This window comes from Phragmites australis, chromosome 3 (assembly GCF_958298935.1).
Source record: "Phragmites australis chromosome 3, lpPhrAust1.1, whole genome shotgun sequence".
Taxonomy (NCBI): domain Eukaryota; kingdom Viridiplantae; phylum Streptophyta; class Magnoliopsida; order Poales; family Poaceae; genus Phragmites; species Phragmites australis.
The window spans coordinates 10,471,914-10,543,226 of record NC_084923.1 but is presented as its reverse complement, the minus strand read 5'-3'; the positions used below and the strand labels follow the sequence as shown (position 1 = coordinate 10,543,226).

Here is a 71,313-nt window from a genome sequence, read left to right as displayed (position 1 = left end):
CCGCCGGAGGCTGCCCCCAACCGCTACGTGTTCGCGGCCGCCACGCCGTACCCACCCCAGTACCCCAACCCCAACCCACCGCAGTACTACGCGCAGTACGGGAACTACTACCCGCCGCCGCCGCCATCCGTGCCGGTGCCCCTCCCAGCGCCGTACGACCACCACCACAGGCCGCCCACAGCCGCCGTCTCCGGGGAGTTCCCGCCCCTTGCTCACCCCCACCACTACCCCGGGTGGGCTGGGCGGTACCCCTCCTACGGACCACATCTGCCTATGCCGGCGCCGTACGTCGAGCACCAGAAAGCTGTCACTATCCGCAATGACGTCAACCTCAAAAAGGAGACGCTCCGGATCGAGCCAGATGAAGATTGCCCCAGTGGCTTCCTCGTCGCCTTCACCTTTGACGCCACGGTCGCCGGCAGGTGATTAATCAGTTCTCTTTTACATCAAATGTATGTTCTGTAATATGTATATATATGCACGGGAAGCGCCTTTGTGCTAGCTGCTTGGTTAGGATATGGTTGGAAAATGTTCTAGTTTGAACTGGTTTGTTCTGTATATTGATGTTGATGCTCTGCGGAATTAGTGTCTTGTGATGGTGATGCTATCAGTCGCTTGAGAATGGTAACTTTTGTTTTAGTGATCTTTGACCTTCATTTGGTTGATTGAAAATTCCGTTTCTTGATCGTAAAGAGTAAAAGAAATAAAGAGAACTATACAAGAGCAAGTACTTATTTTTTCTAAATAAACTGTTCTCTGAAAACATCCAATCTAAAAAGAAGTTCTCGATTATGTGTCAACCAGTCAACCTATCATAGTATTGCCTTAATGCCTAGCTTTCCTTCCCAACCTGAGTGTACTTCCTTGCTACCCCTGACCCTTGCAAAGGTTTCAGCTTCAGTAACTCTGATTTATGATTTTATGGGCAGAAAACTTAGTGAAAAGTCAGGTATAAATGTTACGAATGTTTATTTATTGTTCTCAAAGGCGTTTAGCATAGACTCCGTGCTCAAGAATACTGTAACAATCACTCATGAGGTTCAGGCGTCCAGCTAGTCCCCCTTCTGATCAAGCTCCACTTATCTAAAGCGATCATAAGCTTGCACATGTGGGCCACCTTGATAGCTTCCACTTCCATTCGGAGATAGAACAGTAGATGTTGGGGTGTTTCTGCCTGGGGAAAATGTTGGAATTTTGATAGCAATTGTTGACTTTGCATTAGATGCCCTACAATTGAAAGTTAACATTAGATATTGCGTATGCCCTACTGTCCATCACTCTTCTTTCACTGCACGACTTCCTTTTTATTGCATCTTTAATTTAACCAATTGAGAATTGAGATTTAGCCCTGCATTTAAATATTTCTTTCTATTGCCTTCCTGTACTTGGGTAGATTATTTGGCATCGATTAAATACTTAGCTTTCAACATTCTCTGGTGTTATACTTGGTCGTTACTAATTACTGTGGGGTCAATTATATATTTAGTTTGTTAAATCAATGCGCTTGTCATGGGAACTACATTTCACAAATGTATAGGTCTTGAATCAGTCTTCACCTCTACTCATCCATAACTATCTTTTGTGTCCATTCTTGTTAGAAGTTAATAGTACTTGTCAATTGTCACAAGATTTTGCTTTGGGCTGGTATAACGATTCTGTAATGTCGTAATACTGTTCTGCTTTAAGCTCGCTTCAGGCTACATTTTCTCGAATGCAGCTTACAGCGTAATATAGAGTGCTACTTTGATAAAGACGAGGAACACTACACATTTGAATTCATTTTAATACTTTTTTCTTGTTTAAATAATCTCACAAGGAACAATACACATTGGTAGTGTCACCACATTACCCACTAGTTTATTCCTTTGTCTAAACATGGTACACTTGTAGATAATCTGTAGTGTTATGTGCTAAAGCTGCATTGCTGTTTATTATATAGTATCTTTGCACTATCCATATTTCGTGAGACTAGCCATGCAGCGAAAATTTCTCTATTACTAGCAAAAGAAGTTTTATTCTTGCTGTTACACGAATTGATTTACCATTTTTCTCATCTACTTCCTTGTATAGCATGACTATTTACTTCTTTGCAACGGAAGAGCACAACTGCAATTTAACAGCGACAAAAGAAGACCTAATCAAGCCAGTTATTGTTAGCTTCAAAGAAGGTCTTGGTCAAAAGTTCAGGCAACCTTCAGGGACAGGAATTGACTTTTCAGTGTTTGAGGAATCTGAATTATTAAAGCAGGGGGACATGGATGTATATCCACTTGCAGTTAAAGCTGAAACAGCACTGTCTGTTGATCAACCATTGGAAGGAGAAGACCAAAAGATTAAAACTCCCAATTCACAGATCACGCAGGCTGTGTTTGAGAAGAAGGAAAATGGGGATTACCAAGTACGAGTTGTCAGTCAGATCCTTTGGGTCAATGGGACTAGATATGAATTGCAGGAAATATATGGAATAGGAAACTCCATGGAAAGTGATGCTGATGCGAATGATCCAGGGAAAGAATGCGTGATTTGCCTTTCAGAGCCTAGGGATACCACTGTCCTCCCATGTAGGCATATGGTAAGCCTCTACCTATGCAAGGGTCACTCATGTTTACATTAATCATCCATGCTTAAAGTCTAAATTAGTGTGCCAATTTTATTATCGTATTCTTGACAATAATAACATATGGACACTTCAATTATTGTAGTCTAGACAAAAGAGCGGTAAACCAGCAGAGTTATGTTTCCATAATACATGATTTCTGGATTCCCATCTATATGATCTTTGATATTCCATATTCTGATTACTAGTCCACGTAAGTCTAAATTAGTGTACCAATTTCTAACCATTTTCATCTACTTTAAGCTGATCTGCAGCTGATGCGCATTAGCATCGGTATTAAACCCTGACATTTCTCTCTCTTTGTTGCAGTGCTTGTGCAGTGAGTGTGCCAAGGTCCTGAGGTACCAGACCACCCGATGCCCCATCTGTCGCCAGCCAGTTGAGCGGTTGCTCGAGATCGAAGTGAATAACAAGTCCGAAGAACAGCAGGAGACGCCCCAATCACCACCGCTTCCACCCCCACCTCCACAGCAAGAAGAGGTGTAGTCGTGATCAAAGTCAGCACCCTGAAATTATATGAGTCTAGTTCGTGGCCTTCCGGCCTTCCCTAAACGGCGCTCTCTCATTTGAGCGTGGGGAATGTAACCGATACTTTAGCATATGACTTCTGGCATCGCATGGCTTGCTGACCTCCATACCTAGAGGTCTGAGACTGAGATGCCAAGAGGAGTAAATGTGTGCAACTTTGTATCATATACATCATGCTTGCGTGTACCATGGCTACCTGAAGAAGTGCAGGAGGAGGATTCCTCATGCTTGATTGACTAATTCCATCAGGAAAAAAAAAACGAAGGAAGAGAAGGTGGACTCCAAGTCTGTACAAAGTCTCCCCGTTTATTGTAACTTACCGTGATGACGATAACTTCAACCTTTGCTATGCTTGATGAGTCCTGAGTACTTTTTTATTTATTTACCACACGCTTGTTTCTTGGACAGGAAATTACATTGCATACCTATTGGTAGGGTCTAGTCGGATACAGATAAATATAGCCCATCTTGTATTTTATTTTATATTTTTTCTTGCAGTTAGAATCGGACACAAATAATGTTAGATAATTATTTCTTCATCTTATATCCTATCCTATAATTTTTTAAGGGTTGGAGTTAGAGTGGATAATGTCGTAATCTTTCAGTTAGTTTGATAGATGTAATTTTTTTCTTTATTTATATCCTACACAATACAGCAAACATGATAAGGGTATAATCAAAATGAGTATAGAATTTTAAAGTAAAATCACAATATATTTTCTCGAAATACTTAATATTTAGATATTTTAGATAGATACTAACCATCCTGTATTTTTTTTTTCTGGATTTAGAGTCAGAAACAGATAGTGTTTACGGGTGGGAAAGAATATCCGTCCCTTTTTCATCAAACCTACCGACTACTGGAGATGGATTGGCATCATTGTACTTAGCCGTCGTCACTGATGATGAACAATATAACAGGAGAAACTTACATCAGTTGTTCTTGCCGTAGGCTGTGCCGCTATTTCGTCCAAGTTTCTCATGTTACAAAAAGTTCATTTTCTTTACTGGAGCTCCTCTAACAAATCCTTACTCCACCACGATCTGTGACAGCCACAGTACCATACTATGGCTGCTGCTGCTATAAATCATGGGACCGTGAACCACCACTTCCTTGGACTTTGGACTAGTCCTGGAATCGCCGCTGGTTGTTTGCAAGGCTTGGCATTCTGCGTCGTGGAATTACCAGATCCGATCCAGCGAGCATCCAACTGAAAATCACAAATGCCTGGCTGCTGGCTGGTCCTGAGGCTTGGTTCTGGCTTTGCCGTGGCCAAGACAGGTGAACCGACCGAACGGCCTAGCAGCATAGAACATGTACAACGGTCCATGTAGACCATCTCATATTTGCCTTGTAGCTTTGACATGCTAGATTTCTTATGATACGGAGGAGAGGAAGGAGGTGAAAGAAAGAGACGTTGCATTGCGAAACAGTTCTCTTCAGCTAATTTTCAGCACTAGAAGATGGCGTGCGCCATTGTAGCGAAGTCATCGCTGTTGGATGCTAGACATTTGTTTGTTGAGCTCACCTTCTCTCATTTGGGTGGGCTGTTACGTATGAACGGCACGTGGCCTTCAGTCGTCAGGCTTTATTGCCGCCGATGAACAGCGAATCGGATAAGAAATGTACGTCAGTTGCCGTTGGTGTCTGCCACTAGTCGAAATTTTCAAAGCGAGCAGACTCGTTATAGCGTTGTGTTCTGTGATATTTTTCCTATTTTGTATTGAGCAAATTGTTACTTAGGAACTGCAACGATGCAGCCACTTGAGCAGACACACAAGTTGCAGGCCTTTTTGCGAACTACGCATACACTACGAGATCTCTAAGATTTCGTGAGTGTTCTTTGCGAATGGCTAACGGTTATCATCCTTCTTTTAAAAAAAGTTCTCACATAGCTGAGGATTTTCTAGTCTATTTTAATAATTCTTAAGTGTTATTTAGTAAATGGTCGATGGTGATCTTTTGTTAGGAATTATTGGTTGGTGGTTTTTTTTGCTAATTTGTTTTCACCAACCTGTCTAAATTAGACTAGAAAAACTCTCTACCACTTAGGATTTTTTTTTATACAACCACAGTAACCGTCAGTCATTTGCACCGAACGCTCAAAATTTTCGAAGTATACTTCTAGTGGCAGGCCCTTTGAAAAGGCCAGGAAGACATTAAAGTAAATAAAAAGTTCATATGTGCTCCGTGGGGAACTCTACCATCGACGATAAGGAAGACGACTCATATTCCATCATAGAAACTTCCCACGCATAAAGACGGGGATCTGCCATGGCTCCAGTACTTGAACTCCAGTCGAAGACACCGTCATCCATGACATGACCAGGCGGTATGAACATCATGAATCCATAGAGCCTATATGACATGGATGGAAAAAGGGTCTTACGATGCACACCAATTAACTCGCCGGCGGTCTACTTGGCGGTTTCCTCAGATCAAGCACCAACACAAGAGGTTGAGAGGGTCACAACTGTAGATTTGGAGGAGCTTCACCAGGCTATACTGATTGGAGTTCATGGTTGAATTTGGGGATCAATGACCGAAGGCGATCAACCAGAATAGAGAAATGTTAGATATTATACCTTAAATACTAGATTTCTAGTCAGATACAATTCTAAAAAGATGTCTATAAATATGGCCCAATCCTTATAACTTGTACCCAGAACCATCATAATTCAGATTTATCTCTCATGGGTTTTTACCTCCACATTGAAGGGGTTTTTTTTCCACGTTACCTCTCCTGTCCATCTATTCCTAACAAGTGGTATCAGAGTCATTATCTCTCGATTCATTCGAGGCCCCATCGTGCTCACAGTCACATCGTCACACTTGGTTCGTCGCCATCGTCGATCCCCTACTGTAGGATGTCACCTGCAACATATCTAGTTTGTGCCACCCCAGGCTTCATCGATCGTGTGACACCGGTACCATTAATCATGCAACCACCCAACCTCACGCCAAACACATCCAGCAATGTCGCTCCTCGGCCAATGCCGCCACCCGTTGCTCGCACTATCTCACACGTGCATGATGCCTCCGCGCCATAGAGAATGTGTCGCTCGGCTTACCACACCATCGTCAGGTTTTGCACCACGCCACTCATCGTCAAACGCTCTGCCGCCGTTCACCTTCGGTTGTCGCCGCCGTACGCAACGGTGGTCGCCATCTAGATCCACAGTCCGGATGCCAAAGATTTGACCATAGGAGGTTGTGTCGCAAAAGATCTAAATCTGACAGTGTAAATTGCTATGCGCACCCAACACTATGCACCAGTATTCCTCTGTAGTTTTGATTTGTTGGCTAAAAATTGCTACGTGCACCCATAATGTACCAATAAGTTTTTTTATCAACAGTATGATGATGACAATTGATTTGTTTCTGTTCCTATTATAATTAGGAACATATCAACTATCATCATTATACTACAAGAGTCTATCCTAGACATCTCTCTCTCTAATATATTCTAAGACAAAAGCAATAGTGTCGGTGACATGGAAACCAGGGGTCCCCGAGTCCCGAGGCCAGGACAATAGAATGCCACGTGGCGCCATCCCTCGGGGACTATCTCCCCGAGGTCCGAGACGACCCAGTTCCAGGAGGGGTGCTCGGGGCCATGAACAGTGGTCCCTGAGTACCCGAGTTCCCCGAGGACCCGAGAAGGTAGTACCGGGAGAGGGCGCTCGGGACCATGAACAGTGGTCCCCAAGTACCAGAGAAGGCAGCATTGGGAGAGGGTGCTCGGGATCATGAACAGTGGTCCCCGAGTACTTGAGTTCCCCGAGGACCCGAGAAGCACAAGTTCCAGGAGAGGGTGCTCGGGGATGAGCACCCATAGTTCCCCGAGGATCCGAGCAAAGACATATCCGGGAGAGAGCGCTCAGTGCCATGAACAGTGGTCCCCGGGCACCCATAGTTCCCCGGGAACCTCAAAAGCCCCTTGCCGGTGGACCCCACAAGGGCTCAACGGTGAGGTGTCAATCGGTGGAAGGCCCGATGCTGTATTTAAGAGGGAGTGTGGCCTGTCATTTTCAACCACTCCCCCCCACGCCTGTCGTACTGAGTACGCCAGCCCCTACCACCGTCTGACAGGGGCTTGGGGTCATTTAATGCGACGGGTCCCATCATACGTCATCCTGCGCAGCTTAGAGATATCGTCACTGGGCTCGAGGCTTATCACCTGCCCCCCTGCTGCGTTAGGCCCGCTCTGACCGAGCGGGCATGCGGGGTGGTTCAGCGGCTGCCCGGTGGGCCCCCCTCCTGCAAACGGCTAAAGTCGTACATAATGGGCGACAAGACCGGCCGGGGATGCACTTTTCAACCTCTGCAATGCCGAGCTGCAGCCCATGATGGTTGCTTTCCATTTATGGCTCATGGGAACTTGTGCCCTCCTTTCTGGGCACGCCAAGCCTCCCCGGTGGTATAAAAAGGGGGGGTGCACCCCGACGACAAGGAAAAGGTTTTCCAAATCGAGACAAGTTTTAAGAAGTTCAAGAGGTGGAAGTTGAAAGCAGACAAGCTAACGAAGACAGGACACACGAAGCTCTAGACTTAAACAAAAATCCTTGTAACGCAAGAGATCCACAGAGAGGTATTTCCAGAGCAATAATAGCACACACACAAGAGTAGGGTATTACGCTCCGTGCGGCCTGAACCTGTCTAAATCCCTCGAGCATTTACTTCACTAGCATCCGATCATCCATCCCGCTTGCATCTCATTTACTCTCATTAATTCACGTACGAGGTAGATTCAGAACTATCCCTCCGGCCGAATCTCAAAGAGGGTCCCTCCGGATCCCTGTTTGAGGAGTTCATCCTCCGACAAATAGGAAAACATGTATGATGAACATGAAGAAGCATAGTGAACGTACCCAACGACAATGTGAGATGCATAAGCTGCTATGATGGCAATGTAGCAGACTACAATGAAGAGGACATAGAGAAAGCAAACTATGATGATGTAGAGGAATCAGATCGTGAGCAGTCACACCGAGTGATTTCTAAAAACCTTATTCGTCCTCTCTTGGTGCATGTTGGGGGATGATCCCTGACAATGAATCCAGACTGTACTGGATGATGTGCACGTTGATCGATGTTTCTTGTGGTTGGACCGAAAGAACGCCAAAACGTGGGAGATTATCTAGGTTTAGGCCTCTTATGGGATAATAGCCATACATCATATGTATTTAATAGCCATACATCATGTGCTTTTTTCTTACAAATTGGATGAACTTGTTACAGAATAATCTCTCTCGATCTCCCCCATCCACCTTTATATAGCATGGGAAAAAGGAGAATATACAAATGGATAGAGCCAAGACATGTAACCGATCTATTCTTGACGATAGCAGGCCTGCCCTTAGCTCATCACGACAGGGGTAGGCATGCCTGACCTGCTCTGGTTGTCCTGTAAGTCTTGTCCCGTCTACTGAGAACTGTCAAGCTCGCGTACGAGGCCATTCCATAGCATTAAATAGTACGGGACAGGCCAAAAATAGGAGCATACACGTTGATCGCATGCATATCAGGACCAGCTGCAAAACCTTGCAAGACAAAATCAGTAGACAAAAGCGATATGTTGTAATTTCGCATATTAGCATCCTGAACAACTGGCTCGTTAGACGGAAAAGTATCAATCATTAATAGAGATGATAGGTTTGGCTTGGCATTGGAGGTGAAGGTAAAAACACGTTCATCGAAAACATCTCATGAGATCTAGATTTGGCTAGAAGAACTATGGAGACACTTATAGCTTTTATGGAACAGAAATCAAGTTTGCGAGAGTTGTATTTGCGAAGACTTGGCCAACATGCGCACCCAAAAGTGCGAAGAAACAAATAATCGGGCTTGACACGAAGAAGGCGAGTCATGGGGGTGGCACCATTAGGAATTTGACTACGCATACGATTAATTATATAGCAAGCTATAAGAAACGCCTCATCCCAATACCGGACTGGATGAGACGAATGAGTAAGAAGTGCAAGCCCGATCTCAACAAGATGACGGTGTTTATGTTCATCAATCCCATTCTGTTGTGAAATATGGGGACATGACACATGATGGGATATGCCAATATGTTGAAAATACTTGTGGAGCTGAAGGTACCCACCACCCCAATCGGATTGGATAGCGCGGATTTTGGTATCGATGAGTCATTCAACATGGTTCTGGAAATTGTAAAACATATGCTCAACATCTTTATGCTTGCGTAGGTAAATCCAAGTGAAACAATTGTAGTCATCAACAAAGCTAACATACAATTTATAATCACCAGAAGATGCAAGGGCTGGACCCTAAACATATGTGTGAACAAGTTCAAGGGGAGCAGTGGTTACACGAATAGAATTATTGTAGGGAAGTTGATGACTCTTTGTACGCTGACATGCATCACACACAAAGGATTCACTACACGACATGCAAGGTAGTTTATTTGACTGAACGACAGACTCCACTACATTATTCGATGGATGGTCAAGATGTTGATGCCATTGGCTCAATGAAACCCAGACGCTAGAGGAAGCTGGATGTGATAGAGTGGAACGTGAAGACCGACCAAACGGAATCGGATAGAGCCCATCTTTACTTCTACCGCGTAGAAGTACCTTCCTCATGGCTTTGTCCTTGACAAGGAAAAAATTCAGATGAAATTCCATAAAAACATTATTATCAATCACAAGACGATTAACAAAGAGAAGATTCTTGTTAATGTTTGGAATATGAATGACATTTTTAAGAATGGGAGGATCATGCAAGCCAGAAAGTTGAGAATGACCAATATGTGAAACTGTCAAACCTGCACCATTGGACACTTGGACTTGATCCTTGTCGGCATAGCGCTCGTGCATGGTCAGCCGGTCAAGGTTGCTTGTGAGGTGGTCGGTCGCCCCTGTATCAGCGTACCAGTTGTTGTCGACTTGCCCGGTAGACATCGAGTTTCCAGAAAGGTAGTCATCCTCCTGGTAGGTATGATTGAAGCGATGATGACACTTCAGTGCCTCATGCCCAAACTTGCAGCAGATCTGGCACTTGGGCCTAGAGGCTGCCACCTCCGCCATTGTTGCGTCCATGATCGTGGCCACCGCCTTGGCCGTCGCATCCACTGCCACCATGGCCAGAGTTTCCATCATGGAAGCTGCTGCCCCCGTTGTCGCCGTGGCGTGATGTGCTGTTGACGGAGGAGAAGAAATCATCAATCATGGAGTGGAGCTCATGTCACACCTTGAAGCTGAGGAGGTAAGAGTAGAAATCATTGAGGGTGATGGCGGCATTGGAGACTGTGAGAGAGGCCATCAGGGCATTGTACTCCGGTACAAGACCGGCTAACATATAGCCAATCACTTCATCATCGGTTAGGGGTTACTCGACAGTCACCATAGTATCGGTGAAGCCCTTCATCTTGTACAAGTACTTGAATGCTGTCATGTCCTTCTTATGCAGTTGGGACAGTTGGCACCAGATGGGCGTTACACTTGACCTATTATGCACCAAGAACATGGCATGGAGGGCGGTCCACACCTTGGCGGACGAGTTCTAGTTTATCAGCTGGGCAAGGATCTCCTCTGCCATGGAGGACATGAGCATGCCGAGGACAGATTGATCTTGCTAGTACCAGCGAGAAAACTCTGGGTTCAGCACCTCACAAGCAGCATCACCAATGCCTTTGGTGATGGTCTGGGACAGTGCGGGGTAGGATCCATCGGCGAAGCGGAAGAGGTTAAGCCCGATGAGGATGGACATGAACTAAGTCTTCCATAGGAGGAAGTTGGTGCGGTTAAGCTACACGGTGATGAAGTCGGAGGAGATGGTGGCGGATGGCTACGACAAGATCGTGCCGGTAGGCTCAGAGATAGGTTTAGGGTTGGTGGACATGGAGAAAAAAAATTGAGGCTCTGGTTACCAAGATAAGATGGATGTTTTGTCGTGGGAAACCCAGCTAGCCTTTGGTTTCTATTTATATTAGCACATAGCTTGCATTACAAGTTGTACAACATATCTTGATATCAAGATTGCTACAAATCTGGCAATAGCTAACTACACATGGTATGTGCCAAATATGCTACTGGATATTCAACACATCCTTGATGAACTCCAGCCTGATAGGAAGAAGGTAGCTACTAGTGAGAGGAAGCCACTTTGTCTTAAGCCGTGTACTGGACTGCTGGCTTTTGCCACTCATTTATAGGCAATAGGGGAAGCTCTTCTCTACCAATAAAATAAAATAAAAGAGGAAGCTCTTGTATGGTCACATGACGCAGTGGGTGTGATTTAGAGAATCATATAGTTCCTATCATCACTAGGGTTGTGCTCAGACTTAGCTAAAAAATTGGCTTCCCTTGTTCTTGCTTTGATTTACAGATTATAGAAGGAAATGGTTAAGTCAACTTTGTATATAATGGATTCAGAATACATGTAACCCTTATGTCTTATATGTTAACTTTGTGAGTTGATTGATCCACTGCTTTTATGTAATAGCACAACCATTTTTGACATAAAACAATAGAGAACACTAATATGTTTCTTTTTTTTTTACTTCGTTTGCATGTGCCTATCTAACAGAGGTTTGCTTCTGTCGCAAAGGTGAGCACATTATATTTCATTTTCGTTTGATTTGAAGTCGTTAAGTTAGCATTTATACAGAAGGAGATCTGTGTATAATATGTTTTGTTATGTTTCACAAAAGGGATAAACTTTTGCAGCTATCATTATTTTGATGTTTTAATAAACCATTAGAATTCTTACCTTTAGCATCAATTCATTGATAATACGAATAGACATAAACATGCTAACATGTTCAATCATTTTTTTTTACTTGTGTATATGTTTCATGAAAATTATAAATGGGTTGTCGCATGTTTTCCACAAATCAGAGAAGCAAATATTATTTTCCCCTACTCTTCATCAGAATTTGTTAACTAGTGAGATATGATACTCGACCAATTATGAAATTCTTGATGCTAAACCATGACTTGGACTATTTATTTGCCACAAACATATTTTCATAGAGTCACAAACCATGTAGGGAGTGTGGAAAACTTTCTCCTAATTGTTCCCCATTTTGTTCTCCTAAAAGTGAAAAGCATTTGCATTTTATTCAGCCATTATCATTGGCACGAAGGGCTCCATTTGTCCTTTCTTGTCAGCCACTATCCTACGCATAGCAACACATCTTAGTCATACATACACATTCAATAGAAGCCATACACAAATTCGCAAATGCATATTCTAGCACTCAGTATGCCTTATACAAAGGCTTAATTAGATTCGTACCATTATAAATTCTCTAGTTTCGAAATATGTCACTGCATAGTTGGAAATTAGATCCATGCCATTATAATTTCATATGAATTTGAACCATGCCATTTTGTACGCGTCTGGATTGTTTGGGCCCGCTTGCAGGCTATTGTATTTCCATATGGATGATTTCGCCCCACTGCAGTTTATATGAGTCCTCAGTTAGACCCAACTAGCTCGTATTGTCATTGCTCTTGTGCCCGTCAAACCCTAACCCACTACTCTGGTGCCCAACAACGGCGGAGGAGGCGACTGGACGTCACCAGCAATGGAGGCAAAGGGCACCTGAGGTCCAGGAAGACGCTCATCATCGACCCCGTCTCCAGCTCCCTTCGGTGTCGATGGAGGAGAAAGGCCACTCCAAGCTGAGGTAACATCCACCCCCTCCCCTCCACCCCAAAATGCCTCCAGATTGGCTGGATTTACTAGATGTTGTTCCAGATTTGAGTATGTTTGACTCGATTTGATCCCCTTTCTTGGTAGGAACAGATTCACGCTAGAGCTTAAAGTTGAAGGTTTTGTGACTAGAGACTCATATGGTAGGAAAGCTTATAACAAGAGCATGAATTTGAAATGAGTTGTGGGGGTAGATGACTTTTCACTAGATTCACTGATGAATAGCTTATGCACCAAGTTGAAATGGGGCACGAACCAAACATCGAGTGTGTGGTTCCTTGACAGGAGGTTGGGTGAGGACGTCATGCTAGTAGATGAAAGTCAAATGGTAGATTTCTTTGAAATGTACAAACCAGATATGTGTGGTCAGCTTGTTGTAGGAGTGTTTGACAATACAGTGGTTGAGGTACATGAGCTTAATGTATTGCAACCTCTATGTGTTGTGCTACCTGAAGTACCTATTGTGAGTGTTTTGCCATATGAAGTAGCACCTAGTGAAACATGTCATCCCATCGCACCACCTCAGATAGGCCAAGGAGCATCTGCATCTAAAGTGACAGATTCTAGAGGACCTGTAGCTAAAGAAGCAAATGGTTCAGTGCATGATCTCTTTGGTAATGCAGAGGAGTATGTTGGTATAGATGATGAGCACTTGTATGTTCATATACCACCTGCACAACCTTCTGAGCCAACGGACAATACACAACCCTACGAGCCAACATACAATACATAACCTTCTGAGCCAACAGACAATACATAACTTTCTGAACCTGCTCAATCTGGTGACAAATGGGTGCCTCCTGAGGTAGAGATCATTGGTGCAGACCCAGAGTAACTTAATGTGCTGCATGATCCACATAGCCCTGCCATTGCAGAGGGTGTTTTATTCCTTAACATCATAACATTCAGAAAAGCAATTAGACATTATGCCATTACAAGAGGATTTGAGTTTGCTAATTTGAAGACAGATACCACTAGATTCATTGCTAGTTGCTCACATGAGGGGTGTCCATGGCGCCTTCATGCTTCTAGGCTCCAAGATGGCCACACAATAAAGGTAGTTGCAGTTTATTTCAGTCTAATTGCAGTTTATTTCACTCTAATAATGGTTGTGTGGTAATAATTCCTTCTTTACTTCTGTTGATAAAGGTTCTCCCATTTGAACACAATTGTCCAACCACCAAGCTAGACGAAAGGAAGATGGCCACTCCAGAGTGGGTTTTAGATAGACTTGGGGAATGGATCAAGAACAACCCAAAGAAAGGTCCAAAGGATGCACAGGAGAAACTGGAGGAGCAGTATATGATCAAGTTGTAGTATTACAAGGCTTGGGCAGGTATGAGACTTGCACTTGACAAGTATGAGACTTGCACTTGACAAGATTCATGGAAAGTATGAAGAGAGCTTCCAACTGCTATTCAATTAGAGAACAGAGATTGAGAAGAAATCTCCAGGTTCAATTGTGGAAATTGAACTACAAAAGATTGGTAAGAAGGTATGTTTCAAGAGGATATTTGTTGCTCTAAAATCATGTGTAGATGGATTCTTGATAGGTTGTAGACCATACATAGTAGTAGATTCAACTAGCTTGTATGGAAAATATACTGGACTGTTGACCTCAGCTACTTCTGTAGATGGCAGCAATTGGTTGTTTTATGTGGCTTATGCTATTTTTGACTCTGTGACAGATGATAACTGGTTGTGGTTCATGCAATAGTTACATAGAGCTGTAGGTGCTCCTACAGGTTTGGTTGTATTCACTGATACTTGTAAAGGGTTGGGAAAAGCTGTGTGTGATGTCTTCCCTGAAGCTGAGCATAGAGAATGTATGAGACATCTCTATGGGAACTTCATGAAGAGATATTAGGGGTCTATCTTCACCCAACACTTGTATCTAGCTGCAAGGAGTTACACTAAGGATAGGTTCAGGTGGCACATGCAATAGATTTATAAAGCTGCTCCAGAATACCATAGACTATTTACAGAGTCATCACTATATGATTTGGTATAAGTATGGTTTTTCAGAAACAAGCAAGTGTGACTACCTAACAAATAATGTGACTAAAAGGTTCAACAAGTAGATCAAGCCAATCAAGGGCCTGCATCTTCATGAGGTGGTGGATTCTTTGAGAGAGATGATTATGGAGAAGATGTGTCCAAGGAGGATGGTTGGGAGAGAAATAGAGGATGGTATACTGCCAAGTGTTATGAAAGAACTGAATAAAGCCAAGCAACATCATTAGAGTAGTGAAGGTGGAAAGAAGTTATAAAGGCTTTGTAGAGGTCACACTAGTTGATGCAGACAACATCACAAGGAGGCACACAGTGGATCTGAAAAATCACAAATGTTCTTGCAGGCAGTGGTAAGTCACTGGAAAGCCATGCAACCATGCCCTATGCATATACATCTAACACCCCTCCCCCCTTCAAACTCATGGCGTACCAACAACACAGAGTTTGGAGTGAAAATATACATGTTGAGCTCTTGTTTGTGCCTTTGTAAAGAAGTCAGCTAACTGAATCTCTGAAGTCACATACTGAAGAGTCACAACCTGATCTTGCACCTGCGATCGCATATAGAAAGCATCAACCCCAATGTGCTTGGTGAGTTCATGCTTCACTGGATCCTGAGCAATACTGATCGCACCAGCATTGTCATGAGAGAGAGGAGTCGGTGTAGTAGCTGGCACACCAAAATCTGCAAGTAGCCACTGTAATCATGTGACCTCAGCTGACAACACCGCCATAGCCCGCAACTCAGCCTCTACACTCGAACGAGAAATTATCGTCTGCTTCTTGGTCTTCCAGGCAATCAAAGAGGATCCAAGGAAGACACAATAGGCAGAGAGCGAATGATAATCATAGTGAATCACTAGCCTAGGTCGCATCGGAGTATGCCTAAAGCTGGAGCGAGCTGGAGCGAGGGAAGAAGAGACGACGAGAAGCGATGCCACGCAGGTAGCGCAGAACATGCAGAAGGTGGGTGTAGTGTAGTTGAGTGGGAGCATAAACAAATTGACTGAGGATGTGAATTGAGTGAGAAATGTTAGGACGAGTGATCCCAAGATAGACAAGACTTTCAACTAGATGGCGATAGTGAGTGGGATCTGCAAGAGGCTCATCATCAATGGGCCGCAGGTGAACACCAAGCTCCATAGGTGTCTCAGTTTGTGAGGTGATCGGTGAGAGCAGCATGAGTAAGAAGGTCATGAATGTACTTCTCCTGAGAAAGGTAATTGACGTTAGGCGTGGAAGAGACCTCGATCCCAAGGAAGTAGCGAATGGGGCCCAAGTCAGACATCAAGAACTTGTCATTGAGATGCTTCTTTACAAAGTCAATGAACTGAGAGTCATCACATGTGATAATCATGTCATCGACATAGAGAAGAACAAGCGTGCGACCACAAGAAGAAGTGTGAATAAAGAGAGTTGGGTCGTGGTCGCTAGGCTTAAAGTCAGCATCAGTAACAACCGAAGAGAAGCGCTCAAACCAAGCCTAAGGAGTATGTTTGAGACCATATAATGAATGACACAGACGACAAACCATGCCATCAAGAATAAAGTATCCTAGAGGTGGTTGCATGTAAACCTCCTCACGCAGCTCACCATTGAGAAAAGCATTCTTGAAGTCTAGTTGAGAGATGGACCACTAGCGAACATAGGCAACAACCAGAAGATTCTGAACAGTGGTCATATGAGCAACTGTAGCAAAGTCTCATCATAGCAATGACCATGTTCCTGTTGAAAACTATGAGCCATAAGACGAGCCTTCTAATGCTCAAGAGAGCCATCAGAGCGGGTCTTGACCTTATAGATCTACTTGCAAGTGATAGCAGTGACATGAGAGGACAAAGGAATAAGATCCCAAGTGCCAGTATGGTCCAAAGTGGCAATCTATGCAACCATAGCATGCTGCCACTCCTGGTGAACAACAGTCTCTCGGTGGGTCATGGGCTCGACAAGAGCAGCAACTGTGAAGCCATAGCGCTCAGGTGGCCAAATAGTACGACGATCATGTAGATCATACCGATGTGGAGACTCTAGAGCAGGATTGAAAAGAGACGAAGAGGAGTCAGATGATGGAGGATGTCGGGGACGGCGAGCGTAGAAGTGAGTGATCTCACGAGGAATCACCGGAGGAGGTGGTGAGCCAACTAAAGGTGGTGAGCATGGAGATGATGGTGGCGGTGGCAAAGGAGCTGGGGAGAGTGGTGGCTATGTAGAGCAAGATGGCTGCGAAAGATGTGAGGATGGAAACGGAAAAAAACAAATCAGGAAGAGTTAGGAAAGAGAGAGACTCTGCTGAAGTGGATGGAGGATAATGAGGATAGTAAGAATGAGATTTGCCAAAGGTGATATACCGAGATATCCTCATCTGACGAGCAATAGGGTCATAACGACGATAACCCTTGTGCTCTATACTGTAGCTAAGAAAAACAAACTCAACTGATTAAGCAGTCAGCGTAGTGTGCTCACGAGGTGGAAGAAGAACAGAGGAGACACACCCAAAGCACCAAAGGTGATTGTAGCCAGGAGGTGTGCCATAGAGGCACTCACAAGGAGTACATCCCTGAAGAACAGATGATGACCGCTTGTGAATGAGAAAGATAGCCATGGAAACAGCCTCAGCTCAGAAGTGGGGTGAAAATTCAGAAGAGATCAGAAGAGCACAAGCAGTCTTGAGAATGTGATGATGCTTGCGTTCGGCAATTCTGAGCATGAGCACCAGGACAGGAGAACTAAGCAAGAGTTCCATGATTAGCGAGATAGCGATAATGAGCATCCGAGATGTACTCACCAGAAGAGTCATCACGAAAAGTGTGAATGACAAAGTCAAACTGAGTATGAATCATTGTAGCAAATTGCTAGTAAATGGAAAGGAATTAGCTATGAGAAGACATAAGGTAAATCCAAGTAAATATTGAATAATCATCGACAAAAGATCACATAATAGGAGTGACCCCCTTCCGAAATGAAAGGAGAACGCCCCCATACATCAGAGTAGATAAGATCAAAAGGACGTTGAGATACAAAATTACTAGAAGGATAAGGGAGTTGTAGCTATTTACCAAGCTTGCAACCCGTACAATGAAGAGTAGTGTCACTAGAAATAGGACCTAAGACACAACTATCCACCAAGGTGGAAAGTCTAGAACCTGAGAGATGTCCTAGACGGAACCATTGTGCAAAAGTGGTGGTAGAGAAAGCAGCTGACACGATGGCAAGAGAATTGGATGACTAGCTATTCGAAGTAGCAAAAGGAAGACACAACCAATCAATCTCCCAAAGGCACTGAGAGTCATGACGCCTAGGACCAGTCCCCACCAGAAGCCCAGAACGGAGATCTTAAACACAACAAGAGTCAGCCTCAAGAATGATACGACAACCATAATTAGTGATCTGATCGACGGACAAAAGCTGCATGGTGAGTTTAGAAACATGAGAAATTGTAGGAACATAAAAGGTGGAAATAGAGAGGGTGTCCCGTCCTACAACAGGAAGGGAGGTGCCATCTACAGTATGAACTATGAGTGGTGAGTTAGGAGATGACATAGAAGACAGATGAGCCAAATCTGGAGTCATGTGAAAGGAGCTACCAGAATCAAGAAACCATTTGGATGATATACTTGTGTGGGAAGAAGGAGGTGGTGTGAAACTAGAAGCCTAAGCACTAGTCCCAGGTGTTAAGATAGAAGTTGTGGTAGTCAGACGGTGGAATAGCGCAAGGAACTCTTGCTCAACGGTAGACACCAAGCGAGAACTTGACTGAGTGAAGGGTCCACTTGACCCTGAGAGGAGCGGCCACCACGACATGCTTGCTTGTCGTGGTGCTTCTTACGACATGTCTTAGCAAGGTGCCCAGGCCTGTCGTAATAGTCGTACATGACACCAGAAGGGGCCCCCGCCATCACTAGGGAGGGTTGTGACTTTGAAGGAGGTGGAGGCACCTGGGAAGGTGTGGGTGCCAACAAAGAGACTCAAGCAGCCAGGATGGTGGCAGACTGTTGAACGCTTCTCACACCTCCCGCTCAAAGATGTGTCTCCTCAGCCCACAGCTCAGGCATCGCCTCATCAAGTGATAGGCATGGATGACATGTCAGTAGCTATGATCTGACAGTCTCAAACTCAGGGCAGAGCCAGGAGAGGAACTCGTGAAGCCGAAGAGTCTCTCTTTGACTCATGTGGCGGTCACAACACGTGCAAGTGTCAGCACCACAATACTGCAGCCAAGCTGTCGAGGTGGTGCCAAATTGCAAGCATCTGATGGTGGAACTCCTCCACAATGGAGTCCAAATAATGAAGTGACCGAGCCTCCTCCACAACAGCAAGGTACATCACCTCGTTACAAATCTCGTAACTGCAGCACAGGTGAGCCCACATCAGCTGCGTAGTGAAGATGCCCTTAAGAGACATCGTGAGCTTGACTCCATGCTTGCAAACAAGATCACCTTGGCACAAGCCTCGTCATATAGCTAGGTGTCGTAGACGACAAGATTGGATTGGTAAGTCTTCATCTCAGCCTCGACAACGTCAAGAATTATGGTCTTGATATCATCATCAATCTTCGATGGGTAACTGGGTGGAGGCAAAAGAGCGAGATAAGAAGGATGTGCCCGCTTGCTAGTGAGGTAACCCCACAGTTGCTGACCACTCATGTGGATCTTCATGTGAAACACAAACTCCCCCTAGTTGGTGCCATTGAAAAAGATCAGGCACCGCGGGACCGAAACGACACCTAGCCTCCCAGAGGACGCCATGAAGGTAGACATGCATAGAAACAACAACCCTATGTTTTTTTTGGAATGGACTCACAGGAACCTAGTAAATAGACAAAGGCAAACATATACAACACACCCCCAGGCCCTAGCGATGGAGCCGAGCCTCAGGTGCATGTCCACCGACCGTGTCTTCTTCGACCCTGGGCAGGAGCACATGGTGGAGGGAGCCGAGTGATGGCAGTGGCTCGAATCGGACAGCAGGTGTTGGGCCGAGCACGGATGAGGCGAGGCACACATGAGGAAACAACGGCCGAGGCGGGAAGCACCATGACGATGGCGGTCTGAATTAGGGCGACTGTGAGGATTGGTGACATCCTAAGGGGGTGAATTATGACACTTAGAAACCTAAACAAATTAGCTCCAAAAACTTCACAAAATAAATCTATATCAGTTTTTATCTAAATGTGCTCTAGGTTTATCTAGTGTATCTACTCTACCACTCAAGAAGATTGCAACCTACTCTAGCAAGATAAATTGCAAGTATGTAAATGCGAAAATATAAATAAGGTAGAGAGACAAACTCGGCACAAGAGATTTTTATGTCGTGGCATCGATGGTATGAATGTCACCCATAATTCACGTTAGAGCTCCACAAAGGATATATTCCCAATCATCAAGTCACCAAGATAAGATCTCAAGCACAATGAGGCATCAAGCCACCAAGGTAAGGTCTCACCACTAGTCTCTTCTGTTCACTTGCCGTCGTGATCACTTCAGAACTTGATCCACCAAGGCAAGGGTCTCCGCGTCTCCGTACACGTATTTTGTCGCCACTCCACACCAAGTCGAAGGGTCAACAAGTTTAAGACACCAAGACCCAAGATGCCGATAAGTCACCAAGACTCCAAGGCACTAACGTACCACTCAGTACAAACTAGGATCACTCCTTGATCCATTCTTCAAGCTACAGCACCTAGCTACAACTCTCTCTAGGCCTATAAACACTAAACACTCTCTAAGCGTATATAACTGAGTGGAGAGGTATTTTAAGCACTTTGATGGCTTAGATGTCTTCTTAAGTGTATATGAGTTTCCTCTAGACTCCAGCAACAAGCCACACCTTCAAATAACTGAGTGGAGAGGTATTTACAGCCTCAAACCTGCCAACTAGCTATTTTCCCACAGCTCAGAAAAGTTGTTAATACTGGATGATCAGATGAGAATACTAGTACTAACACCGGATCATCCGATGAGTACAAACTCAGAAAATAGCTGTTGGAACTCCACTCAAAGCCTCTGTGAACACCGTATGATCCAGTGTGCCTTGAAATCCATCACCGGACCTTCCGGTGAGTTATCCAAGCATTTGCAGTCTCTCTGTGTAAAATACTCTGGTGCATTCATCCGGTGTTCATTCCATTCACACCAGACCATCCGGTGAGTTAAACCTTCTCTTCTTTTCCCTATAAATGCTAAGGTGCAACTATCTCTGTGATCACCAGACTATTCAGTAAGTTGATCTTCATTCTTCAGTACCTGTAGTCGCCTTTACAAGAAATGCTCTGGTGCTATACTTCGGTGTGCACAAACCAAGAAATGGACCTTCTGATGGGTTGATCTTCAGTCTTCTACACTCGCATTCTTCTCTGCAAAAAATGCTATGGTGTTACCCTGTGCAGATCACCAGACTATCCGGTGAGGTCCTCAGCCTTCTCCCCTTTTGTCAGAAATACTCCGGTGAGTTCAACACACATAGCATCGGACTATCCGGTGAGGCTATCAGCCTCTGTGCACAATGCTCCGGTGAGTTCAACCCCTCTGCACTAGATCTTCCGGTGAGGTCAATTCTCTTAGGATTTCTCCAATTTAATCAAACTTGTCCCGGCTGCACTGACTTCTTGATGTATTGTATCCATGAGACATATTAACATATATTTTGATAAACATATTAGTCTCAATTACTATATTAACATTAATCACCAAAATCATAATCATTTTTGCTATAGCAACCGAGCCGAGCAGCACAGTGGCGACGGCGACGGCCCGCGAGACGGTAGACGACGGGACCGAGCACATATGTGGTGAGATCCGGAGCAAAGGGGGCTAGATCCGGAGCAGAGGGCATCGGATTTGTGTGGAGGGGGGAGAGAAAGGGGAGGAGAGGTGGAGTTACCTTCACTGTAGCTGGCAGTGGAGGCTCACCGGTGACCGGCCGATAGCACACCGACAGCAGCGGCGGTGGAATGAGGATCAAGAGTAGATACCATATTGAACTAGATAACTCGGTGTATTGCTATGCCCAAAAGGTAAGCTATATAATGTATAAGTATGGTACATATACATAAAACACCTTATATTAGAGAGTAAATACACACTATGCATATACATTTAACATATTTGACAAACTCGAAGCCGAGCTTGCAAAAGTTATGCTTTCTATTCCTGCAAGTAATGGCTTTGAGATCGGTAGCGGATTCACCGGTAAGGAATTATTTTTCTCAGGATTAGTTGTTTGTCATGTTGCTTGCCTACTTTACAAATTGGCCTAAGTACTAAGACCTTGTGCCCAGGTACTGACTTTACCGGAAATTATGAGTTCTATATGGATGAGGCTGGAAATGTGAGAACGCGAACTAATTGCTCACGCGGTGTGCAGGTTTTCATCCTAAAATCCTATTGCTTCACTGCAACATTGTTTTTTTAACCAAGGCGTACTTATAAAACAGATGGCTCAGTATTTGTAACTTGTATTTGTATGCAGGGAGGGATATCAAATGGTGATTTATATACTTCAAAGTAGCTTTTAAGCCAACACCATTACACCAAGTGTTGGGGTAAGGCATCCCAGTTCAAAAAAACTTCGTCCTTTTAGTTAAGAAAAACTTCCTTCTCTTCCTTAAAATGGCAGTGGTAGCGGCATTTCCGTGTAAATCTTTTCGAACGGTAACCAACATGATGTTATGGATGTAATTATATAGCCTCTATTTTGGCAAACTATCATAATAGTCAAATGTTTATCTGTTGGAGAATAGTCGTACATTACCTGTGTCTTTTACACAATGCGGATAAGAGTTGTATAGTCATTTACCTGAGACATTTCACTTTCCCAGATCCGACAACATACTGTATCAAGGGAGCATCAGAATGTTGAACTTTTTGCGAGGGGTCGCCTTGACCCATGCGTTGTCCCACGAGGTAATGGCAACACCTATAAAATCCCTACTTCAATCACTCTTGTCCCAACGATCTGAATTTTTAGTTCTTGTTACTTCTACAACTGTTCTTGTGGTGGAATCCATGGCTGCGTTGGTCCTCATGGACCAGCTGATGGCGCACATTGCTCAGTGCGACATGTTTCCACTGAACCTTGCCCTACAGGAGCCGGTTGGCTCCGCTAGCAGTGCATCTGAATTAGCATCAAATCTATCATAATGTCTGTGTTCGAACAGAAAGCCTCTCTTATGTTCTTTTTTTTCTGTCAAGTTTTCTTCCTTGTCTTCTATAATTATTGGTATTTGTTGAAGCTAGTTACATCGGAGATGTTTGGACGAGCCATATTATTTATTTTTTTAAAATAAAAATTTAAACCACTTATTTAATTTTAAATTTTAAATCCTATAAGCTCTCCTAAACTAGTTGTCCCCGAGGACTCATAGATTCTGGCCTTCCGTCTTCATTGAGCCCGAGGAATGTAGCCAATACCTTCTCTATATGCCTGAAGAGTGAAGATGAGTATTTTACTTGTTTAAGGAAGTGAAAGAAATTCCAAGTGGAAGAACCTGCTAGACGGCAAGATCTTTTGCTGCTGTTGCCATTGTGTTTCCATCTCTTTTTTTGGGTCAGTGGTAAAATCAAACTAGGATTGTGCCCAGGTCCAGCTGTGAATACTACAACTCCCGTTGCTCTGAGGTGCCGTTGTAAGCCTGCAATTCATGCGACCGTGAACCATGACTCGTTTGGATTGCTCAGTTCGAGAGATTTTAAATATAACATCTAAATTCACGTGCCATGTGACCGTGAATCATGACTTGTTTGGATTGCTTTAGTTTGAGAGATTTCAGAATATAACATATAAATTTATATGCTTTTTAGGATTTGACATCTTCATGCACGTGTATAAACTTAGGATTGTTCCAAGTGTTATTGTGATTCTTGACTGAGGTATACAAATTGGATGTTATATTCTAAAATTACTACCTAGTTTGCTATTGTATGGGAAAAAATTTGGCCCCATATATCCAATTTAACAGGTGTATTGATAGACTCCGATAAAAAAATTATCATATTTATTAAATTTTATTTGAATTTTATTCGGTATATTCCACGCATCATATTTACCGGTGACCTGTTGGTGGTTGTTGCCGGATCCGATCATGCGAACTCGCGTTGCCCGGCTGGTCCAGACGTCGGATCGTCACCTCTCGGGACCAAGTGAGCTACCAACCGAACCCAAACCGGGACGGTTCGGACGGACCGGAGGTGGGAGCAGGTGCAGCACGCCACGAAATGAACCCGGCCGGGGAGAGGGGGTAGGTGACGACCCCGCGCCGCGTATTAAACCGCTCCGCTTCCTGCTTCTTCCTCCCTCCGCCCATCCTCCACTCCGCCTCCCTCACCAACCAAACCGACCGCCCTCCAATGGCCGCGCCCGTGTCGCAGCCGCCGGTGGCCGCCAGGGCGTCCTCGCGCTTCCTCCCCCGCGGACTCGGCGCCTTCCCGGACACCGCCCCCGCCTCCCTCCGCTTCTCCGTCGGCCGCGGTCGTCGCGCCGCCCGCCTAGGTCCGTCCGGCTGCTCCCCTTTACGCATGGCGCTGAAATTCGTTTGGTGCGCGTCGTAGCCGGTCCGGTTATTCGAACATGTCTGGAGATTGCCTCGAGCTCTGTGGATTGCAGTATACCCCGCGTTGGTGGCAATAAGGTTTCTGAATTTTTGTTCCGGGGACATAGGATTCAATCTTTTTGATGATATGGATGTGTTTTCGTTCTAATTTCTGTAGGGGTGATTGGAAAGAGTAAAAAGGATTCCTTCGTTAGGTGCTAGCGTGCATAGTTTACTATTGAATTCATTTTTGTCTGTTCTAGATCTTGGCGATCATGGTAACTGGTTCGGTGTTGGCTGTTTTGGCATTTCCATCATCAATTTGTATGCCGCGATTCTTATGATGCTTTGGCAAATGACTCTTCAATCTTCTACTACATGACTGCTGTTTTCTTAGAGCAAGAATTACAAAAGATAACATTTGGTGCTCCTGAAATTGGCAAAAACAGAGGTGAAGGCGTCTGGAAATGTCTTCGGGAACTACTTCCAGGTTGCAACCTATGGTGAGTCCCATGGAGGCGGTGTGGGCTGTGTCATCAGTGGTTGCCCACCCAGAATTCCTCTCACTGAGGCAGATATGCAAGTAGAACTCGACAGAAGGTGTGTTTCTTCCAAATTTCATTGATTTCAAGTGGTTGCTGTCAAATTTAGGATTTTGCAAGTATATGCTTGCGAAACTCTTGCAGAATACGGTTCTCGGATGGAATTTTTGGTATATGCAATTAGTTTCAGGATATATCACTTTCTTGTCTCACTAACACATGGCCTAAGGGCCTACATGTTAGTGACACGTGGAGTGATGAATTTCAAATTGGGGTAGTAGCATAACCTCAATATGCCATTGCTAGATTATTTCTATGGTGTTCACTGATACGGAAGGTTGATTTATACAGACGTCCGGGCCAGAGTAGAATTACCACCCCAAGAAAGGAGACTGATACATGCAAAATTCTTTCAGGGACACATGAAGGTATGGTACCTTCCAGAATACAGGACAGACTATTTGGAAGTAAGAATGTATTAGCTTGCCTCAGTAGCATGATAATTCTGATATGTTTACTGCAGGGTTGACCACTGGCACGCCAATTCATGTTTTTGTCCCAAACACAGATCAAAGAGGCGGAGTAAGTATCTACTTTTCTGGATATGTATTTTTGATGAATAAAACCTATGTAAACTGAATATTTAGAAGGGCAAGAGTTGTTAGAACTACGTTTTTTATTTCATAATCATTTTGGCTCTACAGGATTACAGTGAAATGGCTAAGGCGTACAGGCCTTCCCATGCAGATGCAACTTATGATTTCAAATACGGTGTTAGAGCTGTGCAGGTACCTTTTGCCATGTACATATAAGTATAGACTAGTTAACACACTGTAAAACTAGTAGTTGCACATTTTCTGCTACCAAATGTTTTTTCTTACTTGCATATTTGAATTAAACATATTTCTGTTCTTGCTGAATGATAGGGAGGTGGAAGGTCATCTGCCAGAGAAACCATTGGAAGGGTGGCTGCAGGAGCTCTTGCAAAGAAAATTCTTAAGCTTAAATCTGGAGTAGAGGTGTGGTCCTACTTGGCAATTTTCTAATCTAACTATGACACTTGCTTGTGATTAACCATGGTAGTTGGGCTGGTTACTTAGACAATGCAACAATGAAAAAAAAGGCCTGCTTGTGGATACGTCCTAAATATGTACAAGTATCCAAAGCACTTTTGTATTAATTTTATTATTGATATTGGTTTTAACAAAGAGTAATCAAACCAGTTGAAACAGTACTTTCTTGTTAAATAGCTGCTCCTCTGATTGTTTTGAATTTGACCATGTTTCTAGCTTGAGCTAAGTATGATAATCATGTTGATAATATAGTTTGATCCTATCTTTTTATTGTTGTGTAGCACAATTGGAAATATTGCAACTTATGCAAGTATTCCGCTACACTAATTAGACTTTTCTTCTACCTTTTCATTTCTACTGCAAAAGGCAGTTCTCTCTCTCTCTCTCTCTCTCTCTCTCTCTCTCTCTCTCTCTCTCTCTCTCTAATAATCCTCCAGTACCCTGTAACAGAAGAATATATACTTGCAGATCTTGGCGTTTGTTTCCAAAGTGCATCAAGTCGTACTTCCAGAAGATGCAGTTGATTATGAAACTGTAACCTTGGAACAGGTCTCCGCTTCCCACCTCCTCCCACTCCATCATTAATGGGATAGTGTCAGGCTGTCAGCAAGCTTGCTGAACTTTATCTTGTTTTTTGTTCCAGATAGAAAGCAACATTGTTAGATGTCCTGATCCAGAATATGCAGAGAAGATGATTGCTGCAATTGATAAAGTACGAGTTAGAGGGGACTCGATTGGTGGGGTGGTCACATGCATTGCAAGAAATGTTCCTCGTGTAAGTATTGAGCCTCTGCGGTCGTTGATTTTGGTGTTTGTCCTCCAACGTAATAAACCAAATAAGCTCACAGTATGCATTCTCTAGTCTCTACCCATTGAGTCATTTTATGGATTTTGGTGTGTGTTGTCCAATCTAATTAACCAAATAAGCTCGGTGTGTGCGTTTGCTAATCATGAGCCATAATTGCCATGGTTTTGGACCACATCATATGTTTGAAGTTTGATCATCTATTTTTTTATAAAACACCTATTTGAATTCAGAAAGCTGATATGACCGTGTTAACAACAATTTTTAGGGGCTCGGCTCTCCTGTATTTGACAAACTTGAAGCTGAACTGGCAAAAGCTATGCTATCTCTTCCTGCAAGCAAGGGGTTTGAGATTGGTAGTGGGTTTGCCGGTAAGGAATTATTTTGCTCAGGTTTAGTTTTTGTATTGTTTGTGAACAGTTGAGAGGCTATGCTGCCTCCTTTACAACTGGCCTAAGTAATAATAACTTGTGCCCAGGTACTGACTTTACTGGAAGTGAGCATAATGATGAGTTCTACATGGATGAGGCTGGAAATGTGAGAACACGATCTAATCGCTCAGGCGGTGTGCAGGTTTTCATCCTAAAATCCTATTGTTTTACTGTTGAATCGTTGGTTTTTCAGTAATATAGTCGTGCATATGAAACTGATGGCTTAACTTGTATGTATGTACATGCAGGGAGGGATATCAAATGGTGAAGTTATATACTTCAAAGTAGCTTTTAAGCCAACAGCAACTATTGGAGTAAGGCATCCCAGTTCAAAAACTTGCTCTGTTTTGTTAAGAAAAAATTTCTTTGCTTCCTTATAATGTTAGCAATAGCATCATTTCCATGTAATGCTTTCTGAATGATGAGCACTGTGATGTTGTGGGTGCAATTAGGACCAATATTTTGTAAAATATCACACTTTTAGTAACTGCCATGAATATTAAAATGTTTAGTTGGTGCAACATATGTGACTTGTATTGCATTGGAGAATGGCAGTACGTTATGGGTGTCTTTTAGATGATTCAGGTTACATCTCAGGCTTGCTACTTGTAGAAAGCTATATAGTCATTTATCTGATATATCAATTTCACCTTTCCAGAGGAAACAAAATACTGTGTCAAGGGAGCATGAGGATGTTGAACTTTTAGCAAGGGGCCGCCATGACCCATGTGTTGTCCCACGAGGTAATGGCTCCACCTAAAATGTCCTACTTTTATCACTTTTGGTCCCTATGATCTTATTCTTTTTTTCTTAATACTTCTGTAGCTGTTCCTATGGTGGAATCCATGGCTGCGTTGGTCCTGATGGACCAGCTGATGGCACATATTGCACAGTGCGAGATGTTTCCACTGAACCTTGCCCTACAAGAACCAGTCAGCTCTGCTAGCAGTGTATCTGAATTGGCACCAAACCTATCATAATTTCTGTTTTCGAACAAAAATACCCATTTTATGGGGTTTTACCCTCCAGTTTTCTTTCTTATCAGCCGTAATTCTGGGCTTTGCTAAGCAGTTTGCAGTTTTGGACCAAGCCTGTATGCTAGCATACACCCTCGATTATTGTACCCTAGATAGATGTGCGTTTATTTTTTGTGATGTGTAGTATAACAAGACATGTACCCTTTTTTGGTGAGATAATGGCATAATGCATGATATGCAGTTGTTTGAGCAATAAAGAATCTTTTTTCAGTTTGGGCGATATAATGTGTATCATATGAGCAGCATAAAAACGATTTTTTCTTGCAAAATCTAAGTAGAGGTCGTACATCAATTATTGTTGGATGTAATTATGTAAATAATGATGCGGATAATACTGGGGGCTGCATCAGATTTTGTAAAGATTTTTTTTCGTGCCTTTATGCTTCACATCAACCTCATCCCTGAGCATGGTCGGATTTGTCATGTGAATCCGATTTGACAACAGCTGTATTGCAGAGTATGAACAAATCTGAAACCCTGGCGTCCAACAGAATCAACAGAGGATTTGACTGTTAATGATGGTTGCTCACTTGTGTTATGGGTTTAAACCGCGGAGAATCATTGCAGAAAATCTAAAATAATACCGCTCCGTTTCTTTTTAAAAACTAAAATTAGAGCAGTCTGAAATGATCATGGTGCCATCTGTGATGGTGTTGACGCCTTTGAATAAGGGACATAATACATCGTGTGTGTGTTCAATAATAAATGTCGAAGAGAGCGAAGCTTGATCGGTGTGAAAAATATAAGCATCACTAAAGTTGCATACACGCCTTATATTTTAAAACAAGATCGCTAAACTATACTTCTTATATTTCGAAACAAAGGAAGTAGAAAGCATAACTTGCATAAGGCACAACAAAATTAAAAATATCTCCTGATGCTCATAACCTTGGAACAATACATTTGAATCAAATACATACTTAGAGCCAGTGATCACAATTTCTTGTTTGATACTCTCTTTTCAGTTCACCACTAAATTTATTTCATAAGATACCTTTTTTTTTCAAAGCCGCTAGTATACTTCTCTATTTTTTAGAGGGATGTATACTTCTCGCTGGTACAAGATTTATCTTGTGTTGCATATTCACTTTTTTTTTCCTGAAATCAGTCATGCAAGTGTGAAGTGTCTCTCGGGTCATTTCAGTATGAAGAAAAACTTTTTTTTCTTTTTTTGATTCAAAAGAAAATCCTTTGTTTTGGGTGGAGAAGGTCTTCATTACAAGCAAATCCATGCACAGCCACCCCGGGTTCCGTTGAGTTAATGGCGACGGCCCAGCGGGCCCCACCACTATCTCCCACTGACTTATCACCTATCACAGCCTCAAGTACTTATCATACACAATAAGTCAGCGAGCAGATTGATAAGTAGATGCACTTATCAGCCATGACGGCCTCTATATACGCCCTTGTTCATAAATATTATGCGTATTTTTACTGACATGATCTTCAACGCTAAATTTTGACTAAATTTTTCTCATTAAATATATTATTTATAGTTACAAAATCTATATAATATGAAATTATTTTGAATTATGAATATAGTTGTATAATTTTTTATACTAGATATTCTTTAATTTAATTAAATGTTAGTCAAAGTATATAAAATTTAATTTTTTTAAATAAAATTATGACTACTATTCCAAACGATGGTGTATCTCCTCCCTCGTCCAAATAGCTTCTTCTCTCTCCAGCCTGCTTTGGTCTCCCAAATCGAGCGCTTCCTTACTAATCAAGCCGCATCCCAGATCGTCTTGGCCGGGAGCCGTTCCCACGACGGGATCGGATCGATCCATGCACAAATTTTCCTAGGTGATGGCCACGATTTTTGTTTTGCGTTTTGGTTGGATTTTTTATTTGAATCGGAAGCCATAAAATATTGGAAGTCTTATTATGCAAGCACTTTTCATGGAGCTTTAGATACTTCTGAGTCTCTGATCCAAAGAAATCTTAGTTGTTAGGATTTGAATCCTCTGACATTGTAGAGTAATGCCACAGTGCGCCATTGCCTCCATCCAACCCATTCGCTCCTAAATCAATGGCTAAGGATTAGTATCCTAGCAAACCTTTATTTATAGAGTTTTTAGCCTAGCAAACTTCAAACTTAATTAGCTCGTAATTAGTGGGGTTGGCGGTATAAGTAAATCTTTGATCTTCCTTTTGACACCAAAGCATAGTCTCACCATTTTCGTTAGGCTTAAACACTAAAATTGACATTGTCTTCTTATAATGGAGGATAACATCACAAAGAAAGCTGCTGAATCAATCTGAGATTGAAACAACAAATCAGCCACCGAATAGTACCACACGTGTTGCTAGCCACAAGAAAAAACTAAAGAGAGATAAAAATATAGTGGATCATGATGGAATATAAGGTACTTTTAGTTTAAATTAATTCATAAATAATTCATAAGCAGAAACTGATAAATTGATATGATCATATCATCATAGCATAATCTAGACATGTGTATGAAATCACTACACATGACTAGATCTACTATACTCAAAATTAGTAACTGCAGGAAATAGAGTATGAGAAATATGTTTTTTGCGTACTGGTCTTGCGTGGTGAAGTTTGCTGAAGATACTGGTTGCACCGTGTTGATGGCACGATCGATCCTGTTGACGACGCGCTGAAATTGTTGATGATGACAACGGGCAGCCCGCAAGCGACCAGGAAGACGAGCCGTGGTGAAGAACTTGAGCAGTCGCGCGGAGCGCTTCCTAAAAATCTTATTCGCCCTCTCCCGGTGCAAAATCTTAAGAGCAAGGATTTCGAAGACCTGCTCTCCCGGTTGCCGGTGCACGCCGATACTGGGATGTAGTATACTACAGCGGTAACACAATAGAAAGAGAAAGAAATAAAACCCTAACTCTTATATAGATTCACTAAATTAGAGTTTTTCCAATTTTAAGGTTACTCTCAATTAACAGTCTATGTTGTACGTGCTATCAAAGAGGTAGAGTTCCTTGCATATATATAGAAAAAAATTCTCCCACCTCCACCTCTATTACCAATATGTTATAAAAAATGGTGGGTCTCAACATGGACCAACTCTCTACAATATGAGTTTTTGAGATTTATCAGTAATTATTACATAGACCGGTCCCAATAATTCTAACAGATCAAAGCAAAATAAAGATTGGATTGATAAGCTTCACAATAAGAAAATTGTATGCATTATTTACAGCACTCAACCACGGCCTTGATACACTAATTTATTCGGAGAAAGTTTTGCATGAGAAGTGGTCGAGCTGCAATGGTATAAAAAGATGTAATCAACGTGCATACTGAGAGGAGTAGCGGCTCGACAACGACATAATACTCTGTATTGGCTAGGTGAGGCTGCAATGGGTCGAACACACCAATTGCATCTAGACAATCGGGCGACGGTAAGTCGGGTCTGCAAAGGGGTCTCAACGGTGATTAGACGATCAAGATAATAGATGGGGACTCCGACAACTGAGTGAGACATCGAGATGACTGGTGGTGCCTTCGTCCATTGAAGACTCACCGGATATGAGTTTCTTTCGAATTGGGGATTTTACATGAGAAATGTAAGGTTTGACGGGCTAATATTCTTTAGCCATTGATCTAGGATCCTATGGGCTTGATGGAGGCAATGTCACACTGTGACATTACTGTGCAATGTGCAGAAGATATGAATCCTAGTTGCTAGGGGTACAACTGAATTCTATGGGTAAAATCCTGTCATAATTTAGTCTTTCTAAAATATAGAAGTCCGCTAGGTTTTACGGTGTATTAGATACTTTGTAAAGAATACTGTTATTGTAATATAGGTTTTTTATGTATCTAACATGTAGGTCAAAGATACGTCTTTTTCCCCACAGATTTATTTGATCATCCAACAATATGATAGGGAATTAAAGAGTTTGGCACCCATGCCAAATCTTAGTTTGCAAAAAATTTAACTAGTAACAAGTAAGTGTGCACGTGAAATACATAAACATAATAAAATAAATTTAATAATGTTTTAATATTTTAAAAAAAGAGTTACAGTATCAGACTCAATATGGTCGCAACAATCTATTATTCACATATGTGTGATGGAAAAAGATGTTATTTACTAGGATCACATTATTTTTTCGCTAAACATTTATTTACACCACCTAGACTGTATTTGTATGTTAAGAATGAGCTGCCATGCATTTAAAGAACAGTGTCATGATATTTTTTCACTTACTTCATTTACTTGTGAAAACGCTGCTATTCTGGCCTTGCGCGTAAAGTTCCATTTTTGTTGTTTTTCTGTCCTTTAAACAGGGAAATTCGGCTCCCATCCGTTGTTGACTTACCCATATTGCCCCTGCTTCAGTTTTATCCCTCGGTTGTTCCTCTGGCGATCGAGCACCGCCGTCCCCCAAATCCGAAGCCGCCGAGCCCTCCACTGATGCAAGCCGATGCCACGAAACTGTCTTGATTGCAACTGGATTTGCGTGGAGTGGCGATCCATCCGGACTTAGGGTTGTTCTCTTTTGCTGGTAAGGAACCCTAACTCACGTCGATGGATTCCCCCCTTAAGATTTGCTTGTTCTGGGAGATCTCTTGCCTGCTGTGAGCAATCAGATCCTTATTTTCCGGAAAGAAAATTGGGGCTCAACTCTAAGTCCGCCCTTGGTCCTGTGCAGGTCTCATAGGGTAGGACCCTAGGTGCATCCGCCTCCGCGTGGGTGAGGCGGAGGGAGGAGGGAGGATGTCGTCGCTGAGCCGGGAGCTGGTCTTCCTCATCCTACAGTTCCTCGATGAGGAGAAGTTTAAAGAGACTGTCCACAAGTGAGTGATTCGAACCGAAGAAGAAAAGGGACCGTCTTGTGTGTCTATCTAGTATCGACTTCTTAGTCGGTCGGCGCTCTTGTTGCTGTTTAGGCTCGAGCAGGAGTCAGGGTTCTACTTCAACATGAAGTACTTTGAGGACGAGGTCGTCAATGGGAATTGGGACGAGGTGGAGCGCTATCTCGGGGGCTTCACCAAGGTTGACGACAACCGCTACTCGATGAAGATATTCTTTGAGATCCGCAAGCAGAAGTATCTCGAGGCTCTTGATAAGTAAGTGGAGAGGGTTATGCAGCGTTTATGATGCTGGAGTGGAGTGCCTTGCTGACTGGGGTTTCTTTGCTTTTCTGTCAGGCATGATCGATCAAAGGCTGTTGAAATCTTGGTCAAGGACTTGAAGGTCTTTGCATCCTTCAATGAGGAGCTGTTTAAGGAGATCACACAGCTTCTGACCTTGGAGAACTTTAGGTTAAATGCTAGCCTGGCTAGGCCCATTGTTTGTATGCATTAGTCTGTAGTCATTGCTGCTGTGACTTTTAATTGTTTCTGGATTGCTCAGTGAGTGATTTCTTCTTTTGTTTTGTTAGGGAAAATGAGCAGCTCTCCAAGTATGGTGACACAAAATCTGCAAGAGCAATAATGCTTGTTGAGTTGAAGAAACTGATTGAAGCTAACCCCTTATTCCGCGACAAGCTTCAGTTTCCCAACCTGAAGAATTCTAGATTGCGGACACTTATCAACCAGAGGTAGCACACAAAGAAATAAAATGATCTCTGTGCCCCCTTTTCTCAATAATTATGACATTTTGTTTCTTCTTGTAAGGTTGCGGTAATGTGAGTGAAGAGAGAGCCTTAGCAATTGAACTGTTTTAGACTAGGTTGCCTGGATATGGCATAACCGATACATGATACGGACACGTTGATACCGTGCAACACCATTCCTCTAATAACACTGATAAGGCAATACATGTTTATATAATAAAAATAAAAAATAGATCAATCAATTCTTATAACTAAATGGGAATTCCTTGATTTAGGATTTAGGATACTGATTTAGTAGAACAACTAGTTGTTACTTCAACACCTGTTAGCTTCTGATTTGTTTCTACTGTTTTTATATTGTAAACATGATTTATTTTGCATGCTGATTCTTATGGATGTTATGTTTGGAAATACTAATGTTTAACTTCTTATCTTTTGCTTGCATTTTCCTGATATGTTGCTAGTTGCTTTTTGATTATTTATCATATATAAGATTCTCTGTGGCTAGTCTCTAAGATTATCAGAGTTAGCGCTAGCTGATTCTGGGTTTAGTTCACATTGGCGTGCTGTGTGTCTCTTGATTTCTCATATATTGTTTAATTTAGGAGCAAAAGAGATTATAATTCTCATGTATGTTTAATTTAGGAGCAAAAGATATTATAATTATGTAATTAAAAGGTCTTTTTTAGATCTGTAATTAAAAGGTCTGTGTAAGGATTTTTTACCTTTATGATAGGCAACCTTACTATTGATCATATTCGACAGCTTAAACTGGCAGCACCAGCTTTGCAAAAATCCTAGGCCTAATCCTGATATCAAGACTCTCTTTGTTGATCATTCTTGTGGACAACCAAATGGTGCACGTGCTCCATCTCCAGCAAACAATCCGTTACTTGGATCTATACCAAAACCTGGAGGTTTCCCCCCACTGGGTGCCCATGGAGTAAGCTTGTTGAGCATATTTGGATGCTTCATATATAAGTGAAAGGGTACAATTGTGTAGAACATGATTTAGTACAATTGTTTAGAGCTTGATGTATGTCCTTTTCAGCCATTTCAACCTGCACCAACACCTGTCCCACCTCTGGCTGGGTGGATGTCAAACCCTCCAGCAGTAACACATCCTGCTGTGTCTGGTGGTGCAATTGGATTTGGTACTCCTACGAATCCTGGTACTTATTTAATTTCTGTTGCAAAGAATTATGGAATGGTCTGAATTGAAGGCAGTACATGTGCCTGTTGGCCAACATCTTTCTGCTTTTACACCTCGCAGCTGCTATATTAAAGCATCCTAGGACACCGACAACTGCCAACCCTGGTATGGATTATCCATCAGGAGATTCTGATCATGTCTCCAAGAGAACTAGACCAATTGGCATGTCTGAGGAGGTATTTGTGATACACCGTCCTGAAATATATGTTGCCATTACTAGATTCTTGATACTGTTCGCCTAATCATTTGGGGTGACATGTACTTCATGGTGGTCTGATTTAGCAGGTGAATCTTCCGGTGAACATGTTGCCTGTGACTTATCCGCAGAGCCATAGCTACCAACAAGACGATTTCCATAGAACTGTTGCACGGACCTTGAGCCAAGGATCAAACCCGATGAGCATGGATTTCCATCCACTTCAACAAACACTTCTTCTTGGTAAGTTCTTCTTAGTGCCTTGTTGCTTTCTCATGATAAATCTGGATTAGTCCATTCCCTGTCATCTCACCATGCTATCTTTATTCTTTACCATTGGTCTGCTGTAGTTGGTACCAATGTTGGTGAGATTGGATTGTGGGATGTTGGTACCAAGGACAAACTTGTTGTAAGAAACTTCAAGGTTTGGGAGCTTGGGAAATGTTCGATGGCCCTCCAGGTTTGTTTCTTGCAGTATGTGATTCGGTAACTTGGTGCTCGTTACAACCCTTCTATGTATGTATAACGTGTACATTCATCATCAGGCATCTCTGGTTAAGGACCCTAGTGTAACAGTTAATCGTATAATATGGAGTCCTGATGGAACCTTATTCGGTAAGATGATTTAACTAGTGTTTTTGCTGTCCTTTTGTGGCCACAGCTTTCTAATGTATTTCTCCTTTCAACAGGTGTTGCTTATTCAAGGCATATTGTACAGATTTATTCCTATCACGGCGGCGATGATATTAGGCAACACCTGGAGGTTTGATTGCATTTCTTAGTTCGTTCAATCTGATTATTGCTTGATGTATTATCCTGTGTATAATTGGCTATCTTGATTCGTAAATTTGATTAATTCTTTTTTTTTCCAGATTGATGCACATGTTGGTGGTGTAAATGACATCGCATTTGCTCATCCAAATAAGCATCTATGTATAATTACATGCGGAGATGATAAGACAATTAAGGTGAGTTTCTGTGATGGCATTGGCTATTGGACTAATTATTTTTTCAACTGAGAAATATGAAGCTCTGTGAGTATTGCGTACTAGGTATGGGACGCCACTAGTGGTGCAAAGCAATTTACCTTTGAAGGTCATGAAGCTCCAGTTTATTCAGTGTGCCCGCATTACAAGGAAAACATTCAGGTATTCATGCGGTTATTATTACACTCAATTGTTGTTGGTGCCCAATTCTGTACCATAGGAAACTGACGGTTCTACCTCATGTTACTTTCTTATTGTTCAGTTCATCTTCTCAACTGCTTTAGATGGAAAGATAAAGGCATGGCTATACGATAATTTGGGATCTAGAGTTGACTATGATGCACCAGGTCATTGGTGCACTACAATGGCATATAGCGCGGATGGTTCAAGGTGCCCTTTTTTAGTTCTTTGTTACTTGGTTTACTTAGGAATATGTGAGTGTTTTTATTTTTCTTCCACTAATTTTTCGTCCTTCATGAGTAGGCTGTTTTCTTGTGGGACTAGCAAGGACGGTGAATCACATCTAGTAGAATGGAATGAAAGCGAAGGAGCGGTGAAGAGAACATATCAGGGATTTCGTAAGCGATCCTTGGGTGTTGTACAATTTGATACCACCCGAAACAGATTTTTGGCTGCTGGAGATGAATTCTTGATTAAGATATGGGACATGGACAACACAGGTCTTCTGACTACCATTGATGCTGATGGTGGCCTACCTGTGAGTCCTTTGTTTCTTTTATGTGCGCCTAGTTTTGGTGAAGGGCTGATTGCATAAAATGAACTATGAAATTTTCATCTTGTTTTCACATGGCCCCACAATCATCAGGCAAGTCCACGGATTCGCTTCAACAAGGAGGGTACTCTGTTGGCTGTTTCTACTCATGATAATGGTTTCAAGATCTTAGCTAACACAGATGGACTTCGGTTACTGCGCATGCTGGAAAATCGTTCTTTCGATGCTTCTCGTAATGCATCTGAAACTGTAACTAAGGTAGTTCCTTATAACCATAAAATTCTGAGAAGAATTTCTGCAAGTATGATCCAATCGATCCTTGTTGATGCAGCCTCTAATAAATCCATTGACTGCTGCTGCGGCGGCTGCAGCAACCAGTTCAGGAACTGCTACTCCGGCAGCTATAACTGCAATGGTTTGCCTATACTCACTATCCTATTTCTTCTGATCTTCTATTCTTCTATCTGAAAACAACTTTTATGATCCCAACTAACTTTGTCATACTCCTGAAATAAAACAACAGAATGGAGATAGCAAAAATTTGGTGGATGTAAAACCTAGAATAGCTGATGAGTCATTGGACAAGTCAAAGGTATGGAAGCTTATGGAGATAACTGAGTCAAGTCAGTGCAGATCAATAAAACTGGCGGATAACATGAGAGCAAGCAAGGTGGTGCTTTATTCCTCCTCTTTTTCCTTTGCGTTATTTGTTGAATCTAGATCATTTCTTTTTACAATCCTGTGCATGGAGTTGAACGGCATCATCATTTGGACCTGTTAATGCGGTTGCACAAAATTAATCTGTAGTACACTATATCCTACCTATGTGTATGTATAGATCTTCAGATAATTCAGCTCTTATTGCACAGAAGTCCATTGGGCTTGGAACACTCTGTACAACTGTCAATTGCACTAAGCTGTTGCCTGCATGTCTACCCTAGATTTTCAGCTCAGTCCTTGATGCTTGTCCATTCAAGTGGAATGGATGGCGTTTCGCATCCTGACTTATATTCTTGGTTTATCCATTCAACTTGGTAATGCCGATGCTGATTTTGTCATAAAGCTTTTTCTCATAATTGCAGATTTCGAGACTGATTTACACAAATTCTGGTGTTGCTATCTTGGCTTTAACTGCAAGTGCTGTTCATCTGCTTTGGAAATGGCCACGCAGTGATCGGAATTCGACTGGAAAGGTGAAATCACCCCCCCCCTCCCGGTCACATATGAATAGTGCTCAGATTGCTTATCTTCTCTGCACACCAGAAGTGAACAGTTTGTGGTAGATTGTTACTAATTGGTTCAGTTTTCTATTTACTCTTGTAGGCTACTGCGAGTGTGTCTCCTCAACTATGGCAACCTCCGAGTGGCATCTTCATGACTAATGACACGGCTGACAGTAATCCTGAAGAAGCTGTTCACTGCTTTGCTTTGTCAAAGAATGATTCATATGTCATGTCTGCTTCTGGAGGGAAGATCTCTCTATTCAACATGATGACTTTCAAGGTTCGTAAATCATAATGAAGAGTCCTGTTATTATCTCTTACATAGAAACCACCTTTTATGTTTATTTTTACTGCAGACGATGACAACATTTATGCCTCCACCGCCAGCAGCAACTTTTCTTGCATTCCACCCTCAAGATAACAACATAATTGCAATTGGAATGGATGACTCAACCATTCAAATTTATAATGTCCGAATTGATGAGGTATTAGCAGTGGATAATATGATTAGCTTTTTCTCTCTCCATAGAACAGGATACGGTCAAGTTATGTCTTTTTTTTTTCTTTCCACAGGTCAAAAGCAAGCTTAGAGGCCACTCTAAGAGAATCACGGGTCTTGCCTTCTCAAATGTGTTAAATGTGTTGGTCTCTTCCGGAGCTGATGCCCAGGTTGTTTACTGAACTATCAAGTTATAACATATCTGACCAGCTACTTATATTCTATTCTCACTGCTTTTAATTGTTTCCTGTTGTAGTTATGTGTTTGGAACACGGATGGATGGGAGAAGCAAAAGAACAGATTTTTGCAGATACCATCAGGTCGCCCATCCAACATCTTAGACACACGTGTTCAGTTCCACCAAGATCAAATGCACTTTCTTGTTGTGCATGAAACCCAGATTGCCATCTATGATACTACTAGACTAGAACCGGTGAAGCAGGTAAAGTTTCTCTCCCTCTTTGCAGTGGAGCTCACTATGAAGGTTACCTCATGTCTTAACTTTACTTTCAGTGGCCTGTTCGAGAGAATACAGCTCCAATAACACACGCCACATTCTCGTGTGATAGTCAACTGATTTATGCAAGCTTTATGGATGCTACTGTCTGCATATTTAATGCATCGAGCTTGAGACTCCAATGTCGAATTCTTCCAGCTTCCTATCTTCCTCAAAATATCAGGTATTCTGTAAAACACAGTTTATTCTATGTATTTTTTTGTAGATTTGTATTCCAAAATACTGGATGGAATTGACAATTCTGTTGTGGTTAAGAAAAGTAGGATTGAGTTGAGCCCAAGTGCTGCTGTCTTTTCTTTACCTTTTTTTCCCCTTGGGAACAGTCCCTGCCCACCTGTTCTAGTCCTTAGACCACCTTGGGTGTGTTAGGAATATCAACTTGTATTCTTTAGAGGCTCTGGGTCAGTATATATACACATATACATGTGACAATATACAAGAAACCACTTATAGACGGGGGATATTACACATAGCAATATATATGGGGGGATCAACCACATTGAGTTTGGAGAGATAGAATTTGTGCTGAGCTGTACTCTGTGCCTTCGTGAAGAAATCAGCCAACTGAAGCTCAGAAGGAACATACTGAAGAGCAATTACTTCATCATGTACCTGTGCCCGTGTGTAAGAAGCATCAACACTAATATGCTTAGTGAGCTCATGCTTCATCGGATCTCGAGCAATACTGATACCATCTATACTGTCTGAGTAAAGAGGAGTAGGTGCATGAGAAGAAACACCAAAATCCTCAAGTAACCACATAACCAACTTAGCTCCACTGTTAACAGTGCCATGGCCTCAGCAATAGAACGAGAAACTGCGGTCTGCTTTTTAGTCTTCCATGCAATGAGAGAACCACCAAGGAAAACATAGTAGGCAGAAATAGACCGACGATCAGAAGGATCGCTAGCTCAAGTAGCATCAGAATAACACGAAGCTGTAAAGAGTTGTAGTGTGAAAAGAAGAGACGAGAGATAGTCCCACGAAGATAGCGCAAAACCCGCAGTATATGACTAGTGGAGCTGAGTAGGAGAGGAAACAAACAGATTGAGGATGTGCACTGCATGAGAAATGTTAGGACGAGCGACACTAAGGTAAGCAATACTCTTAACTAGATGACGATAGCGAGTGGGGTCCGCAAGAGGCTCACTATCAGTGGATCGGAGCTTAAGATTAAGCTCCATAGGAGTCTCAGTAGTGCACTTATCAGTGAGAGAAGCACAATGAAGATCTTGAATATACTTCTCTTGAGACAGAAAGAAGCCCTCAGACGTAGAAGAAATCTCAATTCTAAGAAAGTAGCGAAAAAGACCAAGATCGGGTATAAGAAACTGGTCATTGCGACGAGCCTTCACAAAGGCAATATACTCAGAATTATCTCCTGTAATGATCATATTAACATATAAGAGAAGAAGAGTCCAGCCACGAAACGAAGTGTGAACAAAGAGCGTAGGGTCATGAGCACTAGCAGAAAAACCAACTGTAATAATCACAGAAGAAAAATGCTCAAACCAAGCTCGAATAGCTTGCTTAAGGCTATAGAGAGAGCGACGAAGACGACAAACCACGCCCTCAGGAACAGAATACTCTGGTGGTGGGTGTATGTAGACCTCATCACACAACTCACCATTAAGAGTGGCAGTCTTGAGATAGACCACTGATGCATAGAAGCAACGGCAAGAAGAGTGCGCACTGTAGTCATGTGGGCTACCGGAGCAAAAGTCTCATCATAGTCGCGACCATGCTCCTGCTAGAAACCACGGGCAATAAGACGAGCCTTATAACGCTCAAGAGAACTACCAGAGCGGGTTTAACCTTATAGATCCACTTGCACATGATAGGACGAACATGTGGGGGAAGAGGAACAAGATCCCATGTGCCGGTGCGCTCAAGAGCAGCAAGCTCATCAGCCATCGCATGCTGCAATTCCTGATGAATAACAACCTCACGGTAAGAAGACGGCTCAGCAGGAATGACACCAACAAAGCTAAAACGATAAGGAGGTCGAATCGAATGGCGATCACGAAGAGAATAGCGAGGGGAGGAAGGAATTGAATCACCAGAAGGAGATAGCTCATCAAAAAATAGCTTAGTAGGATGTGAGACAACATGAGAACAACGAGTATAGTGGAAAGGAAAAGACTCAACCATACCAGAAGTAGTAGGAGCATGAGATGAGGCCAAAGGTTTGGAAGGCACCAAAGCAGGCACAACAGGAGAGGGTGCCAATGGTGCCTAAGGAAGTGAAGAAGAAACAGGTGTTGTAGGAAAAGTGAGAAAGGATAGAGGCTCGACCAAAGATGCTGAAGAAGTGGAAGGTGTAGTACAACGATACAAGGGATGAGACTCATCAAAAATAACATTTCGAGAAATACGCATCCGGCGAGCAATAGGGTCATAACACCTATAACCCTTATGCTCAACACTGTAGCCAAGAAAAACACACAACAGATTGAGTAGTCAATTTGATACGTTCACGAGAGGGAGAAGAACGTACCAAACACAACAAAAAGACGGAGAGAGTAGTCAGTAAGGCGTCCACATAGATGCTCAAAAGGAATCCCACCCTTAGAGAGCAGAAGAGGGTTAGATATTGACCAAGTTTGTGGCAGTGGAGACCGCTTCGACCTTAAAATGAGGTGGAACAGAAGAGACAAGCATAAGCGCACGAGCAGTCTCAAGGAGATGACGATGCTTGCATTCAGCAACACCATTCTGAGCATGAGCTTCAGGGCAGGAGAACTGAGACAACGTACCATGTTCACCGAGAAAGGAACGAAGATGCCTAGAAAGAAATTCACTAGCAGAGTCAGCAAAAAAACACGAATATGAGTGTCAAATTGAGTGCGAATCATAGTGGCAAAACACTTATATATAGATACACATCGCAATGAGAATGACATGAAATAAATCCAAGTGTGACGAGAGAAATCATCTATAAAGATAATGTAGGAATTATGGCCCCCTTTCGAAACGAAGGGAGGGACCCTATACATCTGAATGAACAATATTAAAAGGACGTTGAGACACTAACTCACTATGAGGATAAGGAAGTTGAATCTGTTTACCAGTTTATAACCTTGACAATCTAAGGACGCATTCCCTGAAATAGACTCTAAAAGACCACGATGAACTAATGAAGACAGACACGATCCACAAACATGACCAAGACGATGATGCCACTGCTGAAACTAGCCAGTAGTCGAGGAAGTAGAGAGACTGGCGGCGGCAGCGGAAGGAAGACAAAGCCAGTCAAGCTCCCATAGATGCTGAGAATCATGGCGCTGGTGACCAGTACCAAGCATAGCACCCATGTGACGATCCTAAACACAAGAGTCAGAATCTAGAGTAACACGACAACCATGGTCAGTGAGCTGACCAGCTGACATGAGCTGCATGGTGAGTTGAGAACATGAACAACATAAGGAACGCTAAAAAAAGTTCTAAGGGTGCCTCGACCAGCAATGGAAAGAGAAGTACCATTATCGGTAACGACATGTATAGGAGAAACAAGAGGATGAAGCTAAGACAGACTAAAAGAATTAGAAGTCATATGAAAAGATGCTCCAGAGTTGAGAATCCAAGAGGTATTTGACTGTGTAGAAGATGGCTCTCAGTGACAGAAAAGAGTAGTAGAACTAGTAGAACCTGTCGGTGCAGAGCCAGAGATAGCAATCATGCGACAAAGCAGCGTCACAATCTCGTGTCGAGAAGTAGTCGAGGAAGTAGATAAGGTAGAAGCACCAAAGGAACGTCGAAGATACTTCTTCCGGTAGTAGTTCGTCTCGACATGGCCCTCGTGCAGTAGGCGCAGTGAGGGAGACCATCACCACCTGAAGAGGGCTTAGGTGGCGGAGGCGCGCGAGGAGCAGACGATGGTGTAGTCAAAGATGTAGGCGCAATAGGTGGACGAGCAACCAACACTGAAGAAAATGACAAGATGACAAGAGTCCAGAACCTCGCAGATAAGTCTCCTCTGATCGTAGCTTTGTAAGAGCCTCCACAAACGTGACACGAGGATGTCGAGCAAGCAACTGAGCCCGACGTTGCTCAAACTCTGGGCGAAGGCGAGTCAGGAACTCGTAGAGGCGTCGAAAGTCACGCTTAGCATGCAGATCCAAGCAACACTAACAAGAGTGGTAACCAGCAACAGAAAGAGTTCAACTGACGCCACACATCCGACATTCGAGCATAGAATGCATCAATTGTAGCATCACCCTGCCGAAGAGACTGCTCTTGGCGAGCAACAGACAGATAGTGAACATCCTCAGACGGTTCATAGGTCTGACGAAGATGAGTCAACATCTAAAAGACAGAGAACCTAACAATCTTAGTAGAAAACCTGTGCTCCACACTAGCAATCAGAATAAAAGCGGCACGAGAATCATCATCCATCCACTGAGCACAGTCAAACAACCGATCACGGTACAACTCCAAAGCTTCCTAATAGGCGGAGACAATCTTCTCATAGGCAACAGTGGTGATGTCAAAAGCTACTTTGTCTGTTGTGCCGACAGTCGGCTGGACGAGCTCTGTCGGAAGCTCAAGGGAAGGCGGACGAGGAACGTCACCACAAAGAACACCCCAAAGACGAAACCACGCATGTGGACACACATATGCTGCACGAAGTCTCAGTAGTTGGCACCATCAAAGAGCACCGAACACTGAGGAATTGAAACGGTGCTCGATGACATCCTAAAGAGGTGACGAGCGATGACGAGAGTGCAAAGGAGAAGCGGAGATCAATGGCGAGAGTGCAAAGGTAGCGGCTAGCAACAAGTAGCAACGAACAACGCCGAGAGCGCAAAGAAAAGGGGCAAGCGATTGCAAATATTTTTTTTTGTACTCTTTTTCTCCACCTGTGCTACAAAGGACAGCTCTGTTTCAGAGCCACCCAAACACAACCGAGAGGTAGCCGCCGGCGGAGGAGGCTAGCTGGCTAACAGCCGAGCGCAGGATTCGCGTTTGACGAGCGGAGGCGTGCCGATGGACAGCGGGAGCGCGGACACCACAAGCCGAATCCTGCACTAGATCTCGGTGAAGAGACAATAGGAAGCGGCGGCCTGCCCGAGCGCCTCCTTCCGCCTGACGAGGGTGACGAGATTCGGTGGGGAAGAGGACGGTAGACACTCGATGGCGGCGGCCAGATCCAAACGGATTCGGAGGGGAGAGACAGCGGCATCAGTAGATATGGCGGGGGAAGACGAATCTGATGATTATTGTAGATGAAAAGTTACCAAAAGGGATAGTCACGTGAAGTTGCAACACGCGAGAAGAGAAACCTTAACCCTAAATTTTGGCTTTGTATACCATGTTAGTAATATCAACTTGTATTTCTTAGAGGTCCTAAGTCAATATATATACACATGTAAATGTGACAATATGCAAGAAACCTCTTATAAATTAGGGATATTACATAGAGCAATATATATATCTAACATGGTGTACGTCTCTTGGACTGCATGCTAAAGTTCCTGAACAACCTTCAAAAAAGAAAACAGTAATTCCATATTATTAACTGTAGTAGAGTATTTCTGAAATATAGCAAGCTAAATGTCCTCACATAGAAAACTAGCTTATTGGTATAATGGAATCATCGGCAGAATTAAAGATTCATGTCATGCCTAGCTGGGGTAATGTGTATACGCGGCAGTAGGTTTATCATGTTGCAGCATACAACGAGGTGGTATTTTAGGGCTGCCTTACGGCAGGGCAGCGTAACATGACACTCTTATCATAGTAGTGTATTGTTGCCCTTTATTTGGTGCCTCTTTGTCCACTGGTTGAAAATCGGATAGCACAGAGAAAGTGTAATGATATGGCGCTGTCATCCATCAGTATTTGTACTCTTTGATTAGATCGAGGTTTGCCTAGAGTAACTTGCATAGCCTTAGGGGGAATATTTCTCAGTGATGTCTCTGAAAAGGTCCTTGGATTTACTTCACGGGGAAATTCCAGAGAAATCTATTGGGTGTGGATTAAGATGAACTGAAAAAGGTCTTCGGAGGAGTAAAATTAAAAACAAATGTTACAGTTGGTGAAGCCACAAACTACCAGTTTATTACAGTGGTTTGCATGTTTGCCTCCTCCTGCATTCTTTAGAAGAGTCTTGATTTTTAACTGCTGAATACATCAAACTAGAAAGTTGCAACAGAAACATTTTCTAGAGCACCCAAACATTTATTTTCTTGAACTATTGTTATGACAAGCAAATCATATGATTGCCACATTAGTGATGACCTGTGAATAAATTGCTGATACATGTCCTTGCTTTTCTAGTTCAAGTGTTCATCCTGTTGTGGTTGCGGCACACCCTTCGGAAGCAAGCCAGTTTGCTCTAGGTCTGACTGATGGTGGTGTTTATGTATTGGAACCTTTGGAATCTGAGAGGAAATGGGGAAATACTCCACCAGCGGAGAATGGTTCCACGAGCAACTTGTCCACACCAGCTCCTAATGGAGCTTCGAGTTCTGATCAACCAGAAAGATAATCACGGGAAGTTGAACTGGTAGATTTTTCTATCACTTCTACACTTCGTGGCACAAGTCACTAACCAAGGTATCCTTCTTAGAAGTTAACGAAACAAAATTGCCACCTGTTGATCTGAGCATTATTAGTCCTTGTATTTGGACGCTGGAAGAATATACTCTATTTTGGTTGACCAATTGCTTTCCCTTAGTTGTCCAATGCCTCATTATGTTTGGTGAAAACCAAAGGAAAATATCAACATACGTTCGCAGCAAAGAGTATATTTTGTTCAGTTCCTAACCTCGTCATGTTCTGCAGATGGGCTTCGCTCTTGCAACTTCCCTTGGCTGATCTAGTCGACAACGTGATCAATAAAAACGAGCTCAACAGCAGTTTTATCTGTTGCTTATATATAATTCTGTTACCTGTATTGAGTGAGGGAGGAATTATACTTCATTCTGCTCAGTTTGCCGTGCTGTGAAAAAAGTTTACCAGTAGATAAGCTGTAGTATGACTATTAGTTTGGCTGTACTTGGTACCTTTATTTATGCCTCACCGGTAAAATATTGCTTTCATTTGCTTGGCTTGACCCCCCTCTCGTTTTACATCTGACGCTACCTTTTGCCTTACTTTTCACCTTCTCTTTCGGAACGAGCTTATGAGATGCCAACCGCCGTTCATCAAGATGCCAACGGCTATGATTGATTATATTCGACAGCCTGATTTTTCTTGCGACAGCCATGTATATTATCATGCAGGACATTTGGGTTACATAGCTGAATGCTTCAGCCATGCATGCACCTTTGGGCAGCGAAGGAAAGCTAGCTCTGCTGGCCAGGCAAGCAAGGAGCCATGCATGCACCTACGAAAACGGGCACTGGTGGACAGGCAGGCAACAAAACGTCCCCAGCAGGCCAGCAGCATGGAGAAGCTGAAACAGAGGACAAAGCTTCAGCTAGCCTACCGACCACTGATCTCATCAGCTCAGCTTGGTGGTGGTGAAAAAAAAAAGGTGATGGTGGCTAGTACTGGCCAGTGGGCAGTGACCTAGAACCACCACATGGGAGCGATGAGCCGCACAGCTGGGCGCGCGACTGAGTGCTGAAGGCATCAACTGCTGCTGTTCCCACCCGCCTGCACCTCAGTCCTCACTCCTCAGGCACCGATCTGTTGAAAATGATTTGAGAGAGTTTTAGAGTAATGAATGTTGATCTATTGATTGTTGTGTCACATATATATATACATGTTCAAAGGGTATGAACATGTCCATTCAGTAGTGAATGGTTGCCCTTTGGTTCAATAACTGAAAGCAGTTAGTGTGCTAATTGATCACATGCTAAATATCTACTTATAACACTCCCCCTTGATCAATTATCTTGTGTGTAAATTTTTTGTTGAAAACTCCTTAAAAACCCTGTGGGAAAAATATGAGGAGAAATAATATGTTATGTGTTGATATACCATTAAAACTCCTTTAAACCCAATGAGAATATATAAGGAGAAAATAATATGGTATATTTCAGTTATTGCTTCATTGTAAGTTCAAATGAGAAAACTCATTGATGAATTTAGAGAGCAATCATTATGATATTTAGATCATATTTAAAACCTCCGAAAACATTTTAGAAAAATAGGAGGAACAAAGTAGATATTGCCTCATTAAAAACCTTATATGAGAAACCGTAAAGGGAAAAACTCATAAAGGAAAAGAGTGCAATAGAACAGGTTATTTATTCAGGGATCAATCTCCCCCTGAACCTTGCAAATCCCGTAGTCGTCGCATACCAATTCTATTAACATATTTTTGGAATATAGAAGTTGGTAAAGACTTGGTGAACAAATCGGCGAGGTTATCACATGATTTGACTTGCAAGATTTTTATTTCCCCATTATTTTGTAATTCATGAGGGTAGAACATTTTAGGAGCAATATGTTTAGTCAAATTGCTCTTTATGTAACCTGTTTGTATTTGAGCAATGCATGCAGAATTATCTTCATAGATAATTGTTGGTGATTGAATAGATCCAATACCACATGATTGTTGTATGTGATTAATCATTCTGCGAAGCCATACGCATTCATGTGATGTTTCATATAATGCGATTATTTCAGAATGATTAGTGGATGTAGCCACTAGAGTCTATTTCGAAGACTTCCATTAAATGGCTGTTCCGCTATTTAAGAACACAAAGCCTGTTTGTGACTTGGCATTATGGGGATCTGATAAGTAACCAGCGTCAGTGTATCCAATCATATCCGTATCTTGATTTCTTTTAAAGAGAAGACCAAGATCTATAGTGCCTTGGAGATATCGTAAGATATTCTTGACTCCTGTCCAATGACGTTTAGTTGGAGTAGCGCTATACCTAGCTAGTAAGTTAACTGCAAATGCGATATCAGGCCTAGTGCAATTTGCAAGATACATAAGTGCTCCAATAGCACTGAGATAAGGAACTTCGGGTCCCAGTATCTCTTCTCCTTCCATCCTTGGTCTAAATGGATCCTTTTCCATATCAAGAGATCGAACAACCATGGGAGTCTTTGAAGGATATGATTTTTCCATATTGAATTTTTTCAATATTTTCTGGGTATATACGGCTTGGTGTAGTAAAACACCTGAAGGATAATGCTCGAGTTGTATTCCCAAGCAAAATTTGGTTTTACCCAAATCTTCCATTTCAAATTCCGTCTTTAGATGATTGCGTGCTTCATTTATATCTTCTGTATTTCCAATGATATTTAGATCATCAACATTGTCGGTATATTCAGAACCAGGGGTCCCTAAGTCCCGAGGCCAGGCCGGCTATCCACCACATGTCACCACCCTGCGAGGTAAGAAAAAGCTAAGTCCCGGGAGAAGGTGCTCGGGGCCGCCGCCTCTGGTTCCCGAGCACCCTAGTTCCCCGATGATCTGCAGGGTCCAAATACTAAGACCGAAGTGCTCGGGAGAGAGTGCTCGGGGCTGCACGTGGCAGCCCCCGAGGACTCGGTGCCCCGAAGGTCCCACCGAAGTGCTCGGGAGAGAGTGCTCGGGGCTGCACGTGGCAGCCCCCGAGGACTCGGTGCCCCGAAGGTCCCACCGAAGTGCTCGGGAGAGAGTGCTCGGGGCTGCACGTGGCAGCCCCCGAGGACTCGGTGCCCCGAAGGTCCCACCGAAGTGCTCGGGAGAGAGTGCTCGGGGCTGCACGTGGCAGCCCCCGAGGACTCGGTGCCCCGAAGGTCCCACCGCAGTGCTCGGGAGAGAGTGCTCGGGGCTGCACGTGGCAGCCCCCGAGGACTCGGTGCCCCGAAGGTCCCACCGAAGTGCTCGGGAGAGAGTGCTCGGGGCTGCACGTGGCAGCCCCCGAGGACTCGGTGCCCCGAAGGTCCCACCGAAGTGCTCGGGAGAGAGTGCTCGGGGCTGCACGTGGCAGCCCCCGAGGACTCGGTGCCCCGAAGGTCCCACCGAAGTGCTCGGGAGAGAGTGCTCGGGGCTGCACGTGGCAGCCCCCGAGGACTCGGTGCCCCGAAGGTTCGCGCAAGATCATTCAACGACCCGAAGGGTCCCGTCGTCAGGGTGTCATCCAGTCAAAGGCCCAATGCCGCATTTAATAGGCACGCGCGGTCTGACATCCTGACATCCTGACATTCTCAGCTGCCCACGCCCCAGTGTCAGACCCTGCCATGCACTAGCAGGGGGCCGTGGGTCCATTAAATGCACGGGTACCGTCCCGTTTCATCCAGGTGCCTCGGGATAACGTTGCCAGAATCGAAGCACTCCGCCTGCCACCCTGCCCTGGCAGAAGAACAAGACAGGGTGGGCGCACTGAGCACCTCTGAGGCTGACCGGTGGGCCCCTTTTAGGGCGCCCCGAGGCTTCCGCAGCGGCTGGTGGTCGAATGCGCGCCGTATTTCTCCACCGCCCCTGTCACTTCGCCAAAATGAAATGATTACGCCTTTCTCCGTGGCACCTTAGCATTCGCGTCCCCTCTTTCCCATTCAGGATATGTTGGGGTCGGCGCGCCTATAAAAGGAAAAAAAGGCCCCCGACCACCAGACGACCAACAATCTCCGACGAACCAGGCCAAAGATAGATCGACAGACACTCGAACCAGCTCAAGTTAAGCTAGAACATAAGAGCCTCAAGCTCTTTGTAAACAGCTCTCCCCTTAGAACCAGATACCTCCTTGAAGAATTCCCTTCAAGGATAAATATAGTGTTCATACAGGAGTAGGGTGTTACGCCTCCGTGCGGCCCGAACCTGTCTAAAAACCCGGCGTACCCACTTTTTCTTGCATTAGGGTGATCGTCTCCCGCCAGCCATCGCATTTATTTCCGTTCCCGCTTATTTCCCAAACAAGTTTTTCCAGGATCATCCCCCCGGCCGAATCTCTAAAAAGGGGTCTCTCGGGATCCCTGCGATAGGAGTTCACTCTCCGACAGCTGGCGCGCCAGGTAGGGGGGAATATCCCTGGATTGTTTGTTTCACTTTTTTCTCCACAGGAAAAGATGGCAGGTGGGCACCGTCTCCAGCGTTCCGGCTCCACTTCCAGTAACGGAACGCTGCCCCACGAAGAAAGCCCCGTCGCTGCTGCGTACCCGCGGCAGCCGCCATCCACGCGTGCGGTTTTTCCCGCCCAAGGGGATCAAGGCGCTGGGCCCATCAGCGCCGCCGCCGCTGCCAACGTACTTTCCGACCCCCAGCAGGTGGTCGGGACCCCGGCCGCCAGGTCTGCCTCTGGACCACGTCGGGTGCCGCCTCGGTGCAGGCTCGCTTTCAGTGAGGCCAGCCCAGGGAGCGCGTTGCTTGCAGCACAAGCTCTCCTCAGACACCCGCCCATTCAGGCCACGCCAAACACTCCGGAAGGCCGGTGGATGCAAGACGTCGTCGCTTTGGTCGGCACTGCTCGTCGCCAGGTGCAGGCCGGGAGTCCTCGCGCCACTTCTCAGCATGGCGCCGCCAGAGCCGGCTCCTCCGCGGGCAACACCCGCACGGGCCGAGGGGTCTCCAGGCGGAGTGCCGTCCCCCTGGCCATGTCCGGAGCCCGGGACCTTCGTTTGCACCTTGACGAGCGGAGGGGCCACGAAGATGCCTGAGTCACTCTCGAACGTCAGCGGGAGACCCGGCAGGGGGTTGGGGCAGAGGACCAGGCTTCCTCTCTCCCGGCGCATGACCACCGGGGATCCCCGGCTCGCCGCTTCTCGTCACCAAGAACCCCCGCTCGTGCTGCGGGGTACGGCACCGGTTGCCGTGCCTTCACCACCGAGCTCCGCCGGGTGAGGTGGCCTTCCAAGTTCCGCCCCGAGCTGCCGGAGAAGTACGATGGGTCCATCGACCCCGTCGAGTTCCTCCAGATCTACACGACGGCCGTCCAAGCGGCCGGAGGCAGCGAAAAGGTGATGGTAAACTATTTTCATGTTGCCTTGAGGGGTTCCGCCCGCTCTTGGCTTATGAACTTACCCCCAGGATCTATCAGCTCCTGGGATGACCTGTGCCACCAATTCGTGGCCAACTTTCAGGGCACGTTCGCACGTCCCGGTCTGGAGTGCGACCTCCACGCCGTCCAACAGCAGGAAGGGGAGACGCTACGGCGATTTATACAGCGTTTTAGCCAGGTTCGCAACACTATTCCGCGAGTGGCCCCCCATGCTGTTATTGTTGCTTTTCGGCAGGGCGTCCGTGATGAGCGGATGCTCGAGAAGCTAGGTACGCACGAGATCGAGACCCCTGCGGAGCTTTTCGCACTGGCCGATAAGTGCGCCAAGGTTGCGGAGGCCAGGGCATGGCATGCTCCTCGCCCCGTTTCCGACCAGCCAAGTTCTTCCCGCTCTGATAAGCGGGAAAAGAAAAAGAGAAGGAAGCGCGAGGCCGCTCCCGTTGAGCTGGCCCAAGTCCCCGCTCACAGGGAGCCGCAAGAGCCCGATCGCCGGCAAGAGCGTCGGCCGGGTGCCGATCGGCGCCCCGTCAGGGCCCCTGCTCGGGCTCCTCCTCGGGCCTCTGTGCCCGCGAGGGCCCCGGCACCGGCTAGGGCGTCAGCTCCAGCAAGAGCCCCGGCCCCTGGCCGAGCTCCTATTCCAGCGAGGGTCCCCGCTCCCGCGGGGCCCGAGCCAGGTAAATGGTGTCCCATACACCTGACCAGATGGCACGACCTCACGGAGTGTCGTACGGTCAAAGGACTCGTGGAGCAGCGCCAGAGGGAGCGCGACGAGTCCCACGGAGGAGGCGATGCCGAGGTCGTCCCCAACAACGCCGAGCTCGGTTTCCAGGAGCCCGAGCATGCGGTTGCCTTCATCGACTGGGGCGCTTACACACCCTGCTCGCGCCGTGGCATCAAGGTCATGCGGCGCGAAGTGTGCTCGGCAACCCCGAGCGAGGAGGCCACAAGACCCCTGAGGTGGTCGGATGCTCCGATCACGTTCAGCATGGCAGATCACCCCGTCAGTACTGCAGCCGTGGGACGGCTACCTCTGGTTGTGTCTCCCACTATCTGCAATGTTAAGGTCGGCAGAGTGCTGATCGACGGTGGTGCCGGCCTCAACCTCCTCTCCAAGGAGGCTTTTGAAAAGCTGCAAGTATCTTCCCGACGCCTAAAGCCGTCACTCCCTTTCTGTGGAGTAACTCCCGGGCACTCCCTACCCCTCGGGCAGGTTGAGTTGCCTGTCACATTTGGGAGCCGGGACAACTTCCGCACGGAGTGCGTCCTCTTCGATGTTGCGGAGCTCCCTCTCCCCTACAACGCCATCCTCGGGCGTCCGGCGCTTGCCAAGTTCATGATGGCCGTGCATTATGCATACCTTACGGTTAAGATGCCCGGCCCCGCAGGCTCTATCTCCGTGGTTGCCGACTCCCGCGGCGCCGTCTCCTGCGCCGAACAATCATACATGGCTCTGGTCTCAGCACAGGCCGAGGTTGATGGCTCTTCAGGGGGCCCGGGACCCTCTTCATCCAGACCCCGACTCGCCGCCGACACCTCTGTTCCAACGAAGGAGGTCGAGGTGGGCGAAGGCGCTACCCAGGTTGTCCGAATCGGCAGCGACCTGGGCAGCAAATAGGAAAGCGCGCTCGTCGCCTTCCTCCGGGCTAACGTGGACGTGTTTGCCTGGCAACCGTCCGACATGCCCGGGATCCCTAGGGAGGTGATCGAGCATCACTTGGCTGTGCGTCCGGACGCCCGCCCGGTGAAGCAGAAGGTCCGGCGGCAGGCGCCAGAGCGCCAGGAGTTTATCCGCGAGCAGGTCCGCAAGCTCCTCGACGCCGGATTCATCCGAGAAGTCCTCCACCCCGACTGGCTAGCAAACCCAGTCATCGTCCCGAAGGCCAACGGCAAGCTTCGCATGTGCGTGGACTACACCGACCTTAACAAGGCTTGTCCTAAAGATCCCTTCCCCTTACCTCGCATTGATCAAATCGTAGATTCAACTGCGGGATGTGATCTTTTGTGCTTCCTAGATGCAAACTCTGGGTATCACCAGATTCGCATGGCCATAGGGGACGAGGAAAAAACTGCTTTTACTACCCCGGTGGGGACTTATTGCTACATGTCAATGCCTTTCGGCCTGCGCAACGCTGGATCATCCTTCCAGCGCGCCATTCGTATCACTCTTAACTCACAGGTTGGCCGCAACGTCGAGGCCTACATCGACGATCTCGTGGTCAAAACCCGAGACCGCGCCACCCTGCTCGAGGACCTTGCCGAGACTTTCAACAGTCTCCGCTCTACCCGCCTCAAGCTCAACCCGGAGAAATGTGTCTTCGGGGTGCCGGCGGGCAAGCTCCTTGGTTTCTTGGTCTCTGGCCGAGGGATCGAGGTCAATCCAGAGAAGATCCGGGCCATCGAGCAGATGCGACCCCCGGCTCGACTCAAGGAAGTCCAGCGCCTCGCCGGCTGCATGGCCGCCCTCGGGCGCTTCATCTCCAAGCTCGGGGAACGAGGGCTCCCCCTCTTCAAGCTTCTGAAGAAATCCGGTCATTTTGACTGGACGCCGGAGGCCGAGCAGGCCTTCCGCGACTTAAAGAAGTACCTTACTTCGCCACCCGTGTTGGTGGCTCCTTCTCAAGGTGAGCCCCTGCTGCTTTACGTTTCAGCCACTCCTCAGGTTGTGAGCGTAGTATTGGTGGTGGAGCGAGACGAGTGTTCAGGGCCGGGTGCTGGGTCCCAGCTCCCAGAGGCCCCCGACCACTCACCTGTCCTCGTGGCTCCCCCGGAGCGGGGGGTCGAGCCCGAGCACACTGCTCTTCCCAGCCAAGGAATCGAGCTCGAATGCCCGGCCAACCCCGACCATACCGCCAACCCTGGGGGCTGTGGCAGCCCCCCGGGTGGGGCCACCATTCGGGCCCGCCGGGTACAGCGACCGGTGTACTTCGTCAGCGAGGTCCTCCGGGAGGCCAAGACAAGGTATCCCCAAGCTCAGAAGCTGCTTTATGCCGTGCTCATCGCCTCCCGGAAGCTGCGCCACTACTTCCAGGCGCACAAAGTCTCGGTGGTTACCACTTATCCACTGGGACCCATTCTCCGGAACCGGGAAGGCACCGGGCGCGTTGTCAAATGGGCAGTAGAGCTGGCGGAGTTCGACCTACACTTCGTCAGTCGCCAGGCAATTAAAAGCCAGGCACTCTCCGACTTCTTGGCAGAGTGGACGCCCGTCCCCTGCGTCGTCCCAGAAGAGGTTTCTGCCTATCCCGGGCACGACGCGCCCGGGTACTGGGTCATGCACTTCGACGGCTCCCTCTCGCTGAAAGGCGCAGGGGCCGGAGTGGTTCTCACCTCCCCAACGGGTGAAGAGCTCCGGTACATCGTACAGTTGCAATTCCGCGCATCCAACAACATGGCGGAGTATGAAGGTCTCATCGCCGGCCTCCGAGCTGCGGTGGGGCTCGGGATTCGTCGCCTCCTGGTCAAAGGGGACTCCCAACTGGTCGTCAACCAGGTGTCCAAGGAGTACCAGTGCACGGATCCTCAAATGGCGGCGTACGTGGCTGCAGTCAGAAAGCTCGAGAGACGCTTCGACGGCCTCGAATTGCGGCATATCTCTCGCCGCAACAATGCTCCGGCCGACGAGCTCTCTCGCCTGGCCTCATCACGTGCGCGCATCCCTGCCGGAGTCTTTGAAGAAAGACTCGCACGGCCTTCCGTCCTGCCTGCCGAACAGGATGAAGGGGAAACCTCGAACTCAATTCAGGAGACCCCGGCGGTGCCCTCAGTGGGAAGCCCCGTCAGGGCGCCGCCGTCCGACGAGTGCGCTGTGCTCGCCGAATGTTCTCAAGATGCCTCGTGGATGTCTGACATCCGAGGGTACTTGAAAGAAAAGTTCCTACCCGAGGATGAGGCGTCTGCCGAAAGGGTTGCTCGGCAGTCCAAACGCTATGCCATTGTGGATGGGGATCTCTACCGACGTAGCGCAGGAGGTATCCTCCTGAAATGCATCTCTCGGGCAGAAGGCGGCGATCTTCTCGCTGAGGTCCACGAGGGCGAGTGCGGTGGCCATTCATCGTTCCGCACGCTGGTCGGGAAAGCCTTCCGGCAAGGTTTCTACTGGCCTACAGCTCTCCAGGATGCTTCCGAGCTGGTTCGGCGCTGCAGGGCATGCCAGTTCCATGCAAAGCAGATTCACCAGCCAGCTCAGGCTCTCCATACCATTCCCCTGTCATGGCCTTTCGCGGTCTGGGGTTTGGACATTCTGGGTCCATTCCCCCGAGCAGTCGGGGGCTATGCATACCTATATGTCGCTATCGACAAATTCACCAAGTGGCCGGAGGCGGTCCCAGTCATCAAGGTGACCAAAAACACGGCGCTCCAGTTTATCCGCGGCATCACTAGCCGCTTTGGCGTCCCGAACCGAATCATCACCGACAACGGCACCCAGTTCACAAGTGCCTTGTTCGGCGACTATTGCGAAGATCTCGGCATCAAGCTCTGCTTCGCTTCAGTCGCTCATCCTCGGAGTAACGGGCAGGTCGAGCGCGCTAACGCGGAGATACTAAAAGGCCTCAAAACCCGGACCTATAACGTGCTCGCTAAGCACGGGAAGGGATGGGTGGACGAGCTGCCAGCCGTGCTATGGGCCAATCGGACTACGCCAAGCCGCGCTACCGGGGAGACTCCTTTCTTCCTCGTCTACGGCGCCGAAGCAGTCCTCCCCTCCGAGCTCACTCTGGGCTCCCCTCGAGTGCATGCATACTCTGAGGGTGAGCAGGAGCATCAAAGGCGCGACGACGTAGACTACCTGGAGGAGCGCCGGCGGCGTGCTGCTGTCCGGGCGGCTCGGTACCAGCAGAGTCTGCGGCGTTATCATCTGCGCCATGTCCGGGCCCGGTCTCTCGAGGTGGGGGACCTAGTTCTCCGACGCATCCAGTCGCGCGAAGGAATGAATAAGTTGTCCCCTGTGTGGGAAGGTCCCTTCACCGTGATCGCGGTCCCCCGGGCAGGTTCTTTCAGATTGGCGACGGAGGAAGGACAGCCACTCCCGAATCCGTGGAACATCGAGCATCTTCGACGCTTCTACCCGTAGATGGTTGTGCTCGCGGTTCAGGTTAGTAAGGCCGGGGGCTTCTCCCCGCCCGAGCAGTCTGAAGGCTTCGCCCCATAGGGTAAGTCGATGTCACCCAACCTTGAAAATATTGCACATTAAGTTTTTCAATAAGCAATCGCTATATCAAAATACTTTTTCTGGATTCCGTATGTTTAATATGTCTGGTGAGGAGCTCGGTTGTGCGAGAAAAAGTTCGCTCTCTCTTTTTTCCCGCTGACAAAAGAATCCCGATCGGTATGCATGCGAGCAGTCGCCGCTGACCTACGTCCGGCATGGTAGGCTGTGGTGTTCGGTGTCGTGGCAGGCTCCCGGGCACTACCAAGTTTCGGGGTGCTCTGGGTAATCCAATCGCTCGAGCTGCTCGAGTAGTCCGGAGCTCGGGCCCTCGGAGCGGGCTGTCGGTGCTCGGTCTGGTCTGTCATACCCGGACGCCACCGAACCATAGGACCTCTAGGTTATGCCTCTGTCCGCTCTTGTTCGCCGGTTTGGGTATTCGAGAGGTCTCGGGTCAAAAACGAGGACAGTCTATAGCAAGTACCGCACTAACAGAGCGCACCAGACAAAGAAATTCTATATTCTCTCTCAAGTCACAGGCTGACAATCACAAGCAGTTCGGCCGCGAGGGCTTCAATGCCCCGGTCTCTGGTCGGCCCCAAGGGTCTTCGGGTGGTCCTACCACTTAGGCTTGGGTGGTCGAGGCCACCCGACCCTAGGAGCCTCGTATGCCTTTGGGCCCTCGGGCGCTCCGTTGAAAGAATCAAGTCCCCGGGCCCCCGAGCTCGGAAGCACACCCCTCTTGGATCGGTTGGCCGGAAGGCCGACAGCTGTCCGGTGAGTGGTTATATTCAGACAAGTCTGCTTTCAGTAAATTTATGTTCCCGAGTCTTTCTCGGGGGCTCTCGCGCTTTAATCTGTTCGGCGAGGTGGTCTCCTTGCACGCAAAAACCCTGCCGCGTGTCTACTTTTTCCCAGAACGACATAGCGGTTTGTAGAAAGGAGTACCGTGATTGCGATAATGTCTGACCGAAGCCCTTCGTGGTCGTCGTGGTGTTCGGTCTGCTTTTATGGACCCCGAGCACTACCGAGTCCTCGGGTACCCTGGGTAATCCTATCGCTCGAGCTACTCGGGTAGTCCGGAGCTCAGGTCTCGGGGGCAGGCTGTCAGTGCTCGGTCCGGCCCGTTTCAAGCCCGGGCACCACCGGACCGCGAGGACTCTTGGTCACATTCTCGCCCGCACACGTCTCCTTTCTACTAACTGAGTGGTCGCAAAGTGAAAAAGTGTTCATTAGGCAAGGGAGTCTGTGTTCCGAGCAGGATCGATCTATCTCCCGGGCAAGGGAGTCTGTGTCTTCGTTTCTTAACCTAGGCAGTGCGGACTCGCGAGAGCTTGAGGGCTGGCTGCGCCAACGCCAGCGACCGGAACAACTTCATTTCTCGGGGATGGGAAGGTCGGGAACGGCCCGACTGAGTACTCCCCGGGACTTCCAGGCAGAGCACCAGAAGAAACATCAAACACACAGAGAAATTGGAGTTGCGAGCCCAAGGAAAAGCTGCCATTATATTCACAAGACATATGCAAGGCGTTTTCTAAGGGTTCACTCCTAATATTCACTCCTACATCTACAACAAAAGAAAAGAGGGCACAGAAGGCCTAGTCGGCGGCAGAGGCGTCGGCTGAATCCTCCGAGTCGTCCCCGGGGGCTGGCGGCGGCGGCACCTCTCGCCTGAAGCCGGCCGCCACCACGGAGGCGGTACTCCTAACCGCTGCCCGGGCGGCCTCCTCCTCAGCCTCGACTACTCCCTCCCGCGCCGGCTCCAATGGGAAGTTCGGGTCCCTGCTTCGGTAGCAGGCCAGGACGTGCTCGGCCACGGCACGTGCCAAGCCACGTCCCTCCCGGGCGGCAAGTTCCTGAACTGCCCTGGGCAGGGTCTCGAGGCGCTCGCAGACCTGCTGCAGCCCCAACACTTGTCGTGCGGGGCCGTCACCCTTCTTGTCGTCGACAAGCCGTCCGAGACCACCCTTCTCCACGGCCCGTCGCATCCGCCGGAGGATGTCCTCCAGCATATGCTCAAGGTTGACCCGCGAGACAAAGGCGGTTTCGAGCTTCTCCTTGGCGGCCCGCAGCTGTGCCTCGAGTCCCTGATCCCTGGCCGGACCAGAAGAACCGCCAGCTGCGGCGGGGACGGCAGCCTGCTTCGCCTTGGCCACCATCTCGGACAAGGCGCGCTCACGGGCGAAGTGACTCGGTGCCCCGAAGGTCCCACCGAAGTGCTCGGGAGAGAGTGCTCGGGGCTGCACGTGGCAGCCCCCGAGGACTCGGTGCCCCGAAGGTCCCACCGAAGTGCTCGGGAGAGAGTGCTCGGGGCTGCACGTGGCAGCCCCCGAGGACTCGGTGCCCCGAAGGTCCCACCGCAGTGCTCGGGAGAGAGTGCTCGGGGCTGCACGTGGCAGCCCCCGAGGACTCGGTGCCCCGAAGGTCCCACCGAAGTGCTCGGGAGAGAGTGCTCGGGGCTGCACGTGGCAGCCCCCGAGGACTCGGTGCCCCGAAGGTCCCACCGAAGTGCTCGGGAGAGAGTGCTCGGGGCTGCACGTGGCAGCCCCCGAGGACTCGGTGCCCCGAAGGTCCCACCGAAGTGCTCGGGAGAGAGTGCTCGGGGCTGCACGTGGCAGCCCCCGAGGACTCGGTGCCCCGAAGGTTCGCGCAAGATCATTCAACGACCCGAAGGGTCCCGTCGTCAGGGTGTCATCCAGTCAAAGGCCCAATGCCGCATTTAATAGGCACGCGCGGTCTGACATCCTGACATCCTGACATTCTCAGCTGCCCACGCCCCAGTGTCAGACCCTGCCATGCACTAGCAGGGGGCCGTGGGTCCATTAAATGCACGGGTACCGTCCCGTTTCATCCAGGTGCCTCGGGATAACGTTGCCAGAATCGAAGCACTCCGCCTGCCACCCTGCCCTGGCAGAAGAACAAGACAGGGTGGGCGCACTGAGCACCTCTGAGGCTGACCGGTGGGCCCCTTTTAGGGCGCCCCGAGGCTTCCGCAGCGGCTGGTGGTCGAATGCGCGCCGCATTTCTCCACCGCCCCTGTCACTTCGCCAAAATGAAATGATTACGCCTTTCTCCGTGGCACCTTAGCATTCGCGTCCCCTCTTTCCCATTCAGGATATGTTGGGGTCGGCGCGCCTATAAAAGGAAAAAAAGGCCCCCGACCACCAGACGACCAACAATCTCCGACGAACCAGGCCAAAGATAGATCGACAGACACTCGAACCAGCTCAAGTTAAGCTAGAACATAAGAGCCTCAAGCTCTTTGTAAACAGCTCTCCCCTTAGAACCAGATACCTCCTTGAAGAATTCCCTTCAAGGATAAATATAGTGTTCATACAGGAGTAGGGTGTTACGCCTCCGTGCGGCCCGAACCTGTCTAAAAACCCGGCGTACCCACTTTTTCTTGCATTAGGGTGATCGTCTCCCGCCAGCCATCGCATTTATTTCCGTTCCCGCTTATTTCCCAAACAAGTTTTTCCAGGATCATCCCCCCGGCCGAATCTCTAAAAAGGGGTCTCTCGGGATCCCTGCGACAGGAGTTCACTCTCCGACAAACATATACAGAGATAATACAAAATCCTGTTGAAGATTTCTTTATGAAGACACATGGGCAATCATCATTGTTGGAATATCCCTTTTATAAAAGGAATTCTTTTAGTCGGTTGTACCACATTCTTCCCGACTGTTTTAAACCATATAATGATTTTTTAAGTTTTACACAGTACATGTTGCGGTTTGCGTTTGGATTCGGAATGTTAAGTCCTTCTGGAACTTTCATGTATATATCCGAATCAAGTGACCCATAAAGGTATGCGGTCACCACATCCATCAATTGCATAGATAGATTATTTTGAACTGCCAATGAAATTAAATATCGGAACGTGATTCCGTTCATTACTGGAGAATATGTCTCATTGAAATCAATGCCAGGTCTCTGCGTGAACCCTTGTGCTACAAGCCTCGCTTTATATCTCACCACCTCGTTGTTTTCATTCCGTTTGCGGACGAAAACCCACTTGTATCCCACAGGAAAAATGTTACGAGGAGTAGGTATCACTGATGTGAATACCTCTCTTTTGGAGAGCGAGTATAATTCTTCCTGGATTGCGTTCTTCCATTGTGTCCAGTCCGAGCGCTTACGGCACTCTGCCATGGTCTTTGGATCTGGATCATTGAGAAGATCGTTTGCAATCTTTGAGGAGAAGTATGTGTCGACAATTGTAGTCTTTCTGTCAAATGATTCTCTAGAATCAATATAGTTGATGGAAATTTCATCTACCCTTTCCGACTCATTGTGGTTTCCCATTGTTATTGAGTCTAGGTGTTCCGATTTCCTAGCATCAGTATTTGTGTGCACCGTTGAGCTGGGATCTGGATGTTGAGCATCCAATGGATGTTTACTATCCTTGGATTTTGGGTGTCTTTCAACTTGACGTTGATTTGCATTTACTGATTTGGAGGAAGGATTCCTCTGTTTCCGCGGTAGCTTGCAAGAAGCTTTATCTTTTGTGTCCGTACTTCTCCCCCTCTTATTTTGATTTGGGGGTTGAGTGGTTTTATTTGGTACCTCCACTCTTTCCGGCACATTCCTAGCAGGAATATAAGATTTAGTGACACCTTTATTGTTAGTAAATGCATCTGGCAGGGTATTTGCAATATTTTGCAAATTTATTATTCTCTGAACTTGGAGTTCAGATTCTTGAGTACGTGGATCTGTGTAGGAAATATCCGTGGCATTCTAATTGATTTCCTGGCATTCTTTCTGGTACTTGAAATCTCCCCCTAATGCTGGGAAATGTCCCTCATCAAATATACAGTCAGCGTAACGGGCTGTAAGAAGGTCCCCTGTTAGGGGTTCTAGGTATTTTATGATCGACGGAGAGTTATACCCTACATAGATCCCTAATTTCCTGTGTGGGCCCATTGATGTACGTTGTGGTGGTGAGATCGGTACGTATACAGCGCAACCGAACTTTCGCAGATGGGAAATGCTTGGGGGATTTCCACGTACTAACTGCAGTGGGGAAGTAGTGTGATATGCAGTTGGTCGCAATTGAATTAAGTCAGCAGCGTGTAAGACTGCGTGACCCCAATATGAAGTTGGTAGGTTGCAATTGTGTAATAGTGGTCTTGCAATGAGCTTGATTCTCTTGATAAGAGATTCGGCCAAACCATTTTGAGTATGGACGTAAGGTACTGAATGCTGGACTTGAATTCCTAGGGCCATACAATAATCATTGAAGGCATGTGAGGTAAATTCAGCCGCATTGTCCATTCGAATGGATTGTATCCTATGTTCAGGATAATGTGCTCGTAATTTAATAATTTGAGCAATAATTTTGGAAAAAGCATGGTTTCGTGTGGACAATAGACACACATGTGACCATCGTGTAGATGCATCAATGAGAACCATGAAGTACCTGAATGGTCCAGTTAATGGTTGGATAGGGCCACATATATCACCTTGAATTCGTTCAAGGAATTTGAGTGGTTCAGCTCTAATTTTAAGATAAGAGGGTCTTAAAATTAATTTCCCTGTGGCACATGCGGTGCACACAAAATCCGATGGTTGTGGGAATTTGGCAGTATTTATGCCATGACCAATTGAATTGCAGATAATTTTTCGCATCATTCCAACACCGGGATGACCTAGGCGATCATGCCATATTTGAAATGTGTCAACATTCTGAAAAATTACCTTATATGCAACATGTGGTACGGGCTTGATGTATGTATAGTACAATCCTGAGGATAAAGAGGGAATTTTTTCTAGTATTTGTTTTGCATATCCGTTATTTTTAGTAATGAGGAGATATTCCTCTTTGTTGTCATCGTGAGTTTCAATATGGAAACCATTTTGACGGATATCTCTATAACTCAGTAGGGTACGTGTTGAATCGGGATACAGGAGTGCATCTTCGATTGTAATTTGAGTACCCATAGGGAGAGTGATTATGGCGTGACCAGAGCCAACAATCATAGCATCGCGTCCTGCGATCGTCAAAACATTTCCTTGACTCTTTTTCAGAGTTTGGAAATATTTAGTTTCCCTTAGTATAGAGTTAGTGGTACAACTATCCACTAAGCACATCTCTTCTTCATTTGGATTGTCTCCCGTAATCATCTATATATATAAAAATAGAGAATGTGAAATTCTTCATAGATACATATAGAATACATACAACTTTATTGAGTATCAATGTGTTGATACAATAGTATGACAACAACCTATTACAACACTATGTAGGACATATATATTAATAATATCTAATTAATTAAGAGCCTAATCGAAGTCTCCAAATAAGTCATTGGAAGCAAAATCCACTAGCATATTGTCCATGCCCTCAAGGTCCTCTTGCTCTTTAAGAGTGATGTCGTTGTTCAGTTCTGGATGAACATTTTGGGAACAACTTGTCGTCCTGGTGGTGTCAGATTGAAGATTGAAATGAGCTTCAAATCTTTTGCCTTGAGTTGGTCGGCTTCGTCCAACGGACTTTAGGTAAAGATCAACCAAGTGTTTTGAGGTGTGGCATTTCTTAGTTGTGTGGCTGTAGCAACCACATTTATGACAAATATCAGATTTGTCTTTGTTATTGAAAATGCTCTTCCCCTTGTTATTTCTATGGAATTTCTGCTTCTTTATGTGGTTGTTCCTGCCTTTGAAGTTCTTTGGACGACGTTTGTTGCTGTCGAACCTCTTTGTATTCTGAACATTTGAATTTACTTCAGGTAAAGGGGCAGTGCCTGTAGGGCGCTGGTGATGATTCTTTAAAAGAAGTTCATCATGCTTTTCAGCCTGAAGTAAAGTATGAATTAATTCAGAATAGTGCTGATAGTTTCTAGCACGGTATTGTTGTTGCAATACCCTATGGGCAGGAAGCATTGTAGACAAAGTTTTTTCTATTTTCTCCGCATCAGTGGGAGCTTTGTCACAGAAAAGCAATCTTGAGCAGATTTTGTGAACAGCATGATTGTATTCTCCAATGGACTTAAAGTCCTGGAGGCGAATGTTGGACCATTCGCGTTGTGCATCAGGTAGTATTACTGCCTTTTGCTGTTCATATCGCTCTTTTAGCGAGTTCCATAGGTCATGTGGATTTTCATCCATCAAGTATTCAGATTTTAAATCTGGATGTAAATGGTGCCTTATGTAGTATAAAGCCCCATACTTGATTTGATCTTGAAGTGGCGGATCTCCCTCTTGAGGGGGATTAATTGCCGTCATAAGTCCGCGGGATGATAGACTTATCTTCATGTCCATTGCTCATGTTAGATAGTTTTTACCATCTAACTCGAGTCTTTCGAACTCAATATTGGATATTTTGTCCTACAAATTGACCAATGATTAAATGAATTTACATTTTGGGTAAATTAAAGAATCATGGTAATGTTGTAATAGTGCAAAAAATTGTACAATCAAGTTAATACTTGAGTTGGATAGTGTAGACCTCAAATTATATTGGTAACACATAGAAGGTAGTCACCAAAATGATGAAAACCTTTTAGTAGTGGGGGCATAATCTGTAATTATTCAGTAGATGCCATGAATTCCACTAACTTGTGTTATTCAAATCTTGTGTTAACACTATGTAGGTAATCACCAAAATTGGTGTAGACCTTCTTTAATTCATGTACACATTGGGTACGCACGTTGAGGATAGTCACTATATGTAAATATAGTGTAGATCCCTCAGTAGTTTATAGATACTACCTTGTGTATGGTCAATATGAAGTATGAATTAGGATAATCACCTAAAAAGGTGTATAGTGTTATATCAAGTGAAGAGGTAATCACATATTTTGCAATAATATTAATTTTATATGAAAATTAATTGCTATTGCAAATTAATTTGAATGCATTATCGTAAAATGCTTGTAACATATAAGATTTTCAGAGAATACAAGGACTGGAACGTATATATTTACAACATAAACAGAACGAAATACAATTATAGTTAAAGACAGGGGCTATAACGTAATTTTACAGGACTGTAAAATTAAATACTGAAATTGGCTATAAAATGCTGAAAACCCGGGGGGGTTTTTTTGTGAAAAAGCCAATTTTTCAATATTTTTTGACTGATGGGCTGAGTAAACTTGGGCTGAGGCTTTTTAGCCTTTCGGCCCAGCCCAGAGCACCCCCTCCCACCTTTCCTGTTGCACAGTATATATAGTGGCCGGCTAGGGTTTTCCAAACCCTAACCGGCTTTGGAGCCGCCGCCGCCGCCTGGTCTCTCGGGAGCTGGGCCGGCTATCACGTGGGGGGTGGGGCCACCAGCCGGGGAAAACGGGCGCTGCAACGGTCGACTTCACCGGTGAAGCAGTGGTGGGGCGCGCCGACCGAACGTCGGTGGCGGTCGGCCGAGGGGCCTTCGGGCTGCTGGCCTTGGAGTGGGTCAGCCGAGCCACCGGGCGGAGCAGCGGCCGGACGAGCCACCGGAGCAGAGGGTCGGGCGGAGCATGGGCCGGCCGAGCCGCCGGAGCGGAGGGTCGGGCGGTTTGCCGGCCTTCACGGGTGGTCAAGTCGTCGGCGAAGCAGTGGCCGGCCGTCGGAGCAGAGGGGCCGGGCCGTCGGTGGGGTTGCAGAGCCGAAAGCTAGTCGGACCGAGTCACCGGGAGGGTCGCCAAGCCGCCGGAGTTCGGGCCGCCAGCTGAGGAGTCAGCACGGCGGGGTGTTGCCGAGCAGAGGGGGCCGGATTGCCGGTTCGCCGGCCGTTCATCGTGCAGAGGGGGGTCGCCAACCGAGGGGTGCTACACCCCTTTCCCCCTTGCACATGCATGCGCCTTGGCGCGTTTAGAACCCCTCGGAGGGGTGGTCGGAGGCCGCAGGGGCCCATGACCCCGGGCGGAGGCCCGGACGGCGGTTAGCCGCTGCAGTGGCGAAGCGACGAAGGGTGCGGCCGAGCGGCGCAGTTGGTGTAGCCACTGTGGAGCCGGCGGTTGATGAAGAGGAGTCGGTTATTTGGATGAACGGCGCAGCGGCCATCGAGACCGTGGTGGATGGGTCCTCCGAGATGACTTCCACAACTTCAATGCTGGAGTCGATGAAGGCAGGTGTGTTCAGATCGAAGCCCTGGGAAGGAGAGGCAGGACGGTAGTCCGCCATTGTTCCCGGGAGGCTTCTGCCGCGCCGAACACGGAAAATCCAGTCGCGGTGGTGGCCTTCCGTGGTTTCTGCCACTGCAGTGGGAGGAACCACGTTGGCCATGTCCATGGAAGTGCCAGTGGGTGGCACTGGAATAGAGGAAGACAGCGGAGTGTACTCCGGAGAGTACAACACGCGTTCCTCCGGATCTTCCTCCTCCTCGGATGCCATCTCCAGTGTGGTGTTGAAGAGAGGTGCAGCACCGCTGCGTGCTGCCATGGTCGGTGGAGGGCCGGCGGGGGCAGGGGCTGCTTGAGCCCTCAGAAGGTCGTGGTTGTGGCCATGACGGCGAGGACGACGTGTGCGGCGACGGCGACGGCGACGGGCACGCCGTTGGCCAAAAGGCGTGATGTGCCGTAGAACTGCCACCTCTAAGTCCATCAAACAGCGAAGAATGTCTCCAGTGGTGGATGAAGGTGAGTCCATCTCTTATCTTGTACCTTGTTCGGGGAGAGGCCTTCGTGCCTTCTCTGTTGGTGAGGCCGGTTGGCCCTTCTTCTTCTTTTTTTCTTGCTGTTGTGTAATGGCCAAAATGCTCTTTTGGGTGATTCTAAGTGCTGATGACGTGTTGAAAGTGATTTGAGAGAGTTTTAGAGTAATGAATGTTGATCTATTGATTGTTGTGTCACACATATATATACATGTTCAAAGGGCATGAACATGTCCATTCAGTAGTGAATGGTTGCCCTTTGGTTCAATAACTGAAAGCAGTTAGTGTGCTAATTGATCACATGCTAAACATGCTAATTGAAACAGAGGACAAAGCTTCAGCTAGCCTACAGACCACTGATCTCATCAACTCAGCTTGGTGGTGGTGAAAAAAAAAAGGTGATGGTGGCTAGTACTGGCCAGTGGGCAGTGACCTAGAACCACCACATGGGAGCGATGAGCCGCACAGCTGGGCGCGCGACTGTGTGCTGAAGGCATCAACTGCTGCTGTTCCCACCCGCCTGCACCTCAGTCCTCACTCCTCAGGCACCGATCGACCTTCCGCTGCGCGCAGCACGCCGAGGCGCTTTCCCGCTACGCGTCATTCGGCCAAGGTTCGGTTCCTTACCTCGGCACCGTACCTTACCTGGCCTCGGCTGCGTCAGTGACGGCTTTGAGGATGCCTAGGGCAAGAAATGCCCCTGACATATGCCGGTACGTATCCGACCAGGCCCGTGACGGTGCTTGAGTTTCGTACAGTTCCATAACTAGTTGGTTGAATCGGTCTTCCCGTACGTATCCCGTATAAGTACGTACACCAGTGACCTGTAATTCCCCTATGTGTTGCTGCTTTGTGCCACTGTAAAGTCCCAAGTGGTGCTACAGTTACGGAGCAAGGCTATTCGATTTTGTACAACATACGTGACCGTATTTGCTTAAATGGACAACTATTTTTCGTATTTACAATTTTAGCATATGTATTCGGCACACGGTGTGCCGAAAACGATTTTTCGGTACACGGTGTACCGAAAATGACTGTATTCGGCACACCGTGTGCCGAATACAACCAAAAAGCGTATTCGGCACACGGTGTGCCAAATACAGTTGGTATTCAGCACACCGTGTGCCGAAATACACTTTTGTCACGTCAAGTCACGTCGTTCTTTTTACTTTTCTTTTTTCTTTTCTTTTTGCTTTTGTCCTTTTGTCCCCCACGATTTTTGGCCGGCTGCATGGCTGCATGGCGCATGGTGCTCTCCCACGTGCTGTTGTCTGCTCGGTGAGGCTTTAAATGGCAGCGCAGCGAGCAACGAAGAGGCATCAGCGAGCAGAGGAGAGCAAGGAGGAGAGCAAGGAGGAGAGCAGGGAGGAGAGGAGAGCAGAGAGGAGAGAAGAGCAGAGCAACAAATTAGTGTGAGCAGTCGAGCCCGAAGAGCTGCGGTGCAGCAGGACAGCCTTCCTTAGTAGTAAGTACTTATATTTATTTAAATCATAGATTATGTATGTACTTATATTTAGATTAGAAAATATAGTTATAGCATGTAGATATTAAGTTGCTAAAATAGAGTAGGTGTAAGATTTGCATATTCTATGATGTTGTAATAGATGGTACTATAGTGTAATAGTAATCGTAATATTTAGATTAGAAAATGTAATTAGAGCAAGTGGACAGTTCGAATAAATTGGATAAATGATATTAAGTTGGTAAAGTAGAGTAGGTATACTATTTGTATATTCTATTATCTCGCAACAGAAGCAACTATAGTGTAACATTAACTGTAATACTTAGAATAAAAAATGTAAGTAGAGCAAATATAGTATTTATTCTGTTCGAATACATTGGATAAGTAATATTAAGTTGGAAAAACAGAGTAGGTACAATATTTGCATATTTTATGATCACACAACAAAAGCAACTATAGTGTAATATTAATCGTAATATTTAGATTACAAAATGTAATTAGAGCAAGTAGATCGTTCAAATCATTTAGATAAATGATATTAAGTTGGTAAAATAGAGTAGGTATACTATTTGTATATTCTATTATCTCGCAACAGAAGCAACTATAGTGTAACATTAACTGTAATATCTAGAATAAAAAAAGGAATTACAGCAAGTATAGTATTTATTCCGTGCTAATGCATTAGCTAAAATAGAGTACGTATGTAACATACATCTAATTAGTTATTTGGTCATTTATGTTTGTTTAGCAGAGACGCTATGACTATCCATATTTATTATGGAGAACGTCCCGCTGTTTTGCATGGGAGACTCGTGTCCATTCAGAACTGCCAGCACGTAGAGAGTATGGTTGAGCTACCAATTGATCTAAAAGGCTTACAAACACATGTTATGAGCCTTTTGCGTCTAAACCAGCAGTCCTACAATGTTATCCTAGAGGGTGTTAGGCCACGGCCTGTACCAAACAGCTCGCTCATTGTCCATACGTTGTTCGATTTGAGAACGAACAACGCTTGGGCCTTGTACTCACGTAAGGCATTAGAGTAGAACTTTGAAATGGGAGTGTACGTAACCATAGTATCACGACCGGTGCATGGTGAAGAGGTGGCTACTGTGGAAGGATTAGACCATAATGTGATGCATGATGAGGCGGGAGGGAATGTCGGGGAGGGCACTTCGGGTACGGATGGACCCGAAGTGGACCATGGTGAGGTAGATGCACAATGCATGGAGGATGAAGCTGGTGGTAGTGGCGACGAAGAAGGTGCTGACAATGATGACCCGGTGCCGGCGATCCAGTACTTTCATGGTGCTGGGCTGCTAAATTGTACCATCAGTGAGTATAACACCCTATCTAATTGGGGATATCAGAATAGCGACATCCAGATGGGGCAACGGTTTCGAAACAGGGAAGAGGTCATCCACTTTATCAGCAACTATGCTGTAATCACAAGAAGGGACCACAAGTGTGCCCGATCTAACAAGACAGAGTATGAGGTTAGGTGTACGAAGCATCCGACTTGTCCTTACTTCGTACGAGCCCATAAGCCAAAGCACGAGAACTATTTTGTGCTGAGTAGACACACCCCACATACATGCAGCGAAGAGGCTATTAGGAATGTGAGCCACGCGGTTGATGCGAGGTTCATAGCCCAACTACTCATCACCCTTGTTGGCACAAACATATGTTTGTCACCAAAATCCATTATGGAGGAGGTGCAGACTAAGACAGGTATGCTGATCAATTACCACATCGCGTGGCGAGCAAAGCAGAAGGTATTGAAGATGTTGTTTGGAAGTTTCGAAGATTCGTACCACTACGCACCGAGGCTGATGCAGAAGATTGCTATGACTAACCCCGGGACCCAGTGGGCCATGGCGGATGAGCCGATCAGGCTGGATGATGGGTCATACAGCAACACTGATCGATACCTCATTAGGTTTTTCTGGTCCTTTGGCCAATGCATCGAAGCTTTCAGGCATTGCAAACCAGTGGTATGTGTGGATGCCACATTTCTTAGTGGCAAGTACCATGGTAACCTAATGACAGTGATGGCGGCGGATGCAAACAATCAGATAATTCCTCTCGCTTATGCATTGGTTGAGAGTGAGAACAATGATAGTTGGTTGTGGTTCCTTACCTTGGTGAGGACACGTGTGGTCGGTAATAGGGAACGAGTCTGCATCATATCAGACCGCAATAAGGGCCTCTTGCATGCATTGGATGTGCTGCATGCCAGCACAAACCCCTCCATTGCGTGGCCTGATGTGGAGAGAAGGTGGTGCATGCGACACTTAGGTGCGAACCTTTACTCAAGGTATCACAACAAGGGTCTTATGAAGAGGTTCAAAGGGTTATGTCTTCAGAACCAGCAGGCGAAGTTCAACGAGATATGGCGAGAGTTAAATGAGACCACTCGTAAGATGATGGCACAGCAAGAACCACAGGAGGACCATCTACGGACGCAAATGGTGGGGGGCCAAACCATCATTAGTCGTTCGCGTGGTACGTTTAGCCAGTGGATAGCGGGAAAGCCGGCGGAGCGTTGGGCCCTATTCCATGATACTCACGGTTCCAGGTGAGAACATAGCGTTTTAAAGATCGTAATTTCCTTTTGGTTACGCAAAAAATTGTATCTAAAATTGTTGTATCTTATAATAGGTATACAATTATGACAACGAACATAGCTGAGGCATTCAACAATATCCTAAAGGGTGTACACGGCCTCCCATTGTGTGCCATAATTGAGCTCACATTCTATAGGACGGCTGACTACTTTCGAGATCGTGGTATAGCTGCAATGGAGTGCAGCACGCGGTTCGCACCTAAGGTGGAGTAAATCCTATCCAGAAGGAGGAGTAAGGCACACTTTCATCGGACTAGGATCTACGACCGGACCAATAATGAATTTGAGGTCATGTGTCGTCGTCGGTACACTTCTGGATACAGTGCGGGGGACACCGTGCAACAATGTCAAATTGGTCCTCACGAGGTGAAGTGCACATGCAATAAGCCAAAGCTACATCATATCCCGTGCTCCCATATCTTGGCCGCTTGTAGGGAAATGGGCGGGAACGACGGATCACAATACGTATCACCCTATTTCACGATGTTGCCCGACCAGTATGCATCCCACATACAGGTTCGTCATTTTCTATTTCATCACCATAGTTGTCTTATTGTTTTTTATTCGAATACCCCTCTTCTGCTATAGGCATTCCCAGAAGACGCGGAGTTAATCAACAAAGAAATACCACACCTCTTGGCAATGCAAATGCTCTTCGGCGGGGGTGTGCTGCCTGGTTCGCGTCGAAGACGACGAAGATCAGCGAACCCAAGGGGTACAAGAGCTGATGAAAATTTGATGCCACTAATGCCTCGGCGTTCCACCAGCCACACAGGAGAAGGTTCAACTCTTACTACAAGAGCACATCCTACTACCGCGATACCTGAAGACGACGACGACGACGATTTCATGCCACCAATGCCTCGGCGTTCCATCAGCCACATAGGAGAAGGTTCAACGAACAATACAAGAGCACGTGCTCGAACCGTGATACCTCTGGACGACGACAATGACGACGATTTCATGCCATCAATGCCTCGATGTTCCACCAACCACAGCCACACGGTACAAGGTTCAACGAACCATACAAGACCACGTGCTCCAATCGTGATACCTCCAGACGATGACGACGACAATTTCATGCCACCAATGCCTCGGCGTTCCACCAGCCACACAGGAGAAGATTCAACGCACAATACAAGAGCACGTGCTCGAACCGTGATACCTCCGGACGACGACGATGACGACGATTTCATGCCATCTATGCCTCGACGTTCCACCAGCCACAGCCACACGGTACAAGGTTCAACGAACCATACAAGAGCACGTGCTCCAATCGTGATACCTCCAGATGATGACGACGACGATTTCATACCACCAATGCCTCGACGATTTCGTTAATCTACATCATCACTTTCTATTGCCATTTTAAGATGATCACTGATACCTTATTAATCTTGCGCATGTTCGAATATACCCTGTTAAGACTATTGGTCGCC

At 46.1% G+C, this 71,313-nt stretch overlaps 3 protein-coding genes across 4 annotated transcripts in view; all 3 read left to right on the top strand.

Annotated features, from left to right (window-relative positions):
* The window catches only part of LOC133912077 (probable E3 ubiquitin-protein ligase LOG2), a 3,994-nt gene extending 464 nt beyond the window's left edge, over positions 1–3,530 (top strand). The window contains exons 1-3 of the mRNA XM_062354641.1: positions 1–422; positions 2,071–2,572; positions 2,927–3,530. The exon at positions 1–422 is cut by the window's left edge and continues 464 nt beyond it. Of these exons, the coding sequence (XP_062210625.1) occupies positions 1–422; positions 2,071–2,572; positions 2,927–3,103 (1,101 nt within the window). The 3' untranslated portion in view covers positions 3,104–3,530. The remainder of the gene's footprint in view (positions 423–2,070; positions 2,573–2,926) is intronic.
* A 20,593-nt stretch (positions 3,531–24,123) lies between these two features.
* On the top strand, positions 24,124–28,485 carry LOC133912076 (chorismate synthase 2, chloroplastic-like). The gene is made up of 13 exons (XM_062354639.1): positions 24,124–24,332; positions 24,822–24,972; positions 25,266–25,342; positions 25,438–25,496; positions 25,619–25,702; positions 25,841–25,933; positions 26,456–26,536; positions 26,631–26,762; positions 27,061–27,163; positions 27,271–27,365; positions 27,472–27,537; positions 27,882–27,966; positions 28,049–28,485. Exons 1-13 carry the CDS (start codon positions 24,191–24,193, stop codon positions 28,201–28,203), a joined length of 1,323 nt encoding a protein of 440 aa, XP_062210623.1. The 5' UTR covers positions 24,124–24,190; the 3' UTR covers positions 28,204–28,485.
* A 4,069-nt stretch (positions 28,486–32,554) lies between these two features.
* Positions 32,555–46,223, top strand: LOC133912075 (protein TPR3). Of its 2 annotated transcripts, none has more exons than XM_062354638.1 (27): positions 32,555–32,760; positions 32,908–33,052; positions 33,146–33,325; positions 33,407–33,520; positions 33,640–33,798; positions 34,579–34,756; positions 34,865–34,985; positions 35,087–35,202; positions 35,312–35,465; positions 35,573–35,682; positions 35,768–35,837; positions 35,912–35,985; positions 36,095–36,190; positions 36,275–36,370; positions 36,471–36,598; positions 36,692–36,926; positions 37,035–37,199; positions 37,273–37,356; positions 37,465–37,611; positions 38,024–38,134; positions 38,265–38,444; positions 38,521–38,649; positions 38,738–38,833; positions 38,920–39,105; positions 39,177–39,343; positions 45,460–45,738; positions 45,967–46,223. In XM_062354638.1, exons 2-26 carry the CDS (start codon positions 32,973–32,975, stop codon positions 45,668–45,670), a joined length of 3,387 nt encoding a protein of 1,128 aa, XP_062210622.1. In that variant the 5' UTR covers positions 32,555–32,760; positions 32,908–32,972; the 3' UTR covers positions 45,671–45,738; positions 45,967–46,223. The 2 variants fall into 2 exon arrangements, with proteins under 2 accessions (XP_062210622.1, XP_062210621.1); XM_062354637.1 differs by having other exon boundaries at positions 35,309–35,465.
* The last annotated feature ends 25,090 nt before the right edge of the window (positions 46,224–71,313 follow it).

What these genes read in the sequence shown, in the direction of transcription:
- LOC133912076 (XM_062354639.1), top strand. Translation starts at nt 24,191, where the DNA reads ATGGCCGCGCCCGTGTCGCAGCCGCCGGTGGCCGCCAGGGCGTCCTCG. An exon ending in TCTTTCAGGGACACATGAAG is followed by an intron (nt 25,343 to 25,437) that starts GTATGGTACCTT and finishes TGTTTACTGCAG; the next exon opens with GGTTGACCACTGGCACGCCA. An exon ending in AAACTGTAACCTTGGAACAG is followed by an intron (nt 26,537 to 26,630) that starts GTCTCCGCTTCC and finishes TTTTTGTTCCAG; the next exon opens with ATAGAAAGCAACATTGTTAG.
- LOC133912075 (XM_062354637.1), top strand. Translation starts at nt 32,973, where the DNA reads ATGTCGTCGCTGAGCCGGGAGCTGGTCTTCCTCATCCTACAGTTCCTC. An exon ending in CTGACCTTGGAGAACTTTAG is followed by an intron (nt 33,521 to 33,639) that starts GTTAAATGCTAG and finishes TTGTTTTGTTAG; the next exon opens with GGAAAATGAGCAGCTCTCCA. An exon ending in ATCGGAATTCGACTGGAAAG is followed by an intron (nt 38,135 to 38,264) that starts GTGAAATCACCC and finishes TTACTCTTGTAG; the next exon opens with GCTACTGCGAGTGTGTCTCC.